Source organism: Silurus meridionalis, chromosome 13, assembly GCF_014805685.1.
Source record: "Silurus meridionalis isolate SWU-2019-XX chromosome 13, ASM1480568v1, whole genome shotgun sequence".
NCBI classification, from domain to species: Eukaryota; Metazoa; Chordata; class Actinopteri; order Siluriformes; family Siluridae; genus Silurus; species Silurus meridionalis.
In genome coordinates this window covers 18018806-18090894 of record NC_060896.1, presented here as the reverse complement: position 1 = coordinate 18090894, position 72089 = coordinate 18018806, and the positions used below count along the sequence as shown (strand labels likewise).

At 38.2% G+C, this 72089-nt stretch overlaps 3 protein-coding genes across 8 annotated transcripts; all 3 read right to left on the bottom strand.

The window, feature by feature from the left end:
• Window positions 1-14272: 14272 nt before the first annotated feature.
• On the bottom strand, window positions 14273-23714 carry napab (N-ethylmaleimide-sensitive factor attachment protein, alpha b). The gene is made up of 11 exons (XM_046864189.1): window positions 23284-23714; window positions 21867-21946; window positions 20835-20951; window positions 20390-20436; window positions 19841-19918; window positions 19265-19320; window positions 18405-18489; window positions 16728-16832; window positions 16557-16625; window positions 16183-16233; window positions 14273-14951 (listed from the first exon to the last, which is right to left on the bottom strand). Exons 1-11 carry the CDS (start codon window positions 23379-23381, stop codon window positions 14850-14852), a joined length of 888 nt encoding a protein of 295 aa, XP_046720145.1. The 5' UTR covers window positions 23382-23714; the 3' UTR covers window positions 14273-14849.
• Window positions 23715-36353: 12639 nt separating this feature from the next.
• ehd2b (EH-domain containing 2b) lies at window positions 36354-44163 on the bottom strand. Of its 2 annotated transcripts, none has more exons than XM_046863775.1 (7): window positions 43884-44163; window positions 42173-42534; window positions 41879-42055; window positions 40592-40707; window positions 39539-39951; window positions 38515-38679; window positions 36354-38179 (listed from the first exon to the last, which is right to left on the bottom strand). In XM_046863775.1, the coding sequence occupies exons 2-7, from the start codon at window positions 42391-42393 to the stop codon at window positions 37622-37624; spliced, it is 1650 nt and encodes a 549-aa protein (XP_046719731.1). In that variant the 5' UTR covers window positions 42394-42534; window positions 43884-44163; the 3' UTR covers window positions 36354-37621. The 2 variants fall into 2 exon arrangements, with proteins under 2 accessions (XP_046719731.1, XP_046719732.1); XM_046863776.1 differs by having other exon boundaries at window positions 40610-40707; window positions 43884-44162.
• Window positions 44164-44896: 733 nt separating this feature from the next.
• On the bottom strand, window positions 44897-61217 carry bicra (BRD4 interacting chromatin remodeling complex associated protein). 5 transcript variants are annotated; one of them, XM_046863769.1, is made up of 15 exons: window positions 61101-61217; window positions 59640-59685; window positions 58684-58729; window positions 57948-58013; window positions 55686-57701; window positions 55222-55407; window positions 50242-50874; window positions 49813-50068; window positions 49598-49695; window positions 49382-49510; window positions 49216-49265; window positions 48850-48998; window positions 48595-48689; window positions 48395-48497; window positions 44897-47919 (listed from the first exon to the last, which is right to left on the bottom strand). In XM_046863769.1, the coding sequence occupies exons 1-15, from the start codon at window positions 61141-61143 to the stop codon at window positions 46214-46216; spliced, it is 5622 nt and encodes a 1873-aa protein (XP_046719725.1). In that variant the 5' UTR covers window positions 61144-61217; the 3' UTR covers window positions 44897-46213. The 5 variants fall into 5 exon arrangements, with proteins under 5 accessions (XP_046719725.1, XP_046719726.1, XP_046719730.1 ...); XM_046863770.1 differs by lacking the exon at window positions 61101-61217 and adding an exon at window positions 60469-61061; XM_046863774.1 differs by lacking the exon at window positions 55222-55407.
• Window positions 61218-72089: the final 10872 nt, after the last annotated feature.

The following is a 72089-nucleotide window of genomic DNA, read 5'->3' as shown; positions in this document are numbered from 1 at the left end:
GTAGACATAGAGCAAATGTTCTATTATTTTAAGGTTAAAAAGTAGCACTGCAACTACCTTTGTTTTCCTTTGCACAGGTACAGTTACTGCAGAGAGAAGAGATGCCAAAGAGTTTATGTTATGCAACGCCAACATCAATGATGGCATCACATCTGATCCAACTGAAAGAGTAGCTATTGACCACTTAAAGCAAACAGAGACAAGGCTGTCAAAGGCAAGCATACAAAAAAGGAGCCTCCAACAGGGCTTTGGTTATCAAAACTTTCTTATTCATTGAAAGAGCCAAAAATCTCAAAGACTTGGATTTCAGCAATATGCAGGACCCCTCCAGTGCAGCCTCTGCATAAAACAGACTGTTTTACATTTAAGGCTTCTCAAAGAAGGATCCTTTCTGTAATCAATAGTTTATATGAACCTCTTGGGTTTTACTGTCCAATCACCATACAATGCAAAGCTTTAGTGAGAAAGCTTTTGAAATTACAGCAGGATTGGTTCACCATTCTTCCATTGGACAAATAAGATCAATGGAAGGCATGATCTTCATCCCTAGCAGAGCTTAATCAAATGCAAATTTTATGACCCTGAGCACAGAGGGGGGTGCTGTGTTTTCTTAGTTACTTCTATTCTAGCTATTGTAGTTGTGTTCATATGAGTAAAAGACAGACATTCATGAAATTAAGGATTTTGGTCTTATTGTAGCACAGAGACATTGCTGGTTAAAGTGGTGAATAACCTGCTAATGTCCTCTGATCAGGGTTGTGTCTCCTGGCTTGTGTTACTTCATCTTAGTGCAGCTTTTATCGACATTGCTCATGATATTCTTCCTGCTAATTTAGATAACTTAGGAATTGAAGGGAATACTCTCTCCTGACTCAGCTCTTCTCTGTATGAGTTTGTTTATGTAAATAATGAGTAAATTCCCTACACTTACTGAGGTACAGTTTAGTGTTCTGCAAGGATCTGTCTTAGGCCCACTGTTTTTTTTTTTTTTAAAACAAGGTATTAGCTTCCATTGTTATGCTGACAATATACAGTTGTATGTTTCTGCAAAGCCAGATTAGAGATCATCTTAACATTGTTGAGGAGGATGTAAAGGACATTAGACAGTGGATGCTTGTTAAATTCCTTATGCTAAAGTCTGATAAAGTGGAAGTGTTTTTGCTAGGACCACATGCAGTAAGAAATAAACTTTCATATCATGTAGCATCTCTGGATGGTCTTTCTGTCTCAGCATGTACAGCAGTAAAAGACTTTAGTGTGATTACTGACTGTAGTCTTTTCTTTGAGGCTCATGTAGATATCAATACCAGGATAGCCTTCTTTCATCTTAGAATTATTGCTAAATTAAGAAATATGTACTCTCATCTGCAGGAAAAATTTGCAAGCCTCCCAAGCATTGTATTGTTTTAAAATATTCAAGATGAATTTTATTTTGTGATATAGTTTGACTTTTGTCAAGTAAACCTATGTATAGTAGTATAAGTTATACAAGACGGGGAGTGTTCCATACAGTCTGTTTTATTTTTGTAAGCGTCTTTGATTCATTTATGAGGTTCGTATGTGACATCTAGTGGTAAAAAAAAAAATATGACACTGCTTCATAGATTTCTGTAATCTGCATTTTGGATGAATATCATTGTTTTCTTTCTAAACCTTGGAGTAGATTTATAACAAGGTTATAGGTTATAACAAGAGTTAGACATTTATATAAATTTAATAAAAAAAAAAAAAGAAAATTCCCTTTTTATGCAAGTGCACATAATAGATACTGGTTGCTTATTTGGACCATTTGAATGTGTAAGCAAATGTTTATGAAGGTGAAATTGTCAGTGATACTTTGTGAATCACTTTGTAACTTGAATATTTTCTGTGTTTTTAGTTTTACAAGTTGAGTCAAGTAAAGAGTACAGAAGAAGAATAATGTGTGATGTGGAATCAGTGCTTTGTTCAGAACAACAATACCAGGACAGAATAACCACTCTGACATTCTACTTGCATCATTTTAATACCGAGTGTCAGTAAGCTTATAAAACAGTGACTAGCTTCACTAATATAACATTAAAGTTAGTTGTGAATAACTTTACCTATATAGTTAAAATACTGTTATAGAAACAGAAATAATGTAATGCCAGATTTGTCACCCAACAAACCATCAAAAGCCTCATGTATTTCTGGGTTTCGAAAATGCTTTGACACCTGGCTCACTTGTGTCATTCTAACCAGAGACTGAGGCTAATCCCCTCTGCAGCTTTTGAAATAAAACAACAGGTAAAATCAATATACAGGTATTGCTTGTTTTTTTGCATAATGTTTGTTTGTTAAAATTACCCAGTATGAGCAGTAATCTAAGACTGAAATACTTCCATATTGTTGCATTAGTTAAGGTTCCTCTCACAAACCGTATGTTTGACCTTGGATGGAGACTGTAGAAATTATTCCACACCACAGAATGTTGTTTCTTGCATATACCTTCATTTTCAAGAATATCAAGTTTGCTAACAAACACTGTCTTTCTTGCAAAAATCCCCGAATCTGAATTGAACTGAACCACAATCCACCATTCAGGGAGCTTGTTGGATTGGAGAAACTGATTTAGTGTCATCTGGCTGAGACAGAAATGGTATCAATGAAAACTCCAGTGTTCAACATTTTAAACCCCTGCGATCACATGACATGAGTTTGAACCACACCCCAAAACACTGTTGCGACATGCAAGCACTTGCTTCACTGTATCACATACAGTATAGTGTCTCTCAAGCTGATTGCAAAACGTAGTGTGATACATTGTGAATTAACTCATGACACCCAGTAACCTCTCACATGTTTTTGTCTTTTGTGTGTTAATGCAAGTTTAATTTCACTTTTCATGGTTTGTAAGTTTATAAGTTCCAGTGTACAGATGTGAGAGTTTTCTATAAGGCTGATGTGCATCTCTGGGTTGAAATACTGGATTTTGTATTCTGTGTTTGTGGGGATAATTACCAGTGAAGAGGCTGACAGTCACTCCCAATTAAAAAAAAAACAGTTCCAAGTCCAGCTTCATGAATTAAATAAACATTCTGCAATTTTTAAGGCTGGGGGTAATTTGGGGTGTGGAATAAGGTGACGGACTTGGAAAATTAATCAATTATCACTAGAATGATGGTGTTGGTGCTTGGAGCATGTTTTACTGTATGAGAATGGAGATGTTTTGTATGATTGTATTCAGTGCACCCATGAAGAAAACCAGAGAAGTCTGTTTACTTCTTGTTTTAGGTCTTGTGGTAAAGCTGGGTGAATACAGGAAAGAATATAGTTTTCCCCATTCTTGGAGCCTAATCGTAATTAGATCTGGAACAGAGTGAAGAACACCACCCACCATGCTTGCAGTGATCGTCTTACTCATATTTAAAAATTTTATTGTCATTAAATATAATGAATGGGGGCCCTTGAGCCAGTGTCTCCATTCTTCAAGCACCAGTTTCACAGTTCTCTGTTCCCATGTAGTGTTCCTATATAGTTATGTTCAAGTTCCTTCCTGACTTCTTTGAGTTTCTTACAGCCCATTTAATCAAATGCAAATAATGACTGCTATCCCTAACTCAAAAATTAATATACCATTGACTTCTAATTTTCCCAAACTTCAAAATATAAATACCTCAATGATTGCTAAGTACACCCAAAACAGCTCTATATCTGAATTCTAAATGACCTCAAACAAAAAGTAAAGACGCTCATAATTTTTTAATTTCCCCAAATAGAGGGGAATAAATAAGGCTATGTCCTGATCCCCCTGTTCTACTCTCTACACACTCATGACTGTGTCCTTTCACAGCTTTTTACTTTTATTATTACATTTGCTGACAACTCAGTTGTTCTAGACCTCATCTCCAAACACAAATAAGACCACCTACCTTGAAGTGGTCAAATTAACATCATGATGCCAGGATAACTATATCTCCCTGAATGTCAGCAAAACAAAGGAACTAGTGCTGCACTTCAGGAAAAGTGAGCAAAAGAGCTAATAAATAAGCTACTAAATAAGAGCTATTAAAAGAGTCATTCTGCATTTGCTCATAGCAGCTTATATTGTTACTGTTTTTGTTTTTGTTAATGTTATTACATTACATTACATACAATTTGTACTTTTTGTTTGAACATTTATTTATAGGTTTATTTTTGGTAGCAGGCAGAAAAAGAAGTAAAAGAAGAAAGAAAGTTTCTATTATTAATGCACAATTTTCTTAGCAGCCGATCTGGTATACATTTACATTTCACTGCATGTTGTATTCTGCATATAAATGTTTGTGACAAAAAAAAAATTGAATCTTAAAAAATGCATAAAATTCCAAATCCATAAAAAGTATACTTATTAAAATACTGGGTCAAGTATAGGCAATGACAAACAGGCATGCATAGGACACACAGGTGCTGAAGAAACAATTGAACTGGGAGCCAACTTATTTCTCAGTGCCAACTCAAACTGAAGCTCAACTAGTTTTATTTCCTTCTGAGCTTTAAGCTCCAATGGTTAAAACTGCACTATCTGAGCTTGTTACTGCTGAAGACTTAGCTCAAGTTCAGGTTACTTCTGTCATAGTACAAGAATGGGTTACTCTAATGGTAAGCACACTACAATGGAATCCCTGTGATTTGGCTACTCTGGCTTGGCCCCAGACAAATCCTTAGAACAACCTATATGTGATGTAACACCCAGTTTGGAAGACAAAAACAGGCAGAGGGCCCTACACAGAAGAAATCAGTACATGCAGAGTAATTCACACAGGGCAAAACAAAGTCAATTTTTCTAAGGCAGAAGCAAGATGAGAGAGAGTTGTGATGCAATGGAAATCTGAATGCAGGAATGTGACTTGTAACATTGAGCTCAGTCTGAAAGTAAAGCAAACAAAATCCACTCATCTCACCACCAACACAGACACACAAAGAGCAAACAGATAAATATCAGATCATATATAAGCGTTTTAGTTTTCGTTTCCTGATCTTTGACATTACATCTTAATAACTTGCAAGGAATTGCAAAATATTGGAAAACGTGACTCATGGGTGTTTCTTGTTACTCAGGTGTGCTCTGTTGCATTGACTGTTTAAACAAGTTATAGCTCTGAATGTTTCTTCCTTGTTTGTGCTCTTTGTATTTACCTGTAAATACTGGATTTGTTGTTTAAAAGGTTAAACCAACAGGAAGGCCACTTGTCTATAAGTGAATAGCAAGCCTGTTTGGGAGAAGTAGATCCAATCCTGCACCATTTTCTTTTTTATGCCATTATTTCTTTTTGTTTGGTATCTCTAAAAATGCTGAGTAGTTTGTACTGATTGGCCAGGCAGAGGGATCAAGCTGTGAAAGATGTGCTGCAAGTTAGGGCAATAAAGGATGCAGATGAAATTTGTTGACTATTAAGGAGAGTGTGTTGAGAAGGTGAAGGGAGAATTTTGAGCAGCTGATGAACTAAGAAAATGAGAGAGAGAGAAGGGTGGATGATGTGGAGATGGTGAAGCAGGATGTGGATAGGATTAGTAAGAAGGAAGTGAGAGCAGCTATTATAGGGACGAAGAGTGGAAAGTCAGTTGGACCAGATGACATATTAGTAGAAGCGTGGAGATATTTAGGAGAGATGGCAGTGAAGTTCTCAACAAGATTGTTAAACAAGATTCTGGAAGGGAGGATTGCATCAAGAATTGGCTTTAAACCCATTCCTGTTTGCAGTGCTGATTTATTGGTTGACTGATGAGGTCAGACAGGAGTCTCTATGGACTATGATGTTTGCAGATAATATTGTGATTTGTGGTGAGAGTAGTGAGCAGGTCGAGAAGAGCCTGGAGAGGTGGAGGTACACGCTGGAGAAAAGGGGAATGAAAGTAAGTAGGAGTGAGACAGAGTACATGTGTCTGAATGAGAGGGAGGGCAGTGGAGTGGTGCGGTTGCAGGGAGAAGAGATGGAGGAGGTGGAGAAGGTGGAGGAGTTCAGGTACCTGGGGTCAACAGTGCAGAGTAATGGAGAGTGTGTTAGAGAAGTATAGAAAAAAGTGCAGGCAGGGTGGAGTGGGTGGAGAAGAGTGATAGCAGGAGTGATTTGTGATAGAAGGGTATCTGCAAGAGTGAAAGTGGACTGTGGTGAGACCTGCGATGTTGTATGGATTAGAGACAGGGGCGCCGTTAGGGGGGGTGCAGAGTATGCCAGGCATATGGGCCCAAGAGAACCCTAGGGGGCCCCACAATCATCAATTCAAATTTTTACATTTTTAAAATTACATACACACATATATTTTAAATAATAACACTGTGGTGAAATAAAATCAATTCCCTGTAAATAAAATTAAACTGAAAATAAGATGAAAATGTTTATTTATTTTTTGACTTTGAGAGAGTGTTTACTCATGAATAAAATTAAACGCATGAGGTTTGTCTACAGACTGCATAAGTTAAAATGTGTTTAGAAGCTTGTTGTGGTATTTAGTCGGTTGATATGTTACATTTCTCTTCCTTTACACATCTGTCTTTTTGAAAATGTTTTATTAAAAAATGAAAATCATTTATATTCATTTATATTCATTATATCATTTATATTGTAACATATTATGCAATAGCAAATTATAACATTTCTTTAACAATAAAAAATATTTTATTATTAATAATATAACCATATATATATATATATATATATATATATATATATATATATATATATATATATATATATATATATATATATATATATGGGGGCCCAAAATTCTGTCTTGCATACCCCCCTTAAAACTGTTAATTGTGCCCCTGATTAGAGACAGTGGGTTTTTAAGTAAATTGAAAACCCACTGACAGTGGGTTCATTGAGTAAAAGACAGGAGGTGGAGCTGGAGGTAGCAGAGCTGAAGATGTTGAGATTTTAATTGGAAGTGATGAGGACGGACAAAATTAGAAACGAGTTTATTAGAGGGACAGTGCATGTAGGACGCTTTGGAGACAAGGTAAGAAAGGCTAGATTGAGATGGTTTGGACATGTGTAAAGGAGGGACATGAGGTATATCAAGGCTTAAAGGGAGCAGTCTTTAGAAAAAAAAGAAGAAGAAAAAGGAGAAGAAAAAACATTTATTAGATGATAGATTACACATTGATGCTGATAAATAAATAAAATGATATAGATTTTTTTTTTAATCAGACAACCATTAAAAAGAAATTGCGAGAATTGGTAGTTAGCTGCTTTTAGTGTTATTTGACAGTTTGTCAGTGTGTTTGATCTTATTTTAAGGCTTTTTTTGATAATATTTTAAGGCTTTTATTTGTCAATACACAGACAGGTGTGCTTCTGTTTAAATTTAAACAACACCAGCTGCCACTGCTTCTAAGGTTTGAGCTCCTTGGCTGTTTGTGATAACTGGTAAATGTTGAGCTGCTTCCTCAATAGCTTTTTCCTTCATTCATTTTCAGTAAAATACCAAATGTGTTTTAGTGTGAATTACATTACATTCTAAACATCTTTTCTGTTTCATGTCATAAACAAAGCATTTTAATAATCAAAGATAGAGTTTTTCTTTGCACTTATTACCTTGTAGAGTAATATTTGTCATGATCATGTTTTTCTTCATGACTATAACACAGTTCGCTTCTGGTTCCTGTTTTGCCTGAGATTTGTCTAGACTTTTTCAAAGAAATCCATGCAACGCTGGCTAAACTTATTAACAGAAAAAAAAATGTTATGGTTATGGCTACACTGAACAAAATTATAAACGCAACACTTGTTTTTGCCCCCATTTTTCATGAGCTGAACTCAAAGATCCAAGACTTTTTCTTCGTACACAAAAGGCCTGTTTCTCTCAAATCTCAAATGTCTCTTGTTCACAAATCTGTCTTAATCTGTGTTTAATTATCTTAGCAAAGAAGAAGTGCTCACTAACACAGATTTAGACAGATTTGTGAATAATATTTGAGAGAAATAGGCCTTTTGTGTAAATAGAAAAAGTCTTAGATCTTTGAGCTAACAGGCTAAATAAAAAAAAAAGCAAAAAATATGCATTGGTGCACAGATGCATAAACATTCGCTGAAAACCACAACAGTGACTAATAAATATAATTGTTTGCTGCTCCTGTTATTTACTGCTTTAAGATTTAGTGTTAGTTCGCACTGGTTTAATTGAATCCATCACTATGTCACGAGCGAGCTGATTGTGCAACCTGACACTCGTGAGTCACAACAGAACAGATCCAGTGCGACTGTCCCGAAGTCACAAACAAACAGTTTACACAATAGCACTTCATTAAACTACACCATTTTTACATGATGAGGATTATACAGTTTCTGCTCACCGTGCTGATGTTTCACCTTCATCCCTGACACCAGTGTGTTTCCTTTTTACGTGCTCGTGCATCACTGTAGTACTTCCATAACACACAAGCTACACTTTACATAACTTACAGGTTACAGTGTTTTTTTTTATTGAATTTAATATAAAATGCTCACATGCCTTGTATGACTTGGATGCACACCTTTTCCTGCTGCTGGTTGACCCTGTACTCTCCACTATTTCGCAAGCGACTAATCTGTAATTTGAGCAGCCCAAATTCGTTGACAACGAATTTCATTATCAATTATTATCGATTTTATTGATTAGTTGTTGCAGCCCTAGTAAATATTTTATCTGCGCAAAAACTATTAACCAGTGACAACACATCCATTTGAGTTATCAACTGGGGATAGAAGAGCTTTCAGATATCAATTTCTTTAATTTCTATATGCTAAATATTTTAAATGTAGAAATTTACTGTTAATTATAATAAGAGAATAGTCAGTTCCTTTTTTTTTTCCTACAAATAATGTTTTGCAAATTTAACAAAAAACAAAGACAAAAGCAAAGACTTAGTGCTATATTTTAGCATCATTCAAATCCAGTTACCACCTGCATGCTGACAATGGGAAGCCAAGGTCATGGGTTGATGAATGTGTTTTCCGTTCTCAGCAAGGAAGTGACCACACAAAGAGTGTTCACTAAGGCTGAAGTAAAATATTATGAACAAAATAATCTATAAATCATTATTTGGCACTTTGTAATTGAAGAGAGGTTGACTCTGGTGCTATGCAGTTACTTACAGAGGTGGCAAAAGTACACACATCTATTACTTAAGTAGAAGTACAGATACTCATGTTTTAAAATACTTGGGTAAAAGTTGAAGTACTGATTATACCTTTTTACTTAAGTGAAAGTAAAGAAGTCTTGGCTCTGACATGTACTTAAGTAAAAAGTAGTTATTACTTCTACCTGTTTTAGCTGTTAACTGGACCTCACATCATATTAATATTTGATAGATAGATAGATAGATAGATAGATAGATAGATAGATAGATAGATAGATAGATAGATAGATAGATAGATAGAAATAACTTTATTGTCATTGCATAGTACAGGTACACAGCAACGAAATGCAGTTTGGCATCTACCAGAAGTGCAAAAAGTAGCAATCGTGCAAATAGTGCAGATTAATATGTATCATATGTACAGCATGTGATATGTATGTAAGCATATGTACAGTGATTAAATATAAAGGCTATAACAGTGCAGAGATGTGTGGACATCATTAAGAGCCTTTGCTATGTTTCCACACGGGCAGTTAAAGATGGTGATACCGGAGAAAGTGCACATCTTCAAATCAAGTCAAGAAGCTTATATATATATATATATATATATATATATATATATATATATATATATATATATATATATATATAAAATCATAGACGTTTTACAGATTTGAATGATGAATTGTTTTTATCTGTACGATCAATAAAGACAGTAATTTAAGTTCGTTTCGCCATTATGAGGGGAAAAAAACCCAAAACGCCACCTAGAGGGTAAATTGTGTAAATTGGTGTTTGATTTGAGACTTGGCGCAGAAATAAAACAAAAGTTTACTGATTTAAATGATTTATATCTGGAGTTAATTTAATTATTTTATATCTATGTAAAGAAAAAAAACCTCATGCCTCCACTCTCTCTGAAGCTCCAGGTTTAACGAGGCACACCTGAAGCTCATCATCACTCCACCCCGCTCCTACATAAACCCCTCACTCACGGTCACTCCCCGTTCGTTATTGTTTATGTTGGACTTCCCGTACTGCATGTTTTGGCGTTCCGGTTTTCATACAGGACTTCTTTCATCTGTTTCATCCGGACTCCAGAATCCCGTACCGGCTGCGCTTCCCCTCCCTGTGCATCTCGGGTCAGCTACGCTTCTCCCAATGCGCTACTCGGACTATCTCTCTCAGCCTAAGGACTGCCGTGTGTGTGTGTGTGTGTGTGTATCTCTCTCTCACGCATGCCATTAAAACCCGAGCGAGCTGTACTCCGGCTTCTGCCTTTTGTTTCGCTCACACCGTGACAACTAGTGCTTGAGTAGCAAATGGTAAATACACATTCTTCCTGTAAGTATTTTCATTTCAAGTTCCAAGTTCTTTTTGAATGAGCTTTTTCAACAAAACAAACAAAAATTTTAACATTTTGTTTCAACCCCCTAAGGTTCAGGAACACATCCGATTTATAATTGAACTTAATCTCTGAATTATTAAAACATTTCCTATAATAAGTGACTTTAACAGTGACTACTGTGGGTTTCAATAATAGTTGGATTAACATGGTCATGTAAAGTGCCAAAAAACAAAGAGAAGAAACAATTCCTATTAATTACTGTAATAAACTCTAATATTGTTTATTGCATGTTGTCAGACGTGGGTTGCTTAGACAGACGTGGGTTGCTTAAAAAGGATGGCCATGTTTCGACTGCTGGAGAGTTTTTGCTTTAAAAAACCCATAGAGCGACTAGACTAGAAGAAACAGTTTACACTACAGGATGGCTATGAAAACCAGACCAAGAGAATCGCCCGGGTCAAGTAAGCATATCTGTATATGAATTAGGCAAGGAAACAGAGAACTTTTGGCAAAAGCAAGATGAAATAGAATGTGATGCTTTAGCCAAGTTCAGAGTGTATTTTATACGTAGGCTCAATGTGATAAAGACAGCAGTAAGTGCAATAAACTTGAATTAATTCAGGCATGAAGAGACATTAATTTGTGTGCTTTATGAGCTGTCTGAGCATTCTGATACCCACAATAAACAAGTAGCTCATTCTGTACAAAGTGTTGTCATGGAGGCTACAGCTTATTAAAGCTTATTCAAAACTTTGCTGTGGAGATGAGGGGATTGATGGCAGTCAAGAGGAAGTAAAAGTTTAAGTCAGACATTTAGGTGAGTGGGCATGTGCAATGCAGTATAGCACACTCATTGATGTGTAATGAATGTAATAACATTCAAATATCCTAAGAGAGAGAACTGCACTGCTGCTTAGTGGTCTAGGGCAGGGGTCTCATTCATCCCTTCTAAATTTGAAAATTTTGGTGAATTTGTAACTGTAAAATAAAACGTTTAATTTTTTTGTCGCTCAAAATTAGCGTTAAAGTGCGACACCCGCCGGTCACGCGATTGACTGCACGCTCCAGTAAACACCATGAAAGAAGACAACATTGGTTTTCTGCAGGTGGATAATAAAAGTATGACTTTATTTCATAAATACGAGGAGGACTCAAATGGACATTGAATTTTTTTTGGAAGTAATCTTTAACCCAGAATCTTTCATTTTTCAAAATGTTTTTGTTGCATGAAATTAAATTTCGTTTTTCTCTGTAGCAGTTCATTGATTTCATAATTTCAACATACCATAACTTATGAATACATAGCATTAAGGTCAAAAACAGTTAAGTTTAGAGAGGTTTACAGCTCATGCAAAATACAAAGGCAGGACTTGTGCATTCAAAGTCTATTCTATTAGAGAGGAAATTGGGAATAACCTACTCAGCAGGACAGTCACAAAAAACATGGGGATTTTACAGAGATTTAATAAGATCAGTAGAAAAAAAGCAAGAGTCTGCTAAAAACACATCCTGTTAATATTGTCCTACATGAAAATGCCTAGCCCTTTACAGTATAAACTGCATGTGGGGGTCATCAGGGGCATTCTCAGACGGTGCCGGATCAAAAAAAGAAATGCAATCTTCATGAATGATGTATTCATCCACAACAAGGAAAACATAGTGATACCTGAATCATATTTATGAAGATTTTATTAGATTGAAACTGAAGACTGGGCATATATATCAGTTTGGTGGCCTGGATAACTAAAGGAAGGAAAGCATAAAGAGCCTGTCATGGCAATCTAGACAATGTAAGAAAATAGGACTAGGCATGTGTGAACATGAAAGTCATAGCTAGCTGGTCATAACAGATTACTACAGATGTTCAGAGATACCAAGCACTACATGCACACATGGCTTTAACGTTTAATGCTACATTTACGGTATGTTCCAGTCAAGGTTTTCAGTCACAACATGCCACAGTTCAACTGAGCTGAATTCAAAGACTTCCATACCTTTAATTCACCTTTAAAAGGACTTTAAGCACACATCTTGTCAGCATAACCCAAAAGCAGAGATAACAGGTGCAAGCACTACAACAAGGTCGTACCTTCTGGAGACCAAGAGCAAAGAACTCTATTTAGAAAATGACACTGACAGCTCCAGGTCAAGTCCATTACATTTCCCAGCACATGACAACTGCTTTAACCCCTGTAACATCCAATCAGATTTTCAAGTGAATAAATTAGTGATGATGAAGTAAAAAATATGGCTGGAATAAACTGTGTAAATGTCATTTGTTCCAATAGTTCTGTATGAAGAAAAACCCTGCTAAGGTAACTTAATGCTTATTTCCAACCATGGTGAGCAGAAAAGCATCTCAGAATGCACTTGTTGAACCCTGAGGTGCATGCACTACAACAGATCACCACATCCACTCCAATCAGCCATGAACAAGAATCTAAAGTGGATGAAGACTCGATGAAACCAGACAGTTCAATATTTAGGGAAAATTACAACACAATTATATAACAACTGCCACAACGTGGCTTTTTTTTAATTTGCCTATTCTGCATGAATGGAGCATAATTTCATAATTTGGACAGAAATTCCCATAACCATATTCCAGAATCTTCAGGAATGTCACCCCAGTTGTATGTATACATTTATAGCAGGGAGAGGGGCTGTTAGGCATTTTATTAACGTATAGTTGTGATGGTCCACATGCATTTGCCCAGGTAGTGTACTTTCTCCTTTGTTTTTTTTTTCTTTCAGTGGCACTCTCTGGTAATAACAATTTGCAACTGCAAATGCAGGAGGCTTGAACATGTACCTCTTTATGAAGTCAATCATCTCATTCTAAAGGTAAAGCTGTCCACAATGAAGCAAGCACTGCAGCTCTGTTTCCAAACCTGCTTCTACAGCACCATTCCATTTTATGTTGAAAGTTTTATCACAATGGATCCATCAGTAGATAATATATGGAGGTGACAGACTGGCTGCTGCTGTAAGTTACTTAATGTGGAAGGGTTAGGAATGAATGTATACAGCCAGCTCACTCTTTCATCCCTCAGGCTTCTCAACAAACAAATGGCCTATGAACATTTGATTAAATATGTTATGATTCACTTTGCTGTTTTTAACCATCTTTATTTTTTTTAAATGGTACATAAAGAGAGTCTCACAGTCAAAATCCTCAACAGAATCTTATATTTATGTAGTAACAGATTGAAAAACGAAGCGAATAGATCTCTGAATACATTTTAACTTCACCCTTTCTCATGTTAGCATCTTACACTTTGCAGATGGTTAAACTACTGCAGGTGTCCGTGCTAGATAAAATAAAATAATAATAATAAAATAACAGGATATTATTATTATTCTTTTTTACCAAAACAGGCTGTATTGAGGTTAAATGTTGAATATTTTCATTTGGTACCTTACATTAGCTACTTAATCTTACAATACTCTCATGGAAATGAAGAATGTCTGCTAGCTAGTAAATAGAATCTATGGAAATAAATGGCACCATAGTGCCCACTCAATAAACTATACAGTTATTGATTTAAACCCTGTGCAAAAACAAACAAAAGAAAAAGCAGAATGGCAGAACTAAAGCATAGACCGGTCAGTCAAAACCTGGGTGGTGAAATTCCTGTTCTAATCAGCTTCAAGAACTGAGACCCCCAACTGCTTGTTCTAACATCACTATTTATCTTAAAACCAAAATAACATCTCATTGATGAACCATTCAGCATGGGGAAGACAGCATACACACACTTGATAAGCAACATCAAGATTCGAACATTTTGAACATCAAATGATGTTTTAATATGCAATGAACTCTAACATTTAAAAAAACAAAACAAACAAACAAAAACTTCAATAATATATTTACTCATACCAATTTAGAGGCGTATTAACAAAGAATCATTGAAACATGATCATGTTCAAATATTCATCAATGTTTAAAATATAAAACAAACAAAAGGGGAAAAATGACTGGATGATCTATAGGATACACAGTGAACACCAGGAAGAACTATGCAGTAAAAAGTTATTGCAGTGGATTCATAGAGGCATCATTGATGCAAGTAACACTAGTGAATAAGACATAATAGGAAAGCCAGAACAGGTGGAAAAGGCATTATTGTGCATAGTAATAAGTAGGCACACGGGGTATCGTAAGGGGATCGTCCTCAGGCAAGGAGCACCCCCATTGTACTGCACTTGGTTTCATGTCTAAGGCACTTTCCAATCCTCTGCTTGTGTAAACAACAAGCGATTTTTTTAGTGTTCTCCTGTGTCTGAATGTAGTTTAATGTCCATGTCTGAGCTGCAAAGATGAAGGCAATTTAGAAGAGAAAAAAAAGCACTTTAGAAGTTTATTGGGATAAAAAGAAAAATGAGGTGAAGGTCTAAGAAAATCAGGAGAGTTAAGGGCAAGGAATAGGATTCTTAACGAAGGTCACTCTCATCCTCTTGAATGGTTTTCTTTATGCGCAGCAAGATAGTGGTAAGCCACTGATCTAGTCGCGAGATTACATCATATTCCTTCACCTAGAAAGAGAAATAAAATAAAGGGGAAGAGCAAGAGATTAGAGTTATAATTATGATTTTTCCCTGATCACAATTTTCCATTTGAATTTGTAGAAATTATATATATATATATATATATATATATATATATATATATATATATATATATATATATATATATATATATATAGATTGCGTGTTACGCAAATTAGTTTTAACCGCACAACCGCATTTTATTAACCACTAAATATTTGTAATTACTAAACATTTGTTTTACTGATGCGCTAAGTCTCAAATCAAGCACCAAAAAACCCACCATGGTGCACACATCCGGCATTTAAAACACTCCATGTGGAAACATAGCAAAAGTACCGCTTGGTGTCCTGATGATTTACGTTAAAACATTTACAAACATATTTTGTCTTTATCCTCTATGTTTAGTATGGTTTCACTAATAATAAACATACATTTGCATATTTGCCCATGCTGATTAGAGTATTAAAAACTTGAAAAGTATTAATTTAAAGAACATTTAAAACAGATAGTGTGCAATTAAGTTGCGATTAATGTTAATGAGTTGAAGGACAATATTTACAGGATGTGTTTTTAGCAGACTCTTGCTTTTTTTTCTACTGTGTTACAAATTGGACTCTAAATGTAAGGAGGTGTAAAGACCTGTACTTAAAAATTAGTCTACAGAAGCATACTAAAATAAAAAACAAAACAAAAAAAATACATTAAAGCAGGAACATTAATAAGATTTACACCAGCTGACACAAGAGGATCATGGACTAAACAGGGCAAGGAATTCTGACCTTCACAGAGTGGAAGCAATCTAAAACTGGTCTGAAACCACATTAGTTATGACTTTGCCAGCATCAAGATTGATTAGATTTTATTACAAATTTTGATATGCAGCAGAAAGCACAGGCAGCAAAGACTGGCTCATTTCCATCAGCTCTCTCCATCCGAGTTAATTATCTGTTCTCTGATTTCCCTAACGCCTAAGCATTTATTTTATCCACTCTCATTCAAAATATTCTCTTCAACATCAAAGTGGCCAAAGATCCATTGAAATGAGTGCATACTTATATCATCTCACTGCATGCTTCTGGTATGAAGTCTTTCTTTATAATTAAGGCTTTTAATAATGCTTGAGCTGATGGGAAACTATTAAGAATAATAAGCCGTAATCAGCCTACTCATGCGAGGTGCAGAAGATTTTAGAAAAGTCATCAGAAGGATTACTTACCGAGTCAGTATATGCATCAATGTTCTGTTCCTCGTATGCATCTAAAAGTTTCTGTGTGAGTAACAGGAAGCGTGAGTTACTATCCACAAATAAAAATATTGTGTACTTTTCACTGTAAAATTATAAATTCTACATTTCCATATATATATAACAAATGGAGCATGTGGTTCAAATAGTAATCAAGACACAAGTACACCGACTAGATAATCAAAATACACACACTTTGGGTGAATGAATTTTGTTCTCCAGACAATCACGAAGTAATCTAGCTAATCTGACATCTCTCATTTGTTGTCTTTATTTACGGCGATTCGAATGATTTTACGTCGTCTCCAGCATATTAATATTAAAGGGTTTAATATTAGAAACCTCACCTTGACCAGTTTGCATTCACGTGAGTCTGAGAAGGCAGGAAACATTTCCTCATACTTCTGCAAAGCCAGCTATTGTAGAAAGGTGCAGAAGAGAATGAATGAGAAATTAGGAAGAATTAAATAAAGAGTTATTAAACAAGAATAATTATATTTTAGGATTATGTGTATTACCTTGGCATTAAGCATATCGACGCAGAAGTGGCAGAGAGCTGCCTTAAAGAAATAATCCTTTGCACTGTATTTCAATAGCGTGCTGTCTATTGCTTGTGTTCCAACCTGTAAGTACACAAACACAAACTGAATAATCAAAAGTAGATTTATAGAGAAAATATGCAGTTTTCGCAAAACCAATATACATCATTTGTACACTTAAAGCGGATATATATCGGATTTTGCAGAATTTTGGTCCACCCAAGTGCTTTGAGCCTCTTTACTTGCTGCCATTTCTATAGTAATATGAAGCATTGTAAAATCATCAATTATCAAAATCAGTTACTGAGTATCAGACCAAAGTGCATGAGCTTTAAATTGTTTCAGATTAATATCAGAGTCGGCCGCTGAGTAAGTGTTTTTTTTACTCCATGAAACGCTAAATCCAGTCAACATGACCTAGCATACTAACTCTATCTAAAAGAAATACAGTGTGGTGAATATAACAATACATGGCCAAAAGTATGTCAGCACCTAACCATCACACCCTACATGGACTTGTTGGAAGCTGTTTTAACAGCTTTAATCTTCTGGAAATGCTTTCCACACTTTTTGGATTGTGTCTGAGAGAATTAGTGCCCATTCAATCCAAAAGTGCCTTTGTGAGATCAGGGACTGGTGTCAAACAAAAACACCTGTCTCACAATCAATGTTCCAGCACATCCCATGATGTTCACTGGGGTTGAATTCAGGGCTCTGTACAGGCACCAATATAAGTCACAAGTTCCTTAATATAAAATGGATCAAACCATGTCTTAATGGACCTTGTTTTGTGCATAAGCTAATATACTGATTTTAGTATCATGGTCCAACTGACAGACAAACTATATGAACATGTCTAAATAAAATTCATTTATAATTTATTAATTTGGTTGACATCTTAAACAATGTTGCCTAAATATTTATAAACCAGATAAATAACTTTAAATAACTTCGGAAGGCAAATCACAAGGCAATTTTACTGCTACTGGCAGACAAGTTTGGTTAGTCTCTGATGGTGTTACTATCATTATGTCACATGTTAATGTAGATGCAAATATTATAACACATTAGCTAAATCAATGCATCTGTGCAATCTCTGCTACAGTGCAATACAGAGGCTAGCCTTTACTTCCCCCAAGCATCATGGGAAGTAAAGGCTAGCCTCTGTACAATGGCAGCAACTTCAACTAGAAATCTTTGCTATTCTTTCTTAACTGTTTAGAATTCTTTCATTTCTCTCCTCTGTATTTATGAGAAAGGAGTTGCTTTGTGTGGTATGCTGGGATGATATGCATTTTTAGAGACAGTTTGTACGTCTATTACCAGCTTAAAAAAATCTGACTCCTCAATTTCCACTGGCCATAAACAGAAAGCAGGAACAATTGAGGTGGGAAAATAGCCTACCAAAGGTGGGCTATAACCAGCATATAACCAGCATACCACACAAAGCAACTCCTTTCTCATTAATACAGAAGAGAGAAATGAAAGAATTCTAAGCAGTTAAGAAAGAATAGCAAAGATTTCGAGTTGAAGTTGCTGCCATTGTTCATTATCTCAGATTAAGGTTTAAAAAACCTCTGACACACTTCTGCACGTATAAACCAGAGCTTTTAAGTGTTATGCGAAAGGAGTTTCTGACTGTAAAAGTATACGCACCTGCTCATATATCTCAATGGCTTTAGGATACTGCTCCAGCTGAGCTGCATAGGCAGCAACTTTAAGCAGGCACTTGTTAGCTGAGCTGTTGTGAAAAGAGAATTACTGGTAATCACTCTAAATTTAACCTCAGCATAATTTTCACTCTTAAAAATAAAATACATTACAGAATTAGTGCCTGAGACTGAATCTTAAATTGTCTTTTATATATATATATATATATATATATATATATATATATATATATATATATATATATATATATATATATACACACACATACATACATATACATACATACATACACACACACACACACACACACACACACACACACACACACACACACACAAACATACAGTTGAAACCATATATTTACATACACTTCAGAAAAAAACTAAAACTTCTATTTCTTTACTGTCATATATTGAATCAGAGTAAACATTTTCTGTTTTAAATCAATAAATATTAGCATATTTCTTGCATTTGTTAAATGTCAGAATCGAGCGAGGGAGAATTTTTATGTATTTTTATTATCAGTGAACAATGACTTTCTTGGTAGGCTACTGTTTAGATACAAGCCGTGTAACAGACACTGTCTTTTGTTAAAGACTGTGTAAAGTTCATTAGTTTCGGCTCATAGACAGGTGCGGCTTATTAAAGTTCAAAATAAAAATCTTAAAATTCAGTGGGTGCGGCTTATATTTGGGTGCGCTTAATAGTCCAGGAAATTACGGTACATACACACATACACATACACACATACACATATACACATATACACATATACACACACACACACACACACACACACACACACACACACACACACAGTGATTCACTAATAAAAATCTGCTAACCTTGTGGATTCCTCTCCTTTGTAGTAATCTGCTGCTTGTTCATAGTGAGCAATAGCCTGAAAAAATATAACATGTCAGCTGATCCTTCTATACATTATTAAACACTGTAGTTTACACTATATGGACATTGTGTACACAGGAAGGTTAATGTGTGCTTTTGCTGATTTAATTACTCGAAATATCTCAGATAATTTCCCGATTATTAAAAACATTCATAACCAATGTATACAAATCCTAACAGGATCTTCAGTCTGACAGTCAGTCACTGAGACAGGTGGGCAGTCAGCACTAATTCTGGGCTTGTTTGTGGGCGGTCTGTATATTGCAAGTTTGTGGTCATGTTGAGAAATCCCTTAGAATGGATCAATAGCACAATTCTGTACATCGCTTCTGTGCACACAGGTTTGCATACCATGAAGAGCAGTTCTTATGGATGCATGGCTTCTCATTCGGGAATAAAAATGTCGTTTCAATAGGCTCAGCTTTCTAATATATTAAAACCACCATAGTTAAAAAATGTGTGAACATAATTCATACAGACAAGTCTAAACCTCCCACTGTAGTAGAATTTCTTACCTTATCAATGTCGACTAGTTCTGTTTCGTAGATCTCTGCAATTGTGACATGATGCTTTGCTGCAATTGTGAAACGGCCCTACAATAGAACAAGAAATTTTGAATAAAAATGAAATGATCCTGGTTTACGCAACCTGACCCCAAAAATCTTGTGCAAACCAGCAGAATCCAACATAATGTAATAAATAACGAAACAGAATGCCCTCTGCTGGTGAAATAACTGCATGTTAGAAAAATCTAATAAATATTTCATACAATGCATTGTAGTTATAGCATCTGTCAAGACAATAGTTTTATCCACATGTCCAGTAGAATCTATAAGAAAGCTGTATGATGATTTTCACATCAGACACCTTAAAAAACAACTTTTCTCATCTAATCAGTTTCTCGTATGGCACTGCTAATCTCTAATCAACCAACTAACTCTAAATCTAGTTACAAGACCAGAAACATGAAACCAGATAACTCAGGTTTGCTCTGGTTACGTTCAAACAGAAACAACACAATTGAATGTTCTGCTGCATCAGATTACAGTTAAGTAAAGACTCACCATATCTGTGTAAATCTCGATTGCCCTATTCAGGCAGTTTATGGCCTCTGTAAAGTTGGAAAATGGAAAGCGAGTTACATGTGACTTTTCTGAGAGAACATGAAAATTTTTTCTTTAAAATGCTTTTAGGCACCTTCAAAAAGTACAAAGATATATGTCTATTTCTAAAAACTGTGTTCACACTTGGTCCTAATTTTCAAGCGTGTATCAACTGGACTTATTTTAAGGGTTTGTTTTTCTTCAGAACTATGGAAATTAACCTTCTTTAGTCAGTTCTTATGAGCAAACAACATGTGTATTTAATTATTTAGAGTATACACTGGCAGAAATCTTAATTTGGTGCGAGCACAATTTTTGACTGTTTCTAGAATTTAGCCACAGTATTCATCTAGCATGCAATTTTATCAACTTGGAATTCAGGTTAATAAGAACATTCAGAACAAACCTTGAGGGTCAGCTTTTTTAAAGGCATTGCCCGCATCGATGAAGTTAGTTGCCGCATCGTGTTTGCTTTGCAACTGCAGGTGTAGAAGAGCCGCTTGACAGAAGGCATTTCCTGCAGCTAAAACACCAAAACCTTGTATGAGTGCCACTATAACAATCAGTCTACAGTAACAGGGAAAAGAACACTGTCCTTCATTACTATGATTTTATTTATCACGGGGTTTATCAGGGGGTATAGAATGATAAACTTGAAATTGTTTGAAAATGGTCTTAATTCCCTTCCCAGATTGATGGGCAGCAACAATCGCTTCTCTGAGATCATTGCTGTTGTCTTTTCTCTTTATTCCAATGGAAGCAGTAAATGTGTACATAGATTTTCACACATTTCAGCCTTATAAAAATAAATAATATAATAAATAATGCACTTGTCACACTTTGGAGTGGCCTAGTCAAAGTCCAGACCTGAATCCTATTGAGATGCTGTGGCATGACCATAAAAAGGTGGTTCATGCTTGAAAACCCTCCAATGTGGCTGAATTACAACAATTCTGCATAGATGAGTGACCAGAATTCCTCCACAGCGCTGTAACGGACTCATTACAAGTTATCGCAGGCAAACACTTGGTTGCAGTTGTTGCTGCTAAGGGCGGCCCAACCAGTTATTAGGTTTAGGGGCAAACACTTTTTCACACAGGGCCATGTAGTTTTGTATTTTGTTTTCCCTCAATAATAAAAACCTTCATTTAAAAACTACATGTTGCGTTCACTTGTGTCATATATTTTACTAATATTTAAATTAGTCTAATGATCTAAAACATTAAAATGTGACAAACATGCAAAAAAATAAGAAATCAGGAGGGGGGCAAACACTTTTTCACACTACCATATATATATATATATATATATATATATATATATATATATATATATATATATCTTTTTTCTTTATTTTATTTAGGACAGTATCCAAACATCAAACATCCTAAATAAAATAAAGAATATGTTATTCAAAGACAAGCAAGTAAACCAGTACCACTCCAGTTCTTTGCCATCTTGAACATGTTGGCCGCTCTCCCATACATATCACATGCTTCCTCCATTTTTGAAGAACCCCTGAGTGAGTAAGCAAAAACAGATCATTTATTTAAAGCTTAGTGCTTTAATAACTAATAACATGGTGGATATTATTTTTCTACATAAGAGAACTAACAAAACTTTTGCCAAATATAAAATGTTCCATCTTACATGTTCACTGTCAAAACAAGGAGATTGTGTGGAAATGCCGAGAATCTTGTGTTAAAACCAGGGTTTCAAACTCAACATGACATTTGATATGAGTTTAGAAATCCAGGGCATTTCCACGTGACACTTTTTTCCTTGCTTTTTACCGTGACATTCATTTTCTAAGAGATAAATCGAACAATAAACATCCAAGAAAGTAGGCATTTTATATAAATGGTCTCCTTTTATCAAGTCATGTAAGCGATCACAGTCATTTTAATCATATACAGTAGAGTACAGTGAAACAAAACACAACAACTACACAAAACTAACCAGGGCATGACAAAGTCCACGTGTGAGAAATGTGGGGCAAAAACAAACAGTGGACACAAGAACACTACAGGAGGGATCAGTACAGATGTGTGATAGTGCAAATGAATTGTACAGTTCATAATAACTACTGTACATAGAAACACTGATTATTTTTTTTGTGTGCGATCAGTTCATGAATTTGTTTATTTATGTTTCAGTCTTGTGTTAAAGAGTCGAATGTCGTGCGGGGAAAAAAAGGGTTTATGAGGAACTAGCTTCCATATAGCTTAGTGAACTAATGGAGTTTACTACAAAATAAAAGTAAAACTTTTATAATAAAATGTGATTTTACAGCAACACCTTTTCTACCGAGAAAGAGTTTGTTGGAAGATTGTGTCTAAAATGATTCAACATCAACACGGTGTCCTCCTGTCCTGCCCATGAGGGAGTTACATTTACATTCTGAATCGTACAGATCAGGAAAACAATCGCGATTTCATTTTGCGAACCGAACAGTGACTCCTGGTTGTGGATTTACCCGCATTAAACATGACGTGCTTCCGGTTTCAGAGGAGAACCGGATCGCACGATACACGGCCGTTGATGGCAGAAATTGCATGTATATTAGAGAAAAAGGTTTGAGTTTTACCGTGTAATATATATGTAGGCATAATAAACACAGCCGCAATAGCGATGATTAGGTGTAAAGACTGCTGTGAATATTATGAGTAGTGTGAAAGCGTTAAACAGTAATGTAAGACCTATTGCGGGTTGGATCGCTATTAATTTATCCGTGATCACACGGGTCCTGAGTTTGGCACGTGATTTCCCCTGACCGCTACAGTGTTAGTGATCGGCTAGAGCTGGCTAACAAACAGCAGACGCGCTACTGACAGACGTGTCTACTGACTGCTCACCCGAACAGCGAGCCGAAGAAAGACTGCGAGGACTTGACTTTCTTTTCAGCTTCTGCCATTAGAGCCATAGCCTCTTTTTCTTTGCCTGAATTATCCATAATTCCGGTGAACAGGTAACGTTGGTTCAGGAATCAGCAGTCTTCAGCCACATCAACACAAATCGCCGAGATTTCCGAGATGGCCACCGAGGAGGTGTTCCGTCCAAAACAAAAGTCCTTCTTTACCAAAATCCGCGTTCTAAAAGTAAACTAGCTGACCGTAGGTCGCTTTCCAGCACGGTAATTTAAAGGCTCTTCGTGAAGCAATACACAGAATGGACAAACACGGAAAAAACGTTGTCATTTAAAACCAACACGTTTCTTCAACCGCTTGTGCCGTGAGTCTGAGTCCCCCGTATACTTCCGGTCTCAGCATTTTGTCAACTTCCTGTTCATTTCATGTTTACGGATTGACGTCAATGGCGCGCACGCACAGTAAATGCATTACGACTTACTATCACGTGACTATCGTTTGACAATTTAAGCAGGCATTCATTAGTCAGTTAAATCATTCAGTCTTGACCATCACATGTGCTCCTTCTCTGAGTTTCTGTCTAGGAAAGAAATATCTGTCACTCCATGTGAGATTGCTATTGTTATGAACGCCATTCCTAATAGGGTCAAAATGCTTCTTATAATGACCCAGTTAGATCTCAGGTCTCTTGATCTATAGTTCATCCCCAAATGTGAGGCCAAATGTCCAGCAGCCTAAGATTGGGTTTGTTTTCAAACACACAAGCAAATCACCATCTGAATGGGTGAAGCAGTAAAATATAGATTTTAGTGATAACACAATTCTTATTTAAGTCATAACACCTTGTTGTTCATGGTTTTTGAGACATGTTCATGCTTCATTTTCACTTGAGTTTGCTATTCAAGAGAGTCAAGAGTCAAGAAGCATACATAAAGTGCCGCATAAAGTGCATCGTGTGCAACCTGGTGCAAACAGTGCAAAGACAGACAGTGCAAAGACAGACAGTGCATGGACAACACAAGACAGTGCAAGACAATACAGGACAGTGTAAGACAACACAAGACACAAAATAGCACCACCAGTAAACCTGCTGTATATTACACAGTGTAGTGTGCAGAGAGCACTGAGTACAGGAGTGTACCATGTAGTTAAACAAAATGTAAACAAAAGGGTTTGTGCAAAACAGCAATAGCAGCAGTCAAAAAGATGTGCAGCTTGTAAACAGCATATAAAACAGTTTGTAATAATGAGGTAATATAGTATGGGTGGTACTGAAGACATGGATGTGTGAAGTGAGTACGAGTGTGTGTTGAGTCCGGGTTGTACAGATCAGTAACACAGTTTAGTCACACAGTTGAGTGTGTGTGCATGAGTTTTCGTTCAGTTCTGTGTCGAGGAGCCTGATGGCTTGAGGGAATAAACTGTTACATAGTCTGGATGTGATGGCCTGAATGCTTCAGAACCGCTTTCCTGATGGCAGGGGGGTGAAGAGAGTGTGTGTGACGGGTTTGTGGGGTTGTCCACAATGCTGTTGGCTTTGCGGATGCAGTGTGTGGTGTAAATGTCAATGATAGAGGGAAGAGAGACTCCGATGATCTTCTCAGCCGCTCAGGATGCTCTTAATGGTCCCTCTGTAGAACGTGGTCAGGATAGGTGGAGTGAGATGGGCTTTCCTCAGCCTTTTCAGGAAGTGGAGACGCTGCTGGGCTTTCTTGGTGATGGAGCTGGTGCTGAACGGCCAAGTGAAGTTCTTCGCCAGATGAACACCAATGAATTTGGTGCTCTTAACAATCTCCATGGAGGATCCATTGATGATTAGTGGACGCTAGTGGTCGTTCTCCTGAAGTGAACAACCATCTCTTTAGTTTTGTCAACGTTCAGAGACAGGTTGTTGGCTCTACACCAGGCTGTTAACCGTTGCATCTCCTCTCTGAATGCTGACTTATCATTTTTGCTGGTGAGACTCACCACAGGCGTGTCTTTAGCGAACTTGATATTTAGTCTGGTCCAGCAGACCTCCGTGGGGTAAGTCTGTAAAGAGTTTTCCTCACTTCAGCTGTGGTTAGACAGAGCACCTATTGTAATGGACGCCATTCCTAATAAGCTAATATTTGCTTCTTAATGACTCAGTTAATTCTCCGGTCTCTTTGTCTATCCCTTTGAAAATAAAATTGGGACTATCTGTTTTATCTGTTACTCCTTCAGATAGTGACAGAAGAATTAGACATCAGTTCATTAAACCAAAATTAGATCATTTCTTCCCTATAGGCCCTATGTTCCATGGAAAACAAATGTGGACTCTGTCTTTTAAGTATTTAATTACCAATAAGGTCAAGGGTGTATCTTATAAAATACTTCATCTCTTCTGTCCTGCCAAGCTTTATTTTAAAAAGAAATCTCCAGACACTTATCTTTTATGTTTCTACTGTGGTGCTAAGAATACATTTGTTTTTCATCTCTTCTGGGAATTTGCACATTCAGCTTTGTTTTGAAGGGATTTTTGTAAGTATATTTTTCACCACCAAATTTCTCTTTGTTATACAAGGAGGTTTTTTGTTGGGTTATCATGACTTTAATGTAATTTTGATAAACATTTTTTTTTCAAGCTAGCTTTTTCTTTCACAAATGTCAGTGTGCAAAGCCCTATTTTCGTGTTTGAAACTTAAACCCTACCTGCACACTCTTACTACCTCCATTAACTTCTAAGCTCCTAAGACTAAAGGTAAAAAAAGCTTTTTGGAGAGGGAGGGTTATTTTTGTAAGCTTTTTTCATTTTCTGCTTTTCTGTGCTTCAGCCATATCATTTTGTTTTGTTTGTATCAATCTGCATTCATGCACTGTGTAAAGCACCTTGATCTTCATTATGCAGATTCCAAAGACACTTTCTATAAACATGTTCTTTACCAAAAAAGAATAACATTGATTAGTGTCCACCATATAAACCCAACATACACAACAATTATGGGAATTAGCACATGGAACTGCTGTCTGAGCCTAGTAGTTAAAAAAAATAATAAACACGAAATAACGCTTTTATTCATACATCTTTAAATCAGCCTCTTTGCATTTCATTCGGATAACTTTAAACACACTCAATTCTAGAGTGAGAAATTCACAGCAGGTCCTGACAGGTTCATAGCTTTCATGATATAGCATGCCAACCGGTGCATTACAGAATTCTGAATGTTCTGGAGATCATTTTTATACTTGATACATGGATCTATACATTCAAAGCTCAAACAACTGTAACTAAAACAAGTGTATAGCAAGTTGCAAGTCAAAGCGTTTATATAAAAATATCCATTGAACTTGATTTATTAAAAAACTGTTGCCTGTGCCACACATTAACAACCATGTGCTTGCATTTCATACATTCCTCTAAAAAAGCCTCTAATGTAAATTGTAGTGGTGTACGTGTGGTGTAAATGTAGTCTTTCTTTTACTGAGACGACTTACCTGTTATTATGGTAGGCTGTAACCATCGCATTTTTTGTATTTAACATTAATTTATGAAGGCTTTGATATTGCAACATAACAGATGTAAAAAATAATGCAATTTGTATTAAGCAAAGTTGAGAGATGTAGCTACAGGACTCCCAGGCATCCCCTGCTAACATATTTACTTTAATTACTTAGCAGAATTGTTTTGCATGGCAGCCAGTGGCAGCTGGTGGCTTATTTTTTTTTCAAACTGCATTGCCTCCTAGCTCATCTCTAAGAAGTCACCTGTAGTGCACATGTAAAGGGTGCTTTAAAAATAGCCTTAAAATGTATTGGCCTTGATTTGGATTTAACAAACTACAAATGCAGTATGGAATCCATCCTATGAGTAAGCTACCTCACTGAGCCAGTGTGCATGAAGAATTAGGGGAGTTTGTCAAAACCAAGATTATTAATAGTCTTTATGTTTAACATAGATGTATTTTGATTTAACATGATGTATCACTATATCATTAGTCTAGATCATAACCACTGTTACTAAATGTAATCAGAGATCCTGTACATGCACAAGCAACAGAACTCTTAAAGTTCTGAATAAATTACCACCAGGGGGCATGCAGGCTGCAGGATGGATTCGAGGCTTCTGAGTTGTTATGAAATTTGTCTTGTTAATGATGAGGGATTTCCCTGTAGGCAGAGGGAATGGTGTGTAACTATGTAGCTGGCATTAAGGCAGTATGTTCTTGTTGCGGTTTGTTTCAGCTGTTGATGGCATTTCGTGTTCAGCTGGCTGACTTAATATAACTTTTTTCCCCTTTTAGTATACTACCTCTAAGCTTTATTTTAAATATTTTTTTTTTGGTTGTAATAACATTTTTAAATAACTGTGGAAAATACAGATGTATGATGTACAAGTACAAAAACACAAAGAGCACATTCCAGTGAACTATTCAGGGGACATACCAATTGAACATAACCATGTGTAAATAACTGCATACCCTCTTTGAATTCAATGGTTTCGTGTATCATAATAACCATTATAAAAATCATCTGGTTCTTATTAGGTCTTATAATTTGGTAAATACTACCTAAGATGAACAACAACAAAATATTTATTTTTCTACAATGAAGAATGAAGAAACCATGTGTGAAAAACTACACTCTTACTGCTTTCATAGAAATTAAGAGGCTAAGGAGCAGCTGGTTGCTGCTAAGTAATTCCTTGAAATTAATTCAACAGCAAGTTAGACCACTTCTATGAAAACCAAGCAAAAAGTGGGGCTTTTTAAGCAGTTTGCTAAGCTGGAGAGTTTAGGTGTGTTAAACACAACGCCAAAAAGGAAAGATATCAGCAACCATTTTATAGAAGCAGTTGTTGCTGCTCATTAGTTTGAGAAGGGTTATAAAGCCATTTACAAAAAAATGTTAGGTCAGTCATTCAGGGTCAGAAAGATTATTCACAAGAAAACAAAACAAAACAGAATTGCAAATCGTCTTAAGAGTGGGCATCCTAGCTAATTCACCCCAAAGTCAGTGCAATGTTCTGTATAATTGCTATATACACATACATATACATATACATATAAAGCTTTATAGACGTATAGCATCTCCATGTTGGCTAGCTATTCCTAAGACCTGCTAAGGACCAGATGTTTTTGTTAGTGCATCCTGATACCTAAAACCATATAATTCAAAGAGGGTGTACTTTTATTTTCACATGACTCTATAAGTTACAATGGAGTAATTAAAGAGAACCAAGATTACAAGTACAATGCCCCTTTGTACAAAGTGATCACTATGAAGATATGTATGGCAATGCTTCTGTGAACAAAGTAAACATTATGAAGATATGGGTTGGTACCCTACATCACCCTACATCAGTACCTGACTTTACTAATGTCTTTGTGACTTAATGTGCACAAGCCTCCACAAGCATTTTCCACAATATATTGGAATATCAATTCAATTCGGTTAACTTTTATTTGTATAGCACTTTTAACAATAGACATTGTCTCAAAGCAGCTTTACACAGATAATGTGGTAAGAAAGAATAAAGTTTGCCCCTAATGAGCAAGCTGGTGTCGACTGTGGCATCGAACAACTACCTGAGATGACATTAAGAAGAAAACTTGAGAGGAACCAGACTTAAGAGGGAACCCATCCTCATCTGGGTGGCACTGAACGTCCATTTATTACAGCTAAATGCTGTTGAGATGTGCAGTGATGGTAATCAAATGCAAACTGTAGCTCTGAGTCAGTGTAGCAGACTGTTGACAATAAGTAGAGTTTAAATCATCCTTAAAGCTCCTGTGTTACTTCATAACTTCATGAAACCCCTGGCTGTTGATGTAAAACCATCCCCAGCTGCACAGAGTTGCCTCCAATAGAAGAGAACACCATCCAGAGGCAGGCTGGGACGAAGCAGGCAGATCCGAGGAAAGGGGCAGGAACAGTGGTCACTAGTATCTCAGGAGCGTGTTTAACTTGACAGAGAGAGAGAGAGAGAGAGAGAGAGAAAGATATGGATTAGTAAGTATCCTTATTGTTGTATGAAAGTTAAGGACACTGTGCAGTTGGGGACTCTGGCAAGACTTGCTATGGCAGCATAACTAAAAGGGAGAGCCAAAAGGTAACATAGACATAAGGGATCTCTTGGACCTGAGTGAACATGTGAGAGTGAGGGGACGCCAGCATTCAAATATCCCCGTTCACTAAACACTCTATCCATGATCCCTCCAGATCTGCTCCCTTACCTAAGAAAAATCTAACATTAAAAGGCTTGACTAAATAAATATGTTTAAACACTAAGACTGTGTCTGAGTCCTGAACACTGATTGGAAGGCTGTTCCATAACTGTGGGGCTTTATAAGAGAAAGCTCTGCCCCTGCTGTAGTCATTATTATTCGAGATACCAACAAATAGCCTGCACCTTTTGATCTAAGTAGGCGTGGGGATAATAATGGTACAGAAGTTCACTCAGATACTGCAGCATTAAGTGCTTTATAAGTCAGCAGTAGTATTTTATAATCAATGCGAGATTTCATTGGAAGCAGTGTAGACTAAGTAAAACAGGGGTGATGTGGTCATATTTTCCAGATCTATTGAGGACTCTTGCTGCTGCATTCTGGACTGAAGCTTATTTATGCACTTACTTAAATACCCAGACAGTAAAGCGTTACAGTAGTCTAATCTTGATGTAACAAAAGCATGAACCAGTTTTTCTGCATTCTGTAACGATAACATATTTCCAATCCTGGTAATATTATTCACATAAACCTCAAAGAAAATACTACAGTCAATAATAACACCAAGGTCTTTGACTGCTGTACACAATAAAACAGAAACACCATCCAGGGACACTATGTAATTGGAAAGTTTACTTCTAGCTGCATGTGGTCCTAGTAAAAGTACTTCTTTCTTAACCGAATTATCAAGCGTCCACTGTTTAATGTCCTTTACAAACTCCTCAACAATGTTAAGCTGATCTCTCTCATCCGTTTTTTGCTGGAATATACAACTGTGTATTATCATCATAGCAATGGAAGTGAATGCCATGTGCCTGTAGAATTTGACCCAGAGGAAGCCTATCTAAATAGAAAAGCAATGGGACTGAGACAGATCCTGCCCGAACATCAAACTTTACCTCAGAGAGTGTTGAGAACTCACCATTTAAATCAGCAATCTGATAGTCAAAAAAGACCTAATCCAGGAAGCTGTTCTCTTTATTCCAACAACATTTTCTAGTCAAGAAAGGAGGATGTTATGATCAATGTTGTCAAAAGCTTCACTAAGGTTGAGCAAAACAAGTATTTATCACTTTAACCAGCACTGTTTTTGCACTATGAAGAAGCCTAAATCCTGACTGATACATTTTCCAAAATGTTATTCCTAAGTAGGTGTGAGCATAACTGCTGTGCTACAACCTTTACTAGAAACTTCTAAATGAAGGGGAAGTTTGATTGGCCTGTAGTTGGACAGCTGACAAGGGTCACGGTCAGGTTTCTTCATTTGAGGGTTGATAACTGCCAGTTTGAAAGATTTAGGTACATAACCAGTGCTAATGAAAGAGTTTATTATTTTGTTATTTTTTGTTTATTTTTGTGAACTGTCAGAATTAACCTCATGTGTGCCAGGACATAAGTGTGTTAATAGGTATTCAGACAGACTCTCTTCTCTGCCTGTTGCATACCCTACTGGACTAGCGTTGTTCTTCCGGTGGCAACAATCTTGCCAGCTATGGATCCCGCAAAGGCTCCTGACCTTCATACCACCCTCAATGCCCTGGTCTAGGTCTCTGTCACCCATGAGCAGCGGCTCCAGGAAATAACCACTGCTATTCAACCACTGATCGCTATCAGTTTGTGGATGTAAATGGTGAGTTCTCCACACTCTATGAGGTAAAGTTTGGTGTTCCTCAAGGATCTGTCTTGGGCCCACTGCTTTTCTCTTTATATATGCTGCCTCTTGGTGAAATCATTCATAAACATGGGATTCGCTTCCATTTCTATGCTGATGACACACAGCTGTATATTTCAGCAAAGCCAGATGAGCTAGATCAGCTTAACAATGTTGAGAAGTGTGTAAAGGACATTAGACAGTGGATGCTTAATAACTTTCTTCTGCTCAACCCAGATAAGACGGAAGTACTTTTACTAGGACCACATGCAGCTAGAAATAAACTTTCCGATGACGTAGCATCTCTGGATGGTGTTTCTGTTTCAGCATGTACGGCTGTCAAAGACCTTGGTGTGATTATTGACCCGAGTCTTTCCTTTGAGTCTCACGTGAATAATATCACCAGAATCGCCTTCTTTCACCTTAGAAATATTGCTAAGATTAGAAATATGATGTCGTTACATGATGCAGAAAAACTAGTTCATGCTTTTGTTACTTCTAGATTAGACTACTGTAACGCTTTACTGTCTGGGTGTGCGGTAAGTGCATAAATAAGCTTCAGTTAGTCCAGAATGCAGCAGCAAGGGTCCTCACTAGATCTAGGAAATTCGACCACATCACCCCTGTTTTAATTAGTCTACACTGGCTCCCAATCAAATCTCGCATTGATTGACGGTCTCGCACCGCAGTATCTGAGTGAACTTCTGTACCAGTATGATCCTCCACGCCTACTTAGATCAAAAGGTGCTGGCTATCTGTTGGTTCCTCAAATAATGAAGACTACAGCAGGGGGCAGATCTTTCTCTTATAAAGCCCCACAGTTATGGAACAGCCTTCCAATCAGTGTTCGGGACTCGGACACAGTCTCAGTGCTCAAGTCGAGGTTGAAAACTTATTTATTTAGTCAAGCCTTTTATCAGTAGATTTTTCTTAGGTAAAGGCACAAATCTGGAGGGAGCATGGATATAGAGTGTTTGGTGAACTGGTATATTTGTATGCTGTCGTCCCTCACATTCACACGCTCACTCAGGTTTGTTGACGGTGGTGTGGTGGGTCGCCTCTTATCCCAGAGATCCCTCATGTCTGTGTTACCTTCTGGTTCTCCCTTTTAGTTATGCTGCCATAGCGAGTCTTGCCGGAGTCCAAACTGCACAGTGACATTAACTTTCATACACCAATAGTTACACTTAATAATCCATATCCTTCTCTCTCTCTCTCTCTCTCTCTCTCTCTCTCTCTCTCTCTCTCTTCGGTCGAGTTAAACATGCTCCTGAGGCTCCAGTGACCACTGTTCCTGCCCCTCTCCCTCCATGGATCTTCACACTTCTGTGCAGCTCGGACGGTCTCTCATCAACACCTTGGGTGGTTCCATATAATTCCGGAGTAGAACGGGTGCTTTTGAGGACGGATTGGACTGTAGTCGGTGTCGGCGGTCTGCTGCACTGACTCGGGAGTGCAGTTTGCTTCTGATCATCGTCACTGTACCCCGCAACTTTGCATATATGCTTCAAATGGACATTTGGTGCAACCCAGATGAGGATGGGTTCCCTCTTGAGTCTGGTTCCTCTCAAGGTTTCTTCCTTATGCCATCTCGGGGAGTTTTTCCTTGCCACAGTTGCTCATCAGGGACAAACATACTTACAAAGAACATATTTACATTTAATCACCGCGTTATCTGTGTAAAGCTGCTTTGAGACAATGTTCATTGTTAAAAGCGCTATACAAATAAAAATGAATTGAAATTGAATTGAATTGAATATTCAGCAGCTTATGCAATGCCTTGAAAGCCCTCCTGCAGTGGCAATGGTTGCCACACCCAATCCACCAGCAGTTGCTGCACCCAACCTGCCGGCTCCACCAATGATTATGCAGGCCCAGCCCATACTGGGCGCTTCTGCGCCCAGGGAGCCACACATTGTCCATCCGGCATTCTTGCCTGGGAATCCCAGACTCTGCCATAGCCTTCCTCAAGCAGTGGAATCTAATTTTTTTTGTCTCCAAACATCCTCCTTTTCCACTAAATTGGTGAACATGGCCTACGGCATCTCATTGCTATTTGGACGGGCCCTGCAGTGGGCTACTGCAGAGTGGGAAAATCAGTCGTCCCACTGATCCTCCTTCATCACCTTCTCTGGGGAACTCTGCAAGGTTTTTGGTTCATCCATTCGTTGGCATGATGCCGCCCGCTGACTGTTGTTTTCTTCACAGGGCGACCGGTTGGTGGCTGAAAATGCTGATTTCCACACTGATGCTACTGTTATTTCTAGAATTTCTAGAATTTTCTACCCAGGTGAAGGACGAGCTGGCCGCCCCTGGAAATCCCAACCAACCTGGATGTCTTCATCGTCCTGGCCACCCGATTGAGCGGGCCACAGTGGGCACACCTGTCCCAGAGGGCTGCCTGCCACAAAAACTTTACATGCTAAACAACTCTGTCTGTATGTTTCTTGCCGTCTGCCCTACTTGTTCCCAACACAAGACCCCCGAAGGCCAAAGGGCTCCTTTGTCCTCTTCCCATACCCTGGCTTCCGTGGTCGCACATTGCCATGGACTTCACTGGACTGCCAGTCATACTGCCATCCTCACTGTAGTTGACAAATTCTCTAAGGTGGGTCACTTCATTCCCCCACCCAAACTTCCCTTTGCCAATTGAAACTGCCCAGCTCCTGCTCGAACATGTTTTTCGCCTGCAATGTCTCGCCTTTCGGGACATTGTCTCCGATCAGGGGCCATAGTTCTCTGCTCATTTTTAGTAGCCCGCAAGGCCCTCCTCAAGTGCTCCCGGTGCTACGAGCGATGGGCTAGCCGCAGACGCCGTGCTGCCCCAACTATCGGGTCTGGCTTTCTACTCACAACCTGCCACTCAAAGCTGTGTGCAAAAACTCAACCCTCGATTCACGGGTTCCCATCTCCAAGGTCACAAACCCCACAGCAGTATGTCACATCTCCCCAGAATCCTATGGACCCATCCAACTTTCCATGTCTCCCGCCTCAGACCTGTCCAGGCATGCTCTCTTCTCTCGCTTTCTCTCGGCTTTGGATTTTCTCCCCCCCATTGCTCTGTTTGCCGACTCTCTAACTCAGACTGGTTACGAACACGCTCTCACCCTTGGACCCGCCCATTGCCAGCCAGCCCTGACACAATTACTTCTGGAATGATCTGTTTAAAGAAACTTGTAGGCAAGGGATCGAGAATAAAAGTTGATGATTTTGTCATTCTCTTGAATAGGATTAAAACTTTGTAATTGATTGTCTGTTATAATTAAAGTGATATCTATAGGGATATTTTAAAATAGTTATGATTTATATAATTCATCTGGATTTTTTTGCCTGATGATTACAATTTTATAATTGAAAAAGTTCATGAAATCATTACTACCAATTGATGGTTTTAAATTAACTTTTATTCCCTTTTAAGTTTTCTACATTACTAAATAAAAATCTAGGACCATGCTTGGGTTTTTCTATGCTGGTAAAGAAATTTGCTGATCTAGCAGCACTAAGAGCTTATATATAACTTATTAGGCTCTCCTTCCATGCTATCTAAAATACTGTCAAATTTGTTTTGACGCCATTTATGTTGTAATTTCTGAGTGCTCTGTTTTAAGAAGGCATATGATCATTATACCACATGCTATTTTTTTCTCCCTGACATTTTGGGTTTAAGGAGAGCTACATCATCTAGGGTGTAACAGAACATTGATTCTAGGCATTCAGTGGCCCAGTCGAGCTCTGCAGGTCAGACAGAGATCTAATTAATGTCAATATCTCCAGAATATTTTTGATGCTGCTGTAGTTGACGTAAATATCTTCTCAGTAAAGTGGAGGATATGATTCTTATAGTCAGCTGTCCACAGACCTTTGTCCATATGGTGAATTATCCACCAATTTATTCTACTACGTATATATCCATTACAACCACTGGATGTAGAACTTGTAGTACTAAAGGTACTAAAACAAACAAATGGGATGTGTAATACTCCCCATTCCTCAAGTTCAGTCATCAGATTATGTGAACTCAGGAAGAGTGCCAGAGTGAACTAGAACACTTTTAATCAAGAGATTCATGTGATAATGCTAATCACAGCCTAGAAGAATGTTTGCAAACTAATGGACAAAGCTAAATTCACAGGAAGCATTCATAGACCTGGTGTGGCATAAAGATAAACTATTGCTTATAGTTGTTAAGCAGTATGTGTTTAATCTAAACTTTATACTCTAAGAACTTTCAGAGAATGTATGGCATTTGGCAGGCACCTTGATCCAGAGAAATTTTCATTTATCTCATTTATATAAACCAAGCAACTGCCTGGCTGACAGCTTTGTAGTGCTGTGACTCACTCTCTCACTCTCTCAGTCACACAGTACACAAAGTACAGGCTTGGGTATTACCATGGCCTTAGGGGGAAAAATCCAAATAGGGACATGCTTTTAACTCCTTTATAAGGATGTAGTGTTTACAGTCTGTGCCTTAGAAAACTTAGGGGACCCTAGGAAAAGATATATTAATAACTTCTTCAGTCCAGCCCACCACATTCTTCATGCATGAGTCACACTGTAAACCAGTCAGTGTGGAGGAATGGGTGGTTCGATTCTGTTTCTCATTTGTGTATATTTCCATGAAGGGGTGCTGGAGGGCGGTGATGGGGGGACGGGTTGACTACCTACCTTTTCCTTTAGAAACATCTGCCGTATGTGCAGAAATAACAGTACAAACATAAAAGAGGTTGTGTTAAAAAGAAAAAAGTGAAAAAAAAGGGGAGGGCAGCAGTTACTCTTGAAAAAGGAAAATGGTGGTATGGGATTTGGCAAGGATGACTGTGACTCACTGTTTATCGAGTTTGTCACTATGAGAACAACTGAGGAAAACATTTGAGGAGGGGAATAACTATTTATGTGCAGGTTCATTTTAATGTATGTCTTTCTACATACATCTACAATAACATTGCAATGTTCCCCTTTTTAAATGTTTTTAATCAGAAAATCCAATGTATTAAATATGGTCTCAACATCTTGTGTACACATGTATACACAGCAAAACCTTTGCGCTGGAACCCATGCTTTAAAATACAATAGTCTTCATTGTTCTCTTATTGGACCGATTTTTTGACTAAAGAATAGAGCTTTTTAAAGTAAGAGCTGCAATCAGACATTCGGAGACATTTATGAAAACGAATGTTACCAGTTAAAGAGAAAAGGAGCAGTATACAGAACAAAAGATCTAAAATCAGCACGGTTTATTTGTTTTAATAATAATGAAATTCATTAAAAAGCAATCAGTAAAGTGTTGTACAGTAGTCAACAACATAATTATGTTTAAAATGCATGACATTAATAAAGGAATTTAATAGAAACATTCATAGTATGCAATGATTTAAGCAAATGACACATTTTGAAATTCTTGTTTTTTAATACTGTATTGAGTTATAAGGCATAAAATTGTTTCGCATTATACCTCTGGATATCAACTGTATGCAATTTCTTTTAGATGAGCTCTTTGATTTTATTTATATTTATATAAAAAAAATTACTGGTGTTTAGCAACAAAGACAAAGACAGAGACAGTTGGTGAAGCTGCATAGCGAATGTGATTCACAAGAATGATCTGCTCTGAAACAGTTATGACAGTGCAGACCCATAGACAGTTTTCTTAATTCAATGCATACTGGCACTCATACATTTAGTTGTGCCAGTTTCCCCAAAGATATAAATCGTTTCTTACTTCTGAAATCTTTACTAATCAGGAAGATCTTTTCTTATTTCTCTGTTCTTTACATATCATGGCATAAAGCCCTGGAGAATTATTGCCAACCTTCATGAAAATATATTAATACGCATGTATTTTTCTATAAAACACTGATTTTAAAATGATTGGCACAATTAATCATTTCAAAGCCTGTGCCAGATTGATTACCAGCAGTCAGTCAATTCCTGTAATACAGAAAGTTTGCAGACACTTGTAGACACATGTACAAGCTTCTTTATATTCTTTGGTTTGTGCATGTAGCCCTCTTTATTTTAGAAAACAAGCTTTCAGTAGGCTTTGAAGTAAACATTTATTTGAACTCTTTGGAAGTATGGTTGGCTCGGAATCCCTGAATCGTCAGGCACAAAACAGCCTTTAAGAATCAATGTGCAGTCCATTTTTGTTACCAATGGTTTAAATAACCAAAAAGTTCTAAGGAAACTATGTAAAGCTCACGTGCTGCATTATGTTATACAATTTTACAAATTTCTTCCAATGCTTCAAACAGCTTTTTTTCAAATCATTATTATAGCAAATTTCTGAGGGAAAATAATATTAATTAGTTCAAAATAGAGCAAGGATAAATCCTATAGTTTGCTTGGGTATAATGTTTTTTATTATTCTGTATGTTTATTTTCTACACAATAATTTTTGCTTGATTTTAAGAAGGATGCCAATAATCATATTAAATATGCTTTATGACAAGAAAACTACCTCAGAGACACCGTTGGCAGCTTGTATTGTCTAAGCATCAGATCCTTTTTGTCTGCGTTTAGAAGGAGGCACCAAACGAGCAGGTAATTCAGGTGGCAGGCCATGGCCTTCAAGTTTCACCTCAATCAGATGGCTAGCCAGGGCAAATTCTTCATCATCCAACATGCCATCACGATCTACATCTGACAACTTCCATATGCGACCCAGCACAGAATTGGGCAACCGTGTGCTCACCATCCAGTCTTTGGCTTTGGTGCCACTCAGCTTGCCCTCATTAGGTGCAAGGTTGTAAAAGATCTCATCATACTTGGGCTTATCCTTAGTCACAATCCAGTCCTCGTTCACTTCTCCATCCTCAGCTTCATCTTCAACTTTCTCACCGAATGGATCACCTTCCATAAAGGGTCCTGCTCGGGTGCCCAGGAAAGCCCCACCTTGGACTCCAGGCTGACCTCCTGACTCAATCTCCTCTTGCCGAAGGAGAGGCATCAGCTTGGCAATGTCACTGGACAACAGCTCATCCAGCATAGCCATCATGTTGGGTTTCAGGGACTTAAATTTGGTGAAGTCTTGACCTTCCAGGAGTTCCTAAAATTCAACAACAAAGAAAAGGGTTTAAAGTTTAATGCAATTGCATTAAATGCTAAGTGGGGACCAATTGTAATGATGGCATTTGTAGTATTAACATCGAATTTAATACATCATTAACATGTTTTATCTAATTCAGGCAGAGTTAAAGTAGTTTAGGCAATGACACAAATAATATAACTCCTTCAACCTGGCACAGATAAGGGTAAATATATCACAATTCCATTCCACCAAGGATCTTTTCAAGTTGAGAAAACCTCAACTCTGAAAAGACTCTAAAAAGCTTCAATAATGCCTTTAAGAAATCAGCACTAGCTGTTTAAGCCTGCACAGACCTGCATCTTGGCACAGTCAGGAAAATCTCCAGGGGATATGTGATGTTGCAGCTGGATCTTGGAGAAGATGACTGGCAGCTGGTGGATCAAATGTTTTTTCTTATTGTCCTTTCTGAAGACAGAAGGCATCTCTTGTTTCAGGTAACTGATTATGTGAGCATGAACCTGTAAAATAAGCATAGTGTATGTTAATTATGTATTTCAGAAATGTAAATGTAAAGTCTGTGATTTTTCAGTGATTTTTCAGTGATTTGTTATTACAAAGTAATAAAAAATGTCTAGACCGCTAATGATACTTGAGTGCAAAATACACTTTGGGACAATGACCTTCATTCATCATGTGGCCAAAGTACAGTGCATATGCAGTGAGAAGCCTTTAAATATGCAAGTTGTAATAATATCATTGCCCAACTGAAGCACTTTGAATAAAATTTTTTTTGGTTTCTTGTAAGAATGTCCATAGTTTGATGTGAAAGCATTTACAAATCATAAAAAAGCCACAGTACGTCCGATGAGCAGCAGTCCTTTAGGCAGAAATGTCTTGATGGTGATAGGGGTCAGCAAAGAATGGATAGCATAATAGTTGAAGATAGTTGCCTTCTTAGATGCTTCTCTGCTCACCACACTTGTAAAGATCAAATACATGAGTTACCATATCCTTCCTGTCAGCTCAAACCAGTCTGGCCACTCTCCTCTGACCCCCTTCATCACCATGGCATTTCCTTCTGGGAACTGTTGCTCCCTTGATGTTTTTTGTTTTGTGTACCATTAAAAACTCTAGAAACTATAACAGCAACAACAATGCACTGGTCAAGAGTGACAGAGACCACATATTCTGTATACAAATCTGGCTGGTTATTTTATTTTCATAGAATTTTATACATTTTTACATGAATTGAGAAACTAAAAGAAAGGTTAGCTATTTTCTAATTATTTCAGGGGATTTTTTTTTTATCCAGAAGTTTTTTTATCCTATTAGTAATGGAACTATCATCAACAAATTATTCAACATAAAATACCTCACCCTCACTAGACGAGCTCTCTTGACCAGATCATTCAGCTTGCGTACAGCTGCATTTCGTGGCAGGTTCTGGATGTCAGCAAAAAGATCTTCCTCTTCCAATTCAAACAACTTCCGGTTGTCTGGAACCATGAGAGGTTCAGACCAGAATGAGCCAATATATACTCTTAGCACTTCAGGGGTCCCAAACACTTTTCCCAGGGACCACATGAGAGCACCATATACTCGCATCAGCTGCTGCGTCCCAACCATATCAGCCTTGTTAAGCACCACGCGTAGTTTGTCCTCGTTGCCCTTCAAAGCACTTATGGCCTCTGAAAACTCATCAGAAATCTCCAGTTTGTGGGCATCAAAAAGGAGAATAATTCGGTCCACTCGTTCAGCAAACCAACGCAAGACAGCTGGGAAGTCATAGCCTATAGGAAGACAATAGACAAACTACTAGAAAACCATTGTATACACTTGTTTACAGCTTTAACTAAAAACTATTTCTTTGTTTACTAGAAATAAAATAGAAGCTACAGCCTATTAGTTACCCTCTATCTATGTGTGGCTTTCATTTCATTCCTACTGTTCATCTTTGCCATGCTTATGCATTCCTAGTTTTCCCTCTCCCTCGCTGTCACACCCTGTGTTTTACTCTCCCACTCAGTGTGTCAGATGTGATACAGCTGTATTAAGAAAGAAAATATTGTAGATTAACTAGGCATAAGCTGAAGCATATATTCTCGTAATAGACTAATGGCTGAAATCATATCAACTCCGTGATATTTAAATCGGTAGAAAATGAACAAAGCAAAATGATAAGCATTAGCAAAGATTCTGTTAGAGCACATGCTCTTGGTCTAGTTGCGTTTTATCATTAAGAAGGAATTCGGAAGAATTGACTCCTCACGAGGTACAGGTTCTCTTATTCATTCAATTATTTTGTTATTTAGTTTTTTGACAGAGAACTAGCATGGTGCAGGGTGACAATGCAAATGAGTGCTGTTACTTGAGGGTGCAGTTACTTGAGGGTGGAGTTTCTTCCTTTTCCCCACACTACTGTCCCCTCACCTTTAGTATTGGCCTCACCTCGGCTCACTCTCTGCTTAGCTCCCGACAGGATGCCAGGGGTGTCAATAATACTGATGCTCTCCAGGACCTGGTTGGGCAGCTGCGCACACTGGAATCTAACAATACAATGTGAGAACAATCAACACTGTGCCATGAAGTAAGAAGTCAAAAGCCAAATGTTTCCTGACATGTCATGTTCTAAATTTTGCTTTTCCTTTTATTTCTCCAACTGCAAAAAAAAAAAACATGCATCCTTTTTAAACACACCGTGATAAACAATAAGTAAAGTCTTGACAGTTGTTCTCTCGAGGACCTTGGATTGAATCAAAGCTATGCAGAAGTTTCCAGTCCACATGCATCATGGTTGTGTGAGGTGATCTAACATATACTCTGGTCTGCACCCCTCCCAGGTCGGGCCATTGTGTGGAAGTAGTGCTCTAAAAGCACAGGGGCTTCCTGAAGGAAAATGATCAGTGCTGCCAGAATCAAACAATGTGGCCCGCTAATGATCGGATGCTTAGAACAACACAGCCACTTCCCTCCTCTAAATGTATTTATCAAGCTCACCGATTCCCAGTGTATAAAAAAAATAAAAATAAAGAAGTGACATTCTCAAAACTTGTGAAAAACACAAGGAACTATGTAAAACCCATGTTCTGAGATGGGTATTATATGGATAGAATCACTGTACACCAGAAATGTCAGAAAGCACTATGTTTGAACAGAGCACTAAATACTTAAGTCACCTGTATCTCAGTCTTAACTTTGATTTGGCATTTGTCTATGCAAATTGCTTAAATATACAGTGGTGAAATGAATACATGGATATATCATATGTCAGCTGCTTTAAATATACATATCTGCCTTAAGCAAATATCCTGTCTTGATCAATCACAGACTGTTAATCGATCAGACTTCATTCTATCTGTTTAAATTGATCTGCTCTGTATAGACCCCGACCCCCTAAAAAAAAAAACATTTATAAAGATGTCCTGCGCTGCAGTGCAACTTCTGCTGTTGTGCACTAGCTTTCGCAACTATCTCTTGTGATATCTCACCCTTTCTCTATGCTTCTACAAATAAGGCAAGTCGCTCCTCCCTCAGAAATTTGGCACAGGCACTTGAAATTCCATGGAGCAAAAATGATTTTCTCTTACCTCTGGCTCGCTACTCTGCCTACCTCTTGAAGGAGGGGGGTTGAGTGAAATGTCTCATGTCTCCACTCTCACTCACAGCTTCTCATATTTAAAAAACAGCATGTTTGTGTATGCACAATTGTTGATTAACCTGTTCAGGAAAGTGTTTCCGAAGGGGTTGAGTTTGCGAAAAGGCTTGTTGGGGTCTACTATGAGAGCGTTTCCAGGGATTATTCCCTCCATATCACCATGCATGATGGCAGTGAAGCAGTCCGTGGTTGGTTCTGGACCCACCCGGCTTCCAGGCACCTCTTGTTCCAGAAGGTATCTGCAAAAACAAGATCAACAGATTCCCCTTTATGTCCCCCTCTTTTTTTTAAGAACCAAAACATGTTAGGCATGCTGTGTATTTTCTTTCCCAACTATGAACAATTATTAATCTTACTTGATGAATGTAGTCTTTCCTGTGGAGTACTGACCAACCACTAGCACCATGGGTTTGTTATCAAAGTCAGCATCTTCCAGACTTGGTGAGTGAAAGTCATGAAAACCATAATACTCCTCAATAGGAAAAAGCTTCTTGCGATACAGTGACTTCAACCCCTCCGTAACCGTCCTGATCACTTCAGGGGCTTTCTTGACATTCTTCCTCCCCCAGCGAGACATAGTGTGGAGATTGCGGGTCGTTTCGTGGAGATAGTGGTTTTATTTCACTGACTTAATTTAAGGGTCTGTTCTGGATGCTGTGTATTTGTGTTTCCTTATGTTTTCCTGTCTTTACACAAAGTTGTAGTGTAGATCTGCTTCCTAAGTTTAGGGGGCAAAAAAGCAGGATAAGGTTAATAATATCGACTACTGTAAACGGGCTTCAGGGATTTAAAATCTCATTTCTCTCTCTGTAGTAGTAAGGTATCCTCCCGTTCCTATAAACGTTGAGGGGCAACTCAAACATAAACTATTTCCGCATTAGCAAACTAAGAAGTACAAGTGAAAATCTGCCCTGTTAAATCCAATGAGATGGACATTTTATTTAGACGATAGACTACATTCCAGTACTAATGACTCGTCTTTTTCTTTTGGATATTGTGCATTCCCTTTACCCCAATCAGAAAGCAGAATGCAAGGCCTGTGCCTGGAAAATGTTGGCATTCACTTCGGAAACACACACACACACACACACACACACACACACACACACACACACCCTTTCATCCACATATTGTACATAGCTCAGTTCTGTATACAGAAAAGAGACTCTTCGATTAGAGATCAATGTAATGACTAGAAAACACCAGCTATGATGTTCATCTTGCTAGAAAAAAACACCACTGTTGTGTAAGATAGTGGCATGGTTTTAAAATCAGAATACATTAATAGATTGTTCGTCCGAAGACAACACAAGTGCTGTGCTACTGTTTATTCCAAGACTATATTACTCAATATGTATTTCTTCCCACTATTTTTCCCTAAAACAAACCTTGCTTTGTGGGTTTAATATTTTTCAAGTTGGCTGCGGCAACATAACCAGTGATCAGGGATAGCTCAGGAGTTCTCTTTTTTCCAGAAGGAAAACAAAGCCACATTGAAACTTTAAAGCTCAAATGTGTTCAGTGACTTGGTTTAAAAGCATCTCCAACTGTATCTGAGAAAACAAGCGAGCTTTTGGTCTAGGACTTCTAACAAGTCTAAAGATTTGCACAGGAGATGAAAATTCCTTGTTGCAGTCATCTTGATGGAGCGCAGACCGCTGTGCATTTCACTTCAGTCTTAAAACCAGTGTAGATTTACAGGGCGGATTTAAGAAGTGTAAAGCGCAACATGCTCTCGCCTAATCAGCAGAATACAAGGACAGCTTACAGATTCCAGTTTTTAAGGATCTGGCTCACTGCATACTTCTTGTCATCAGGTTTTGGCAGTTTTTCACTGTCTCATGATTTTCATTTACTGCGGCTGTGTTGTATAAAAAAGCAGAAATAAAAACTGGGCACATTTACTATAAATATTACTATATTTATAGACACCCATTAAAGAATACGTAACAGTCAAGTATTACAGGAGAAATACCGATTTACATATGCAGGAACAAGGAATTAAAATGTAATGCAACTATTACAGGCAACAAAGTATAATTCGATTATATCTTTGATTATTCTTACCTGTTATGCTGGTGTAATAAAAATAAACCAAAAACACAAAAACATACCAATGCTTCACCGCAGAAACGGTTATAAAATTGAAGTATACCTATTTTAAGGAAAATAATTGCCTTCTACAAATAAGCTTTTGAACCAGCTCTTGACGTGTCTTAACTACGCACACAGCACTGAAATGTCCTGGGTCTCCTCCCCTCTTTTTTTTTTCTCCACCACAAAAACCTTCCCACCAATGCACACTCCAGGCTCAAATTGGATAGCTCATTGTTTTAAGCTTTAGACTACAGAATGGGAACAGATAGGTAAGGGAGGCAGGGTAAACACCAGTTGTGCACCATAAAGGAGGAGTCAAATGATTTGGGAGTGGGAATTATGATTCAGTGCTGGTTTCTCTGCACAATGCACCATTATGTAAAAAGGCCCATTGGCTTGTTTTGTGTAGCTTAAATGAGTGTTAACGTCATTCATGAAAACATGAGACCTGAAGCCTATGTGAATGTAATTACCTTTTTTTTTTTTTTTTTTTGGCCCAGCCCTTCACAACCCATGACACTAGTCACAACATTGATATGGCAAAAAGTCGCCACCTTGTGGCCAAAAAGGGTCAACAATATAAATTAAAGTAATATGAAAGTACAGTAATCCCCCGGTTTATCGCGGTTCGAATCTCGCGCCCCGGTTTATCGCGGAATTGCATTTGCCACATAACTATTTCGTTTCACTGAATTTCCCGCACTATAAAACAAAAGAAAAACGTATAGGCAATTGTTTTTATGGAGTTTTATGTTAAGAGAATGACATTTATTCATAAAAAATATAATTCTTATTATAAAATGAAGTAAAAAGTTAACAGTACAGTACTGTATACATAAAAATAGCATTTTGGTGATGGCGTCCGTTTATCGCCGGAGGTTTTTGAACGTAACCACCGCGATAAACGGGGGATTCCTGTATAGTAGCTTTTCCAGCAGTAGTGAATTAGCTTAGCATACGTCAATGAGAAGCAAACAAGTGCATTATTCTTTCATAAAAGAAGCAAAGTTTAATTTACAGTTTTACTAAATGTACAGTTTCCTTTTTTAAAAAAGTGTCATTATACACAATAAATACAATACAAAATTAATTTGTAGTACTATACTTCAAATTCTTACAGTTCTATTTTTTTTTCCTTTAGATTAGTTTTCTTTTCCTCGTAATTGAGCTGTGTTTGCATTTGAATTGTCCAGAGGGTATTTGAAGGATTCTACATTACGTGTACATAAAATATATAAATAAATTAGGATGGTGTTGTTTTTTTTTTGTTGTTTTTTTTTAACTGCCACTTAAATGTGTGATGCAAAGTAAAAGTTGTTTATAATCACAATAGAGGATGCTTCTCGGCTCTATGATGGAGATGAAGATGTTGAAGGATGCAGTGATTGTGGTGTCCATTAAAATAACTGGTTTGAAATAGGGTTGAATCTGCGTCTGTACCGAGCACTAATCTAACCTGATTGAGCTTTCCATATTATCGAGGAGCAGTGGAAAGTTGGAGAGTAAAAAAAATTAAAAAATAAAAATAAACTGAACTCTTCCAGAGGCAGAATTTTCAGGAAGACGGTTGCGCAGCGTTTTGCCCTCTGTCAGGTCAATGAATTTTCTCGAAAAACTGTAGGCAATTTTAAAGTATAAAAAAAAGGACTACAGGTATTCACTGTAAAATGTGCTCCAGTTGATGGTGTCATTTAAAAGGCTCGGTTAGAAATCTAGCAGTTTGCTTTATTGGCAAGTGTTTTTCAATCCCAGCAGTCACCACATCAGGTTTTGCTGAAACCCAAAATGATTCAGGAACAGGAGGATTTTAGTGATGGGTCGGTTTCTTTGTTATTGTAATTCATGATTTTGTGCTGAAGGGGGATGATGACTACGATCTTCACCAGTGGACAAAAACCTCAATTGAAATTCAAAAGAACAACATTATAAAGAATAACATCAAACCGTAAAGGCAGAATTCTACAGTGGTAATGGCAATTAATCAAGGGCAATACATAAAGTAAATGGTCAGATTGAAGAAACTTCCTCACATTTTGGTATTATTAATAAAAAGGTTAATGAAAGAATTTAAGTGAGCAAACAAAACAACACAAAAAAACATTCCAAAAGTGAGCCTGGCATGACAAAGTGCACTTCACGATTTTGGAAGTAAGGGGAAATTACACCTAGACAATATTGTGATTCAGTAGCCATCCATAGACAAGCAAGGCAAACACAGCTAAACAGAGTAAAGTGATTTTCCTGCTTTGGCGTCTCCCAGGCCTTTCAGTCTTTCAGAATCTCTCGACTAAAAGGGTCTGTTATCTACTATGTGTTTGTGACACCAGATTTCCATTCTGTCCTCGTCCCCCTAACTGTGGATGCTGTGAAATGGAAGATGATGATGGAGAGGGAGAGGAGGTGACAGTGTGTCTGTACGATGATGCTGATGAAGATGCTGTGCCTTGACGATGGTGGGTTTGGTGCTGGTTGGATAAGTTTCCAGCATAGACCCTGTCCACGGCTCCACGGGTCGGTGGGCCCTGCTGCAGATTCAGTATGCTATCTATAGCACACTGCAGATGTTCGTTCAGTGAGTTGTCCAGTGGGGGGCTACCACTCGAGAAGCTGGCATTGTCCATGTCCGGGGAATCTGATTTAGATCGTTTTGCAGGAAGTGACGAGTCTCGCGCCCAGGATGTTTCGCCAAGAGATGGAGGGCCTGGCGCATGCTGGTCCATTCGAAACGTCCCCACTGCCCACTCACGGCTTTTACTCATCTGCCCCAGGACCCTTCCCATGTGGTCCCCGGTATTACCATCCGCCTCGTCCTCTTTATCAGAGGATTGCTGCTGCTGATATGCATTTTTAATTCCATGGTAAAATTCATGCTCTACAGATGCCAGGCCCTGTGAGCTCGCATCTGTGTGGGTGTGAGAGGGCTTACAGACACCTTGCTGTTCCAATTTCACACTGGCAATAACCGTCCTCTCCACTGAAGGGGAGGCTGCAGGTGCTACTGGTGGAATGGGTCCCATGTCGCCCCCTCCTGGCACTCCCGGTCGGTGATGAGGGCTGACATTTTTGCGGTAGGTCTTGCGTAGTGGTAGTCGGCAGGTAGTCAACTGAGGGGTTGACGTGGAGGTAGGGTTCAATTTGGCCCCAGACACCTCATAGTGCTCTAGTGTGCCATTCACTTGGGCTGAAGAGGTGCAGGAGGATAAGGACGAGGACATTGATGACCAGCCATGAGAGACTGAAGGGGGTGGGGCAGTTGAGGAAGTTGTAGTAGCAGACCCTGCATGTGTTGCTGCTGCACTGAAAGTGACAGAGGATGTGGAATTACTTGTAGGGGGTGATGTCCTTTGAACTGTGGACAGATGGGTTACAGGTGGTCTTGTTTTAGAGGGTGGCTCAGGGCCTTGTGGTAGTGGAGTGTGCTGTGGCTGTAAATGAACTGGGTCTAATGCAGTGTTGTGAACCACTTTGCTGAACCCTGCCTCTTGCTTAATCTTTAACTTCAAGCCAATTCGTTGACGTGCCTCGTAGGTCTTGATGGGAGGCTTGCTAGTCCGCTGTGGAAGTGCATCGTCGTCATCATCATCATCATCTGCAGAATGAGTCGAGGATGAGGTGGGGCCAAAACTGCGCTCAGAGCCCAGGCCTGTGGCTTTTGCACAAGGCCGTACCACTGACGCAGTCATAGGGGGGCAGCTAGTAGACCACGATACCAGTGCTCCCCCTCCTCCTTGTTTTATCACTAGTTTGGTGGGGGGAAAGGGAACAGGAACAGGGTTAGCAGTGGTAGCAGTTACCGAGGTAGAAGCTGGAGCTGGCGTGCCAGCTACATGGGCCGTTGCTACAGCAGGTTTGAACGAGCTCAGTTCTACTGCTGCAGGCTCAGTTTTAACCGAGCTCAGTTCCACTGCTGCAGGCTCAGTCTTAACAGAGCTCAGTTCCACTGCTGCAGGTCTCACACCACTGTCTGCAACCCTGTTCACCATACATGAATTGGCCACAAACTCCTCTGTCGAGAAATAGAGAGTGCACTGAATAAATAACACAGGCTTTTGCTTTAATGTAACATTCGATCGGGACAATGTTCCCAATGTATTCCTGAACACATACTAAATATTACAACAGGGCTGTCTAACACACTGCATATGAAAATAACATTTAAGCTGTAGTCTATTCTGAAGCCATCATGACTGCCCTGGACCTGCTCCTGCAGAGGATCTTTTAAGATGTACTTTAACATCTTAAAACTAAAAAAAACTAATGCATATAGTAACCAAGCCCCCCCAATTTTTGTTACCTGACCAACAAAAAAAATCCTACATTACAAAGCATACATGGTGCATCTTTGTTTGTTGCTGCAGTATTCCTTGTAGTTGCAATTTACTGAGAAATCAAAGTAAAACAAGTATGCGGCATACTATAATTTGTATTTTGAATCACTTTTCACTATTTCTGAATGGTCATGCATATCATTTCGACTTTACCTGGCTTCTCCTTTGCCAGTATCCTGTCTTGACTCAGGGCGATCTTCTCCTCCTGGATAAACATCCTATCAATCATTACCATCTCTGCAGAAGGACCCAGCCTCTGCTCAAAACAAAACATGAAGCACAAACTCGATGTCAAGGACAAAAGAAATTATAGGTGAGATGGGCAGAGTAATAAGACTTGTGTATGCTCATACCCTTGATTCTTCAAACAGCAGGTGACGATATTTATCCAGCATGGATTGTGTGCGCTTCAAAAGTTGGCTGGAGACATTTTCAAACTCTTCATCCACTGGGCAGAGAACAAAAATATTTATACAATCAGTAATGAAGACACCAATGGGCACACTCAAATTGTTAAAAGTCCACAATATTGAGACTGCATTTATGTACTTCATTAACTTCCTTGATCATTTATATGAGTCATCATATACAGGCTTTGGGTGCACTACCTTTGCGGTAGTCTTGAGGAGTGGGAGCCATGCCTTGGTACACGTGGTAGGGCAACAGCCGGCAGAGTGTGTCCTCAAAAGAGTGGAAAGGTGAGCTGTAGTCTGGATGTAGTACAGAAGCCTGAAGCTTCCTCAACTGTTCTAAAATCCTACACAGACCCACACACACACCATTAGCACGTAATCTGGACAAACCGGTAACTAAATTGTTCCTTCTATGGAAATGGGTACAGTAACTCTGGGGCAAAAGTAGAGAATTATATTACAGGATCAAGTCTGGGTTTCTGATCTGACGATAAAAAATGTATAGTGCATGTCTAATTCAATTCTTGTTTAATACTGCAAAGCCACACAAACGGTAAATACCTTGCTTCTTTGCTTGGCTCTGCACTTAAAGGCCTTTTTAAAGCTGAAGTCTGCAGGAGGTCAGAAAAAAAATATATAACACACAGTACGTTAATAATAAATACAGCCACATGCCATAACAAATTGTAGCATATCACAGAAAGCAACAGGTGTATACAATCCTTGCCTGGGTTTGAACAGGAGCTGAAGGCTGCAGGGTAGGCATCTGTGAGAGTCCGCTGTTCAGAACCTGAATCTGTAACCCTGGTTTACCTAATGTCAGCCCTCCAACTGCACTTATAACCCCAGGTTTTGCCTAAAGGCAAATACAACATTGGGTTACAAATTATATACATTACAGAAAGACAATCAATAAATAGTCAAAGTTACTAGTGAGTCAGACCTGAACAGACTGAGCAAGATTTAGAGGGGGTTTTCCTTGATTTACTGTTGTTCCACTTGGACCTGAAGTTCCAGGAAATACCTGGGTGTCATTTGAACCTAGACAACACAAGTATTGACCGTATATAAGCACCACAAGTATATACATAACAATAAGGGAATTCTATAATTATAATGATATTTAACCTCACATAAGCACCATAATAGACAGTTCACCTGAAACTGATGACTTGATGAAGACAGACTTCTGTTGCAACAGAGATGTGACAGATGCATTGACTGTGCTGCTGGCTGAAGAGTTAACCAGTTGAGTTGTGGGCTGGTCAGGCAGTTTACTAAACTGGTTTGCCTGAGTCTGAGTATGAAGTTGTTGTTGTTGTTGTTGTTGTTGTTGCTGCTGCTGCTGCTGTTGTTGCTGCTGTTGCTGCTGTTGTTGTTGTTGTTTTGCCTGAAGAAGGATGTTTTGCTGAACCTGAATAAACAGAAACAGACTGGTTAGAGCAAAGGTGCTGTACTCATACATTTCAACAAAACAAAAAGATTTCTTCAAGCACACTTGAACTAATCTTCCTCTACGAATGTTGCAGTCAAGATGATGTTGGCGACATTTCAGTCGCCTGCATTAAGATTTCACAAAAGGCTTGCCTGGTTGAGTTTATCCAGGAGCTGCTTCTGCTGTGGTGAAGGCTGGGTGATCGATGACATTGTCTGTAGTTGTGCATTAATCAGCTGTAAATGGTGCTGCTGTTCAGCAGTCAGGCCTGGCACCTGTTTCAACACGGTCCCAGCCGCGGCACACACTGCAGGTGTCACAAAATGGAACTGTGACGAAGGAGCCTGGGGAGGCTTCGGGGAGCAAGAGGAGGTGGGCAGCTGTTCCTGCTGGAGAACCACAGGCTGTGAAACAACCTGTGGAATCTGCACATGAATAGGCTGAGGCTGTGCCTGCTGCTGTGTTTGCTGTTGTGGAGCTTGGGCAACTGGCTGAGATGGTTGTGGTGAACCTCCTATTGAATTGTGTATTATAAAGAGTGGAGGTATAGAGGAAGGTGTGCATGCCCGTGAAGGTGCCTGGGATTGAGATGGTGGCTGTGCCTGAGGCTGAGAGGGAGGTCGGGACTGTGGAGGGTGAGGGGACTGGATCTGAATAAGGGGGGAAACCTGGGATGGCTGGGGGCTGTCTGAGAGAGTCGGCGTCACACTGTGAGTGGCCACAGACCGAGAGGGTGAGGCGCTTTGGATCTTTAAAGCTTGCTGCTGATGTGCTGCTGATGAAACCTGGAGATTAGGAAATGAGAGGGCAAGCAGAAATTCATCAGTTAACAGAATTAAAACAATTTTTTTTTCTAATTTTCTTATATAAACTTAAAATTGAATCCAAACTGAAATGCATATTTAAAATCATGGCAACAATACACAAGCAGCATAGTAGAACAGCAAGAAATGTGGGGGAAAAATATATATAAATATTTGATTTGAATCATTACATTTACAATGGAATAACAAACAATTCTCATCTGCAGAAACCATATAAAGCAACAGACATTTCTAACAGGACATGGACTGTTTACTATATTTCACATGCTAAGTGAAATATACTTCAAGGTAGTACAAAGATGTGTGCAGCAATGTCGTAGTTCAATGAGACTAGCGTAGCTAGGTTTGATTAATTCTAGTTTGTTCAGATTAATGAAAAGGAACATTTAAGTGAATACAGTTTTGATGAAGAGGTGGAGAAAATAAATTGAATCCACATACATAATTAGATCAATATTTAATTCACACTATCTTACCAAATTCAATTTACATTACTTGAAAGCCCTCTCTTTTCCATGACAGTGTCAAGTTGAATTATAAATTATTTGTTGATTAATTAATATGAATAATCGACTATTAAAATTAGTTTTCCTGCAGAATTCCTCCAATGACATTCATTAAAGGTCAGTAGCCACATTATCCTGGTCATCCAGATGCTGTGGATCTGAAGCCTTTCACTGGACGGATGCATCCTGAATGTCAGTTGCTATGAAACAACTTAAAACCAGCATGATTTTGGGTGGTGGAAAGGGGCATTAATTTGACCCATATGGGCACAGGGAGAACATGCAGACTGTAAATCAACCCAGGTACACTGGAGTCACAAGGCAAAAAGTGCTGCCTGCTGCACCATCATGCCCCCATATTTAAAAAAAAAAAAAAGAGTCCCAAAATTATATACATCACAAAAAGGGCACTTAATTCCTCCATTGAGGTGAAGTACTGTAGTTCTGCTAACAGTACCAGACATCTATTTGGGACACTTTTATGAGGCCAATGTTGCAGACATGCTCCTAGGGCATTTTACATTATATTTATAGTCATTAACACCAGACCACTACATCTTCAAAATAATCATCAAAGTAAAACATATTACTGGGGAACACCACACACACACACACACACACACACACACACACACACACACACACACACACACACACACAGCGGTCATTACCTTACATATCACAAAATTTAATGAATAGTGAACCATGAAAATTAGCAGGGAAGGGAAAGGAAAAGCAACAAATTAACAAAATGATAATGCAGACCAAAGTCAGATTGGCAGAGCAACTGAAAGGAGGACACAATGCTAAAAGGAAAGGCATGGCAGAATGTGAGGTCCAGCAAAAGGGTGTTTGTTTGCATGTGCATGTGCTTGGAGAGGGAGCAGTTTCACTGGATTACAAGGTGTTCCAATAGAGCTGAACAGTCAGGTTCGGAAGTAAAATGCCATCAATTCCTGTCATGGCTAATTTAATTATTAGCAATAACAAATCACAATAATTGATTCTCCTCAAGCATCATTTTACAGTGTAGTTTTTTAAAATTATAATTCATTTTAAAATGCTGGCCCATTAATGCAGGATACTGATGTCATAACTATAAAAATGGAAACTATCACATGTATTGTCTCTCACTTTCTTTCGATAAGATTCATTTAATAGCACTTTTGTTTAAAACTAACTAAATAATGATGTAACTTGTTTGTTTTTCAATGTTGTAAACAAATGCAGCAATCATTTTGTCAATTTTGCACTACAGTTGCATTAGTATAGTTCAGTTCTTTCCATTTCATAACCATTTCAGAAATTCATAAAAGCATAAAATAGTCCCTTCATCCTAAAAAAAAAAATAAATAAATAAATGAAAAGGAAAATATTTTCTTTTTTCCAGAATGAGACGATTCACAAAACTACTTAATGAGTTTGATCTGTCACTCAGCTGAAATGAGTCTGAATGTATTCAGTGATTGGCTAATCTTTTGCCATCAATTATTCTTGCCTGGAGAAAGCAGAACTCTACAGTGAGACTATCTGCTCATGAACTTGTGTGGCAGAGATATTACACCAAATACTGTACTGATTTACAAGCGGGATCTCTTACGTCATCTGCAGATACTGATTTAGTCTTGGGTGTAATAAACATGCATTATTATTATTATTATTATTATTATTATTATTATTATTATTATTATTATAAGACCCACATTTCCTAAGCATTTCTCCTTCCTGATCTTTCTAACTAAACTCTCAAAAGACCTTCAGCCTCTTCCTATTTAGTGTTATGACTTTTCTCATTTGAATTACAGTTTTCCTGTTACGGACACTAAAAATGCCCCAAATTCCCATTGACTTCCATTAAAAATCCAAACACACCCAATTTCACTATTATAAATGTATTTTAACTAGTTTGACTTGGTTTTTACATAGCAAATGATAGAAAATAAAAATTAAAAAACAGCCCCCACATATGTACACTAACAATGTTGAGACCCTGGCTTGGAAGTTTCAAGATTTCAGGAGTGTCATAAATCACTTACACCATTCCCTCTTCTCTCCTTATCACTGTCACTGTACCTATAACACACACACACACACACACGCTACATCTATTGCTCCATCAGTGCCCCACACTTTGTCTATCCATCTCTCTATCTACCAGTAGCACACACACTCTCCACCATATTTCTTTCTTCCAGCTTGTGAAACAGTTTCAAACTTTAATACTGGCTTGACCAATGTAATGCGAGTAAAGCAAATCATGTCAAACATTACCTTATTTTAATTCTATCATCTGTTTTCCCAAACTGAGTTTGGAGAAGGAAGGAACCAAAAGATGATAGTTTACATAGGAAGCTTTAAGACGTTCAGAAGAATTCTTCTCAGCCATGTGGAGAAACCACTTTCGAAAAATTACGCAAGTCATATGTTTATTCAGTGAGCGCTTGCTTTGGCCTGAATTTTTTCTCTGACACAACCCCATTGGTGTTTACTGACTGATTACAAGAGAATTAAATATCGTTATGAATTAAACAACTTTTAGAAGTAATTTTTTAACAAATGTAATAAATGAAATATAAAAATATTGCAAGATAAAAAATAATCAGCATCGAAGGCTCCATTGTTAGCTAATCTATTCCTTTTTTGTTATTAATTAATCCTAATACACATCGAGCAAGCAATAAACTTTTAAAAAAACATTCTTTAGATCTTTTAGACATCAGACCTTGCTGTGACCTTGGCCCTGTTTTAATTCATTACAAAATCAAATCAGTTTATCTCCTGTTAAAAATGACAATACCACAGAAATCAAACAAATCAGACCCGGCCTTGAGACATCCGACTATTGAGAATCTCAGATGAACAACCCAAAAACTTACTGAAGCTCCCAACTAGAGGAAGCATAAAAACCGACGGTGATATAAAACTAACTGAAATGTAACATTACAGCAAAAATAAGCATGATCAATTAAATTGTTCATATTATGATCAGTATGGTTTATAAAAAAAAAATGTATTGCTGCATCTATTCATTTTAAGATTTATATCATAAGCATATTTGTTTTTTTATTTATGTAACTTAAATAAAAACAGCATTTTATAGTGTAGGGCAGAGGAGGGGTGTGTGCACCGGATGGGAAATGACATATCAGATCTTGTAGTTGATATCAGATGTCAGCGCAAGCTGGGTGTCTACTTTGCAAGTTAATGTTACCTTACGTCATCTGATATTGCAGCAGCCTAGCAATACTAAATTCACACTCTACGGTTATGCATTAACTCTAGCCAGTGCGAGAGAGAGAGACCGAGTTGGTTTAGTGTTTCCCCAGTCAATAACAGCCATCATTATTGTTCATATTTTTGGAACAAAAATGAAAATTGTATGACATGTACACTAGAATAATATATGATTCACTACGCTGCTTGTACATAAAAACCCTACGATATATACCGAAACTAAAGCCACTAATATATTTACAAAATGTTACTATTAAGGAAAATACATTATAGTCAGGCCAATTTATGCGCCTAATGTGGGCCCCAATTTATTTCTTTGTAAAAGTCAATTGAATTATTTCTTATACTTTTTTTTTTTTTTGCTTTGAAAAGAATAGTGAGAAGATTCATACAATAGCTGGTTGGTTTATGCCTCAATCTCTAGGTTAAGATGAGTACAAAGAAAATGAATAGGAAATTTACTTCCTGAACCAAAGCTGTTCAAAATGGTCAATCACTGTTCAGCTCTATATGCAGCAGTGCCAGCAACAAGTGGGTGGGGCTTAGTGCAGAGCACAAGCTCATCTACCTTGTTAACCAATGCTGCCATGTCAGCAGGGCCAAGGGAAGGACTTGCATTCTCCCCTGGGCGAGTTTCAGTTAATGGGCCATCGTGAACTGTAGGGGCGGAACCAGAGCTGCCACCACTGACGATAACAGATGCAGGTACACCCACAGAGGCAGGTGGGTCTTTCCCTGCTTGGTGCTGCTGATCCTGATATGAGCACATTTATCAGGTCAGGAAGGGAGAGGTAAAACAGTAATCCAAACTAGGGAACGTTTAGCAGGGCTCTACACTGGAATAACTTGCAGATATACCAGACATACATAACTCTCAAAGTAGATTTGCATGTCTGCATGGATGCTACATTGTGCATAATCTGACTAGTGGGCATGGCCTTTGTATCTGGTGCATTTTGAGTTTTACAGCTAAAAATTATGCAAATATTTCAAACACAAGTAGAACACTATCTAGAAACAGCGCACACCAACCTGCTGAAGGAACATCTGCACAGGCTCCTGACTAAGGATTATGCTGGAGCTTTGAGGAGTGAACAACACCTTTCCTGGGCTGTGCTGGACCTGGGAAGCCAAGCCCACTGTGCTCACTGAGGTCGTAGATGAAGTTACTGTAGAAGATGGCGATGCAGAAGATGAAATCAACATAGTGGCTGAAACTGGAGGACCAGTCTGAACAGTAACGATAGAGGGTTGGGACTGGGTTTGGGCTGCCTGCTCATTCGATGTTCCCAGGTCAGCTATGCTCTCACTTGGTTGGCATTGGGTCATGGCTGTTACTCCAGTGCTGGTGTTGACACCACCAGCCTGCTGCTGAAGAGTTGGCTGCAAACTGACAGCTGGACTCAGACCCTCTATTGACAGGGAACTCTGTATAGGCATGCCTTGTATCACAGTTTGAACATGTCCTGTAACTGAATGAGCTTGATTCTGTGACTGAGCTAGAGAAACAGGCATCTGGAAGAGTGTGGGGTGGCCCATCTGACCAGACTGAAGCTGTATGGGTCCAGAAAGAATGTGGGCAGCACCAGGATGACCTTGAGGGGCCAAAACCTGTCCTAGATTTATATTTTGGTTGGTTGCCAAGATCTGATTGGCAGCAATAATTTGTCCACCTGGCCCGGAACTAGTGATAATGTGTCCCCCTGTTTGCTGGGCCAGAATCTGACCTCCAGTCTGAAGCTGATTAAGCAGGAACTGATGATTCTGCCCTTGTAAGACAGCCTGGGAAGGAATGACAATGCTGCCCTGCTGATTTAGCAAGTGAACACTAAGAGGCTTGCCTGATGTAGGATTGCTTTGCTTAAACAGGGCTTGGGAGAATTGCGTCCCCTGTGTGGTGGTCTGTGTACTCAATACTACATTTGAACTTGGTTTGCCAGCAAGGAAGGTAACATTCTGAGCAGCAGATGCTGAGACTTGCTGCACCCCAAGAGCTTTATTGGCATCATTTTGCAGTGTATTTGCAGCTGGCAGTTGCTGCTGCTGTTTGAAGGATTTAGGTTGGATGGTGCTCCCTTGGGGAGGTTTGGGTTGTATTGGGGTTGGTGTCCGCTGTATGATGACATTCTGCATGACCTGGTTTTGTGTCTGAGACTGAGTTCCTGTATTTAAAGGACCACGAGCAAAACCCAATATACCACTCGGTGCAGCCATTGTGGTACCACTACTTATGGTGTTAGTGCTACTGACACAAATAGCTGGACCATTCAATGATGGAGATCCTAGAGTGGCCTTGCCTCCCTGAATCAACAGTCCTCCACCAGAGCCAAGCATAGACCCTCCAAGACCAGCCTGGGCCCCAGCACTGGTGACATCGAGTCCAGGCTGGTGCAGAGGATAGCCACCCATGGTTTTGGCCAGAATGTGCTGCCCTGATGGATTGATAGTCATTACAGTGGATTGACCCACAACTTGAATCTGTCCAATGCCCAGGTGTCCAGATTGGCTTCCATTTGGTAGGGTTTGAAGGCTTGAAATGGGCTGAAGGGTCACGTTTCCAAGTCCAACTTGCTGCATGAATGGCTGGACATTGATGGCTTTGTTCATGACCTGGGGCTGAAGCTGCATCCCTTGGTGTGCCAGAACTGAGCCAAGCATGTCGGTAGTTGCACTGGAAGGTGTGGTGGTGGTGCCCTGACCAGGAAAGATTTGTGTAGTTCCAGCAATGCCCACACCAGGCAAACTAGCATCAGGCAGTGGTTGGACCACCTGTGTCAGACCAGTCAGCCCAAACGAGCTGAGGTCAAGCTCAGCCTCTGCTTCCTGAAGGCTCTGCTCTGTGATATTGGCTTCTGCCAGACTCTGCTGCAGAATATCACAAGGTTCATGATTTGACCCAACACCATTGCTTTCATTATCTCCTTCTTCTGGTGAGGCCCCAAGGATGTCATCATCTTCTAAAAAATCCAAGTCAACACTGACCCGGGGAAGGCCAGATGGCTCACTCGTCGACAGCTGAGCCGGTGGTTGGACTTCAGGAACATGGTCCTAGAAGGAACAGGAAAGGCACATTTTTACATGCTTTCATTAGATCACGTCATTAAAGGAAAGGCAAACAAATGGTATAGATGTCTGTGAGATGGGATGCCTGCAGTGGCCTAGATTGCCCTATCGATTTGCCGCTGATGGTTGCTGGGAGGTTTGAATCTGATCTGATGGGTGAGGCTGAGGAAGGCATGCTACATACAGGAACATAGACATAGAAAGTGGGGAAACGAGGGGAATTATACTTACCCCGGTGCTGGAGAAGAACGAACTGGACGGGTCACTTGAGCCATCCAAAAGGTCATCAGCATCCAGCTACAGACAGGTATACCCAGAATAGGACAGACCACCACACCACAGACAAGGGCAAAGGGACAGGTAGAAAATGCAGAAGGACAAAGACGCCACAGTGAAAAAGCAAAGGAGAAGCATAGTGAGGATAGTGTCCAGACCCACCAAAGCACAAAACATACAACCATCAGTTAGCAACAAGACAGTTAAAAGGAAGGGAAAATAGGATGCAAATGATATATTAGATTAGTATGTCAATACTGTGAATCAACAAAAGAGAAAGTAAAAGGGTGAAAATGCATGCAATCTTCTAAAGAAGATCCTAAAGAAGAAAAGGAAATAGAAACAATCGCCTGGAAAGGAGCTGGAGTGGAAGGGAAAATCGAGGCTAACGTGCTATACACACACACTTTCTCGAGAGTTCCTGTAATACCGCTGTTTAGAATGTTTTCACACCAAATAGTTTAATTGCATTACTGATACCCGTTCCTGTCCTTTGATTTGGTCAAATTCACTCTCTCACTGCACTTTAAATTGAACAGTGCTTAGAAGCTACACAAGACCACCATGTAAAGGCACCAGGGTTTGATTTAGACTGATCAAATGATTTATATATGAAAGTAAATTGTCAGCAAATTGTCCAGTATTTGGACAATTGGTCATCTGGTTAACTATATTCCAGATTCAAACTCACCTGTGTTTCTGATCCATGAAGAAAGTCATTAAGAGCTTGTGGGTCACTGTAAAAACAAGGACAAAATACTTAATTTTCTTTTTAAAATATAGACATAGACAAAAAATAAACACACCATGATCTGTCTATATACTTCATTGAAATTAGCTGGAAGATGTGGGCTCAGACTGTTGAATGCACAGGCAGTTCTGGTCAGTTTAACCACTGTTCAAAACTAATGCGCTGCCTTCTAAACAAATGCTACACACGCTTATATAAATACAAGTTACAAACTGAGTGGGACAGCTGTTATAAACATTTCCTAATTTTCTTAGTGAGCTAAATGAATGATGTTTGCATTTAATTTCCCATGTATGGTGAATATACCAGTGCAAGGCAAAAGATGAATTTGAGGAAATGCTGAAGATAAGATTAAAATATACGAAAGACAGTACACAAACTTATCACCAACGGCTTATTATTAACAGAGACACGGCACAATAATTCATACACCCGTAATTTGTCTCTCTCTAACAACTTTATTAAAATCCATTTGAATAAAAGGAATCATATTGTGCTGCTTTATCTTTATATGATTTACAGCTTGAGTGTCAATAAGTGGAATAAGATGCTATAGCCTACAGTTAGGTGCCAGGATTTTAATGCACTCTGTGGACCTATGTGCACAAGTATGCATGCGTGCAGCATAAGTATGTATGTATGTATGTATGTATGTATGTATGTATGTATGTATGTGTGTATGTGTGTGTGTGTATATATATATATAGACATGCACATTTGTGCACATAGACCAACATTGTAAATCCTGGCACATAATGCACATAATGCACCTAATATATATATATATATATATTATGTACACAAGTTTGCATGCATACACACATATTACTGCATATGTATCGAAATGCATACATGCGCAAGTGTGTCCCACAACTGCACAATTCACTCTTACTTACCAAATAACATCTAGCAAGCACCTGCCATCTTCATCATCCATGTCAACTAAAAGATGGTTAGAAAGAAATATTCCAATAAATACCAAGGTTTTTGTCAACCCCACATTTGCCAAGAAAAATATATCATGTAGACTGTTTATTTTTCTTCTTGAACCAGTAAAAAACAAATAGTACAAATAAAGTCTCAAATTTTGTCCTTTAGGTACTGTATAAACATGTTCTTTGCATATTTCGATACACACTGATACTATGCCATGACAGTCAAATGATTGTGGTTGAAAAAGACTTGCGCTACTAAGCCAACGTGCATAGAGCAAAGCTGAAAATAGAGCCAAAAGAAAGCAAAGTTTGTCTTATAGAGGATTCATTTCTGCAATAATAATAACAATAATAAAGTCGTCCAGTCTGGTGATAAGAAGTCAAGTGCAAGTAAATGTCTTGATGACTGAATTAGGGGTTGAGGGGGTATTCGGGGGTCCACAATCACAGAAAAGGAATATTAAATATCACATTAATATATACAGGAAAGAAAATGTACGCAGTAATAATAAATTGCTTTAATCTAACACACTGATTGGATAAGGAGTTGTTTTTTGGGGTGAAACTAAGCTGACTGTTTTTGCTCACAACAACTTATGAGATGTTTGAACGCAATCGATCCAAACTACTAAAAGAAGATAGTGGTAGGCGGGGACCCGGGCTTTCTAATTCAAGAATAAACCTGCAGCCAGCAGCCTATCAGACCGCTTTATATTCACCCAAGACCTCAGATGTAATCCGTTTCACGCATAAACCAGCATCCCAGTTCCACCAAAGGGCAAAGCGATACCTGAATGGAGACTCTGGACCTCTAGGATCCGGCGGTTGTACTTAGCTTTGCATAAGTACAACTTGTCCAAAATATCTACTGGCGCAATCCGATTGCTTCCGTTTCGGTTTTCTTCTTCTTCTTTCAAAAAGCCTCTTGCTAATCTCTCCGATCGTTTCTTTCCCTCCTTGCTAACAAGCTCGTTTTCTGTAATTTCACTTAGCTGAGCCTAGCTAGCTGACTAGCACTCAATTTGCGTTAACTGCTTTAGGCGCAGTCCAAATAAACCCTACAATAACTGGATCATCGGCACAAAGTATTGCTTGTAGACCACCGTTCCACAAAAAGCACGGCTCGTGAGCGGTGGAGCTCGTATGTTTAGCTACCAATAACAAGCCAACTGCGTAACCTAGTAGCTTTATCCTTGGCTAAATATGAGTTTATGTTGGAATAGTCTTGGACCAGAGGGTATGCTTGGGAATTCGTTGTAAAAAAAAAAAAAAAGATGAATCTATTCGCCGACTCATGCAGGAATTCGGCTGGATGTACGTGGTCGAGGTGAAGTTTGTGACTCACGTGCAGACTGCAATCGCTGCAGCTTTACAGCAGTTATTCAGATTTATAGAGAAATTGCTATATTGTAACAAACTCACCCGAGATGATAGAGGTACAAGCAGCGCGGGGTCTCCAGAACATCCCTGCACGGGCTCCGCCTCAGGACCCAATCACAGAGCCCAGAAACAGGAAAAGGCGCCCAGCGCATTCGCCTGATTGATAAACTTTTATTATTATTATTATTATTATTATTATTATTATCAACAAAGTTTTATAATATAAAAATAATAGAGCTGCCGAATCCATTTAAACAAAACTCGTTTTATTTGAAAGCGGCGGTTCGTATAGGACATAGGACTGATTAGGCTACACGTTTGTGTCGCTGTGCATAAATAAGAACTGAAGCTTTATATAGGAAATTATTATTATTATTTTTTTTTAAACCGAATCAGCTTTTTTATAAGCTTTTATACATTACACATACCATGTTCTTTATGTCAGAGATGTTTATTTTTATTGACCATGTAATGACCACTATTAGGTCAAATTATAACTGAATAAAATAAATGTTTATTGGTTAACTTTTATAACAAATTTACTTTTATTAACAATTAACAATTATTTCATATATATATATATATATATATATATATATATATATATATATATATATATATATATATATATATATAAATTAAATAAAAACAGGACATTCTGGTGCTTTGAACGACTGTCAACAGGTTTGTATACAACAGAATAGTATAGTTGAGTCAAAGATCTGCACCTCGAAGGTGTACCCCTGAAGGTTTAAGACTTCACCCCTAAATACTTAAAAAATATATATCTTTATTGAGTTTATTTTTGGACTGTTTTGCTTATAATAATCATTAGTTAATTAACAACCAATTAATTAATTAATTCAATGGAATTGTCTTCCTTATTGTTGTTATCACCTATTTATATTTTTGCTGGGAACAACCAGCTTCAAATGAATTCAATTACATTTTATTTGTATAGCACTTTTAACAATGGCCATTGTCCTAAAGCAGCTTTACAAAAGTAAATCGATTACAAAGATACTTTTAAAATAACTTAAATTGTATAAATTTGTCTATATACGTTTATCCGTTTGGAATTGACCTATGACTCATTTACATTTAATCCAATATCAAATAAAATTTTATTTGTCACATACACATACATACAGAGTACGACATGCAGTGAAATGCTTTGTGCGACTCCAGCATTTAAGCATAAAAAGGAATAGAATTAAGGATAATAAAAAAGGTCGATAAATAAAAAGTATAAACCATATAAAATATATGAAAATATATGTATATACATTGATGCGTATGGCAGATATTGACAGTACAAATTAGGGATTTAGTGATTGTCCTTAAAGTGTCCATGTGCAGTATGGTGTGATATAAATTGGCACTGTGTTGTTCAAGTCCAGAGTTAAAGTGTCATAGTGCAAAAAACGTTGTGCAGAAATGAGTGACGATAGAAAGGGAGGTCCGGTACTAGATCCTGGGTGTTTCCTGGTTTAAGCTCCGAATGGCCTGCGGGAAGAAGCTCCTCCTCATTCTCTTTGTGTTTGCTTTCAAGGAGCGGAAGCGCTTCCCTGAATGCAACAAAGAAAATAGTCCATTGTTGGGATGGCTGAGGTCCTTCACAATCTTCCTGGCATTGGTTCGGCACCGCGTGCTGTAGATGTCCTGCAGGTCAGGGAGCTCTGTGTGGATGGTATGTTCAGCTGAACGCACCACCCTCTGGAGGGCTCGTCTGTCCTGCATGGTGCTGTTCCCGAACCAGGAAGTAATGCTACACGTCAGGACGCTCTCAATGGTGCAAGTGTAAAAGGTCTTTAGCACCTGAGAGGGTAGTTTAAAGTTAAGCATCTCAGATGGTACACATGCTGCCGGGGCTTCTTCACCAGGGTGTTCATGTGGCAGGACCAAGACAGGTCCTGTGTTATGTGAACACCTAGGTACCCAAAACTGTCCACTCTCTCCACTGGGGTCCTGTTGATGTTTAGCGGTTGGTATGACCGCTCCTGCTTCATGCTGAAGTACACTATTGAATCCTTAGTCTTGCTGATGTTCAGGAGAAGATTGTTCTGGCACTATCTCTCCAGGTTTTTAACCTCCTGTAGGTAGGCCGCCTCGTCATTGTTGGAGATCAGGCCAACCACAACAGTGTCATCAGCAAACTTGATGGTGGTGGAGTTGTAAGTGGCCACACAGTCATATGTGTACAGTGAGTACAGCAGGGGGCTCAGAACACAACCCTAGGAAGCTCCAGTGCTGAGGGTGGATGAGGTGTGTTTGCTCACCCGAACAGCTTGTGGTCTGTCTGTCAGGAAGTTGGAGATCCATTGACACAGCTTCCTAGGACCTCCAACTTAGGGGTGAGCGTGGAGGGATTTATGGTGTTGAACGCTGAACTGTAGTCGACAAACAGCATTTATATTTTTGTATAATTCCCTTTTCTGTAGTCCAGGTGGCTCATCGTTGTGTAAAGAAGATGAGCAATGGTGTCCTCAGTAGAGCGGTTCTGGCGGTATGCAAACTGTAGATGATCCAGTGTGTCTGGTAGTGATGCAGTGATGAAGTCTCTGACCAGTCTCTCAAAGCACTTCATCACTACTGAGGTCAGGGCTACAGGGCGGTAGTCGTTGAGGCAGGCAGGCTGGGGTTTCTTTGGGACAGGAACAATGGTGGACTGTTTGATGCATAAGGACACAACAGACTGTTACAGTGAGAGGTTGAATATCTCAGGGAACACCGGTGCTAGTTGGTCAACGTAGGCTTTCAGAACCCGACCTGTGGTGCCATCTGGTCCTGCTGCCTTCCTGGTCCAGTATCTGGACAAAGTGTAAAGACTTTTCCTTCGTATTTTTTGGCAACTGCTGAGTACATCTAGACCTCACCCACTAATTATCATGATATACTTTTTCTCATTTGCATAAAATGCAAAACCTTTATTTGCTAACTAGCACTGGGTTTTTTGACTGAGCGTCACAAACCAAATAATTCGACAAAAACCTGTTGACATGCTGCTGTTCATGTTTTTGCTTTCAAAAGCAAGTATACCTTTTTTGGAAATAAAAGGCACAGTGAAAATTTTCCTAAGAGTTTATTTAATTAGCCAACCCCATATCTAATGAGGTGATATGCATGTCTGCTTAAACTTGAAATTCATGTAGGGCAAAGTATTTTAAGGTTATATGCAAAGTTTGACGCGAAACCTTTGAAACCAGGTAGAGATAAGTTGACATTGGTTAAGCTCCTATTTCTAAGAAATCAAAAGTGTGTGGTAATCTGTAGCTTTATAATTAACACTGAATTCCCTTTTGAAAAAAGTTCGGAAGCATCTTTCCCACCTTATATATTTAAAAGGGGAATCCTTATTGGAAGGTATTGCAATCAGATGAGTGTGTGATACACAGTGAGCTTCAAGACCTGCAGTCTGTCTATAGCTGTCTATAATATTACATTACAGGAATTTACATTTTCCAAGACATTTCTAAGATTATCTTAGCTTGGACTTATTAAGTCTTCACTTATGACTTTAGTTATTATTTTTTGCCACAAAAAATATAATGCAGATGAACCTGTAAGTCATAGACACAAGACAAGACAACTCCCTCCTGGTTCTCAAAAATCTTAAAATCTCACAATTTGTGAGTCCTACAAGCATGATTTCTTTTTTTTATTGATTCATTAGAATCTTCTAAGCAACAACAAAAAAAGCCCCAAGGACAATTTAGCTCTACACACAATTTACATAATATGCAAAACTTATGTCTGCAAAGTATCCAAGGATTTTGGACTATCTTCACAAAGGTGATGTCAATCTACTTCGGACAGTGTCAACTGCAGTAATGTGAACTGCAAATCTTGTTGACATTTCCAAAAAATATGGCAATCAAACATCAGCAAGTTCTAAAGTGGTGGAGTTGGTTTACTCAAATAACTGAAATATGGTTTTGAAATAAACTAAATTCTTTGAAGATTTTGATAATGTGTACAAAGGTTTGGTGTGATCATGTACAGTATAGGGGTGGGGTTTAGGGTCAAAGAACTTTTCCATGAAACATCCATGTAGATTCACAGGGGGACATACTAGAAGCTGATTCAGTCTCAGTCATATTCATATAATTGGTGTGTTAATTGACTTAAGTTTCACAGAAACATTTTTTTTGCATGGATCTGCTAAACTGTAACCATATTTTTTAAATCACTGTTCAATTACATGTCAATCAGTTTTCAGTAGGCAAAAATGTATACAAAGTAGTCTATGCTGAAACATTATATGCAACAAAGTCCTTAATTTTATTCCTCTACAGCTGCACAGTAAGCCACAGAGACAAAATTATTGATTATATAGAGTCCTTGGCTGAAACGAATGCCTCAATATCCACTAAGTACCAACAACTTTATTTTGGTGTCAATATTCATAATTGTGTTAATTTGCACAAACCTACATTGAGAGCTTGTCGTTTAAATGTCATTGACAGCTAGTGGTGTTAATAGATCAAGCTAATGATCACTAATGATTAAACTAATCATTAGTGATTAAAAAATACCATGGTTATTCCCAACCAATTCCATATTTTAAGGGTGGATTTTACAGTGACATTCTGAGAATACAGAGTATTTGTTATTTTTAGAGCAGTGTACCTCAGTGCTGTTAAAGATTCTGGTCTGGAGGAAAATTATTCTGACGTTTCCATCATCCGCATTTTAGGATTTATTTATGGTAAAACAGAATAAATTTTTATGCATCTAAGCTCACACATTACACAGAGTTAATGAAAATTTGCTGTGCAACCACAGACTGATCAGAGGCCCTGGCTGACCCCTGTCCACCACCAAAAGCCTCGTACAATAGTTATGTGAGCACAAGAACTGGACCATGAAGCAATGGAATCATTTACCTGTGGTAGAGATTGCAACATGATGCATTGTGGGAAGAAGTCAAGCCTGCAAAAGCAGTATTATGTTCAGGAATGGTTTGAGGCAGGTGACTAAAAGTTTAAGGTGTTGATATGGCCTTCAAATTTCCCAGGCCTCAATCTAATCAAGCATCTATGGAACAAACCAAACAAGCTAAACTCATGAAGCCCTCAAAACATAATGAATCTGCTGCTTACATATTGGTGCCAGATACCACACCACACCTTTAGAGGTCTTGTTGAGTCCACTGCTCAGTGGGTCATAGCTGGGCTACTTACATGGAGATGCATTAATTCACTCTGGTCTTGTTATTCTAGGTGAAGTTTAGCAAGTGATCATGTGAGCAGTGTACATTATATACATTTAAAATCTACAGTGAAAGATAAAGCCCAAAAAGTCCCATAGCCGCTGGAAATGCTTGTACATTGCATGTTAAAAGACTGTTGCAGTACTTATGGAAATTAATAACAGAGGACATCAATAAAAAAATTAAATATTTTTTCCAAAGCAAACAGCAAGCAGAACATCACTAAAACAGGTTTAGATTCTTATAAACACTAATCCTAGAAAACCTGTGAGTATCTAAGGTATTTACCTAAATTGGTCATTTATACCAACATCAACTAGAAATGTAAGTCAATTTAATGTAGTATATCAGACCTTTAAGATATTTGGGGTTTACGATATTTTCAATGTTCAATTTAGTTTAAATAAGGCTCTATAAGTAGTGCAGATTGAGACCGTTTCTTATTGTCTTCGTCTTTCGTCTGCTCCCATTACGGGTCTCCACAGCGGATCATCTGTCTCTATACCCCCCTGTCCTCTACATCTGCCTCTTTCAAACCAACTACCTGCATGTCTTCCTTCTCCATAAACCTCCTCCTTGGTCTTCCTCGTTTCCTCCTTCCTGGTGGCTCCATCCACAGCATTCTCCTACCGATGAACCCCATGTCCCTCGACCCAACCGGTATTACTGTTTTCGTGATCCGCATATTTAATTTGGCACATGTTTTATGCTGGATGCCCTTCCTAATGCAACCCTCTCAATTTATCTGGGCCTGGGACCAGCACTAAGAGTGCACTGGTTTGTGCATCCCTAATGGCCGGGACAAACCTCTGCTGTTGAAACAGTGCAAGTACATTAGATGCATAATTATTCCGTTTATGATTGATGGGAACCTCATATTTCTATGATTATACCTTGAAATATTGTATCGTGATGTATCAGATTGGATTAGATAAGATTATATTAGGAAAAAACTTGATTAGATTAGATTTATTGTCGTTGTGCAAAGTGCATATACAGAGCCAATGAAATGCAGTTAGCACCTAACCAGAAGTGTATAAGTGACATATTTACAATAAATAGTAATATGTTAAATGAAGGTATGGTTCTATATGTACAGTGGTGAGAGTAATTAATATACAGAAGGTAAAGTAGGCTAATATCATTAAAAAGTTGATTTACTTTAGTAATGCAATACAAAAAGTGAAACTCGTATATCATATAGATTTATCACACACAGACTGATATATTTCAAGTGTTTATTTCTTTTAATTTTGATGATTTTGGCTCACATTTAACAAAACATCTAAAAAAATGTGAATACTTCATAAGATTAATCAAAAAACATTTTAGTGAATTGTTGGCCTTCTGGAAACTATGTTCATTTACTGTGTATGTACTCAATACTTGGTAGAGGCTCATTTTGCTTTAATTACTGCCTCAATTCAGCATGGCATGAAGGTGATCAGTCTGTGGCACTGCTGAGGTGGTATGGAAGCCCAGGTTGCTTTGACAGTGGCCTTTAGCTCATCTGCATTTTTTGGCCTCTTGTTTCTCATTTTCCTCTTGACAAAGATTCTTAATGGGGTTCAGGTCTGGTGAGTTTGCTGGCCAGTCAAGCACACCAACACCATGGTCATCATACAACTTTTGGTGCTTTTGAAATGAAATAAGCATCTCCATAAAGCTGGTCAGCAGAGGGATGCATGAAGTGCTCTAAAACTTCCTGCTAGAAGGCTGTGCTGATCTTGGATTTGATAGAACACAGTGTACCAACACCAGCAGATGTCATGTCTCCCCAAACCACTTCTGACTGTGCAAACTTTACACTGGACCTCAAGCAACTTGGAATCTGTGCCTCTCCTCTCTTGTTCCAGACTCTGGGACCTTGATTTTCAAATGTAATGCAAAATATTCCTTCCTTTCATCTGAAAAGACTTTGGCCCACTGAGCAACAGTCCAACAGTTTTGTCCTTTGTCCAGATAAGACACCTCTGACCATGCTTCAGGAGCAGCTTGACACAAGGAATGTGTCAGTTGTAGCCCATGGATACGTCTGTGCGTGGAGGCTCTTGAAGCACTGACTCCAGCTGCAGAATCTCCCCCAAATTCTTGCATTTTTCATCTTTTTCTACCACATTTTTTCCTTTCTTTCCACTGTCCATTAATGTGTTTGGATACAGCACTCTGTGAACAACAGCTTCTTTAGCGATGACCTTTTGTGTCTCACCCTCCATGTGCAGGGTGTCAATGATCATCTTCTGGACAATTGTCAAGTCAGCAGTCTTCCCCCATGATTGTGTTGCCTGAACCAGACTGAGACACCATTTAAAGGCTCAGGAAACCTTTGCAGGTGTTTGGATTTAATGAGCTGATTAGAGTGTGACACCACAAGTCTTCAATATTGAACTTTTTCACAATATTCAAATTTTCTGAGATACTCAATTTTGCATTTTTATTAACTTTAGGCCATAATCATTAAAAGATTAAAAGAATTGAAAGAAATGAACACTTGAAATATATTAGTGTGTGTGATGAATCTATATAATATAATCTATAAAATATAACTTTTTTATAATAACTAAATCAACTTTTTAATGATATTCTAATTTATTTATATGCACCTGTATATATATATATATATATATATATATATATATATATATATATATATATATATATATATATATATCTCGGGGGGATCCCCAGGACTTAGCTCAGTTTCATTGTTAAGCAGCTCCTTCAGTGACAGACTGTTACATCCTGAGTGTCTGAAGGAATGATACAGATGGTCTTTTCTCCCTGCTGCTATTAGACTTTAAAACCAGAGTATACACTGTGATTACTGTTTAACTGTGCAATAATAACTTTAAGAAATAATGTGCAATAACAATAATTTAAAACCGTGCAATATTACCTGTGTGCAATGTCTGTTAGCGTAACTACTTACTCGTGCTCTATTTTTTCTTCTTTATGTATGTATACATTGTGTTGTACTGTATTATGTCTGTATTATTTCTTTTTCTTTGCTGCTGTGGGACGAATAAAGATATATCTTATCTTATCTTATCTGATAGATAGATAGATAGATAGATAGATAGATAGATAGATAGATAGATAGATAGATAGATAGATAGATAGATAGATAGAATAACTGTGCAAAGATTGTGCAAAGGCATGTCAAGAGGATAACATGCTCAAATAACACATATATAGATATATGAAAGTTTGTATGATACAGTATTTACAGAATAAATATGGGTGGAATATACAGTAGTGCAATGATGAGCATAAGTTATGGATGGTGCAAAGATACTGTGCAATATAGACAGAAAGTGACAGTGCAGAACTGTATTTGTTGACATTATATGATCAGCTGACCAGTGCATTAACAGCCACAGGAGAAACAGGTATTTTTCCGTCTGTTTGTGTGGGCTCTGAGGCACCTGTAGTGTCTGACCAATGGTAGAAGGGTAAATATTCCATGATTGTGGAGGGAGGTATCTTTGACAATGCCCCTCACCTTTGCAGACAGTGATGTATTGTGTCATTGTAACAGAATTCTGACATGGCACTTCTCCACAATGCACAATGTCACATTTTTGCATCATGCCATGATGTATTGTTACACCCCTAATTATACTAATAAATGTACTTTAATTATACTAATAAGTCTACTTTGTTCACAACAGAGATCATTTAAAAACAACTCTGGAGAATCAGGTTTATTTAACTGTTTTAATTCAGTGTATCAGAATATCAGTCGTTCAAAAGTTTACATACACCCAGCTGACTATCTTTTTTAAAAATATGAAAGATTCCAGTAATTAATGTCATGACTAGTATAAACCTTTTTACAATTGCCATAATTAATGGGTAAGGAGGCCCACCAACCAGACTGAGTTACATCAGTTCTGACAGGAGGTATGAGAAAAATCTAGTATATTGAGAAGCCAGTAAAAAGTAAATGACTGCCAATTTCAAGCAATTAAGCGTGTTTAAAACCTTTGACCCACTAAAAAACCTTCTATAGTAGATAAAAGTTTAGTAAATGCTTTAGTAAATGCTCTCTTAGCTATTATTTTGAAATAATCTCATATGAAAATAAATTTGGAACCTTATTTAACTTATTACCAGAAATACACTCAACCTTCATTTTATTAAAACCACATGTACACTTGTACTTTCATGCAGTTATCTAATCAAACAAACATGTGTTAGCAGCACAGTGCAAAACAATCGTGCAAACGGAGGCCAAGTGCTTTAGGAAATGTTCACATCAAACATAATGAAGAAAGAGTTAGATTTTTGTCAATTTCAATATGACATGGATTTTGGGCTACATAAGCTGGTCTGAGTATTTTACAAACTGCTGATCTTGGTTTTTCACACACGGAAGCATCTACAGTACAAGTGACAAACAGCGCAAACATAGAACTGAAAGAGCTTCAGTTCTCTGGCTGGAAACACCTTGTTGATAAGGGGGGGTCAGAGGAAAATTACCAGTTTGGTTCTAGCTGGCAGAAAGGATATAGTGACTCAAATGATTCTTTATAACTGGTACAAGAATGTGAGGCTATCATGGGCACAAGATCACCAAAATTAGACAGCTGAAGACTGGAAAATTGTGACCAGTCTGGTCATTCATTGCGGTACCTCTGATTAAAGAAATCTCTAGTTCCTGAAATGCTCAAACCAGCCAGTCTGGTAGCAACCAACTTGGCATAGTCAAGAATCACATTTTTCCCTATCTGATGTTTGATGGTAACATTAACTAAAGCTCTTGGATTATATTCACTATATCTTGGACTATATCTTAAATTTTAATGCATTGTGTTGTTGTCACATAATTGGACAAATGCATTAATAAGCATGTAAGCAGGTGTTTCTTTTAGAGTGACTGATGTGTGTATGATATTATGCAAATAAGCAAAAATTCATAGGGAAGAAATTAGGCCTAGCTAAATGTATAAATACAGAAGAAGAAGAAAAACACCAATAAGTAGTTACACTATCAAACAATAGGTAATATTGCACGGTTTTAAATGAATGTTATTGCACATTATTGCATAAAATTTTTTGTTGTTATTACTGCACAGTTACCACCAACATCACTTGGAGGATTACAAGGTAAATGTAGAGGCTTCAAATACACATAACCTGCTTCCAGACAGCAAACTGTGAAGACACCGAGTTAGAATTGCCAGGGTGCACTTTATGAGACAGAGGGCGCTGCTGAGATGACACTTTTACTCGACAGTAGGATTGGGAAAGGAGGAGAAAATTACTGGAAAGCAGGGCCGATTCTAGACACTTGTAATAGGGTGGGCCATACAAATAATAGGTGGGCAATCAGTGATTGTGGCCCCAACACCTATTCCAGTTCTCCCAATAAGAATAACAACTCTTCTTCTTCTTCTTCTTCTTCTGCTTCTCACAGTAGCGGTCGCCACAGCGGATTATCCGTGTCCATACCCCCGTCCTCTACATCTGCCTCTTTGAAAACCAACTACCTGCATGTCCTTCCTCACCACATCCATAAACCAGTTCTGCCAATAACTAATGTTTACAAACTTACAAACTTTTAAATATATATGAACAACTTCAATAACTTAAAACCTTAACTGTATTTTAAAGTTAAACTCCATAAATCTTGTTTTTATTGAATCAGATTAGTTATCAATTAAAATGATATCCTAAATCAAGCCTATTTTTAAAATTCAGAAAAAAAATCAGAACATTGTATAAAAAAGTTTCCTTTTTTCTTTTATAGAATTTAGTTTTTCTCAATTCATTACTTAACCAAAGACAGTATCAGAACATTATATAACCACTTTTAT

What these genes read in the sequence shown, in the direction of transcription:
- bicra (XM_046863769.1), bottom strand. Translation starts at nt 61,143, where the DNA reads ATGTTCTGGAGACCCCGCGCTGCTTGTACCTCTATCATCTCGG. An exon ending in ATCTTGCTCAGTCTGTTCAG is followed by an intron (nt 49,511 to 49,597) that starts GTCTGACTCACT and finishes ATTTGCCTTTAG; the next exon opens with GCAAAACCTGGGGTTATAAG. An exon ending in GAGCCAAGCAAAGAAGCAAG is followed by an intron (nt 48,999 to 49,215) that starts GTATTTACCGTT and finishes GGGTCTGTGTAG; the next exon opens with GATTTTAGAACAGTTGAGGA.
- napab (XM_046864189.1), bottom strand. Translation starts at nt 23,381, where the DNA reads ATGGATAATTCAGGCAAAGAAAAAGAGGCTATGGCTCTAATGGCAGAA. An exon ending in GATGGCAAAGAACTGGAGTG is followed by an intron (nt 20,952 to 21,866) that starts GTACTGGTTTAC and finishes TTGGTGTTTTAG; the next exon opens with CTGCAGGAAATGCCTTCTGT. An exon ending in AACTAGTCGACATTGATAAG is followed by an intron (nt 19,321 to 19,840) that starts GTAAGAAATTCT and finishes ATATTTTTTCAG; the next exon opens with GCTATTGCTCACTATGAACA.
- ehd2b (XM_046863775.1), bottom strand. Translation starts at nt 42,393, where the DNA reads ATGTCTCGCTGGGGGAGGAAGAATGTCAAGAAAGCCCCTGAAGTGATC. An exon ending in GGAAACACTTTCCTGAACAG is followed by an intron (nt 40,708 to 41,878) that starts GTTAATCAACAA and finishes TTGTATTGTTAG; the next exon opens with ATTCCAGTGTGCGCAGCTGC. An exon ending in AGAGAGCTCGTCTAGTGAGG is followed by an intron (nt 38,680 to 39,538) that starts GTGAGGTATTTT and finishes CTTATTTTACAG; the next exon opens with GTTCATGCTCACATAATCAG.